The 72,089-nt window shown below is 38.7% G+C and overlaps 3 protein-coding genes, 1 long non-coding RNA gene and 1 pseudogene across 6 annotated transcripts in view; 3 read left to right on the top strand and 2 right to left on the bottom strand.

Annotated features, from left to right (window-relative positions):
* LOC130720843 (uncharacterized) overlaps window positions 1-2,328 on the top strand; it is a 3,742-nt gene extending 1,414 nt beyond the window's left edge. For all 3 annotated transcript variants that reach the window (XM_057571546.1, XM_057571547.1, XM_057571548.1), the window contains exons 3-5: window positions 1-112; window positions 831-1,863; window positions 1,948-2,328. The exon at window positions 1-112 is cut by the window's left edge and continues 439 nt beyond it. In XM_057571546.1, the coding sequence (XP_057427529.1) occupies window positions 840-1,863; window positions 1,948-2,216 (1,293 nt within the window). In that variant the 5' untranslated portion in view covers window positions 1-112; window positions 831-839 and the 3' untranslated portion in view covers window positions 2,217-2,328. The remainder of the gene's footprint in view (window positions 113-830; window positions 1,864-1,947) is intronic.
* Window positions 2,329-2,380: 52 nt separating this feature from the next.
* Window positions 2,381-3,426, bottom strand: LOC130720844 (uncharacterized). Its single transcript, XM_057571549.1, has 3 exons — window positions 3,339-3,426; window positions 2,938-3,248; window positions 2,381-2,855 (listed from the first exon to the last, which is right to left on the bottom strand). Exons 1-3 carry the CDS (start codon window positions 3,365-3,367, stop codon window positions 2,461-2,463), a joined length of 735 nt encoding a protein of 244 aa, XP_057427532.1. The 5' UTR covers window positions 3,368-3,426; the 3' UTR covers window positions 2,381-2,460.
* Window positions 3,427-20,105: 16,679 nt separating this feature from the next.
* On the top strand, window positions 20,106-23,184 carry LOC130719300 (uncharacterized). Its single transcript, XM_057569924.1, has 3 exons — window positions 20,106-20,481; window positions 20,942-22,445; window positions 22,551-23,184. The coding sequence occupies exons 1-3, from the start codon at window positions 20,106-20,108 to the stop codon at window positions 23,182-23,184; spliced, it is 2,514 nt and encodes an 837-aa protein (XP_057425907.1).
* Window positions 23,185-47,825: 24,641 nt separating this feature from the next.
* Window positions 47,826-50,679, top strand: LOC130720134 (uncharacterized). The gene is made up of 3 exons (XR_009012945.1): window positions 47,826-47,973; window positions 48,573-49,170; window positions 49,480-50,679. It is a non-coding gene; the product is annotated as an uncharacterized LOC130720134 (long non-coding RNA).
* Window positions 50,680-52,527: 1,848 nt separating this feature from the next.
* LOC130719299 (protein FAR1-RELATED SEQUENCE 5-like) lies at window positions 52,528-58,172 on the bottom strand (annotated as a pseudogene).
* Between the last annotated feature and the right edge of the window lie 13,917 nt (window positions 58,173-72,089).

Genomic DNA, 72,089 nt, shown 5'->3' with positions numbered 1-72,089 from the left:
ATTATTTCAAAACCCAAATTTCCCTCCCTCAATCGCATCCTCTTCAATCATCTCAAGGTCGGTTCTAATCATCATCAAAGCTCCCACAAAGACCCACAATTACATTCAAAAGGTAAGTTTTGATTTCAATGATTTTCACATTTGAAGTTTGAATTAGGTCAATGGTTGAACACTAGGGTAGTTGATTGATGATTAGAGGTAGGTTTTGTTGTGTTTTGTTGCCTGAAATTCCATGAAACGAGTACGGGCACGAGTGGGGTGCATTTGGGTCTGTTTCTGGGTTTACTGTAATATCGGAAAATCAATTTCCGATATGATAATGGAAAATGATTTTCCGATATGGTAGTGGAAAATGATTTTCCGATATGACAGTATGACAGTGCAGACTTCCAAAATTTATTTCCAATATTTAACCATGGCATGTATTTAGCTTCCAGGATTACTTTGCTGATTTGTTGAGAATTGGAAAAGATCAAGATAGATTTGATGTGTTGTGATTAGGAAAGTTGTTTATTGTTTATTGTTTATTGGAAAAGATTAAGCGCTCAAATCATATGCTTCATGTGTTGTAATTAGGAAAGTTGTTTATTGTTTTTGTTTGCTTGTGATGATGGTTGCTTGACCTTAACACAGCTAGAAATTTAATTTAATCACATTCACATGCAAACTAACAACTAATTCTCTATATTTTCCTTTTCCTATGGTTAGTTGCTAAACGATTGATTGGAAATTTCCTGATTAAGTTAAAAAATGACTCAAATGATATGCTCATATGTGAAAATGCTTTACTTATTATGACAAGTATTGTTAAATTTGTTTGTTTTGCACAGATAGCGAGAATGAAGGGCGGGAGGAAGAGGTCACGACATGCTTCTACTAGTGAGGATCCAGCGGATCGACACGAGCGCTTGCATGCTTCTACCAGGCGCGGCGACCATATTGCAGCCACTCAGGCGGTAGAGGCTTCAGCTCCGTCTCCATCCCCATCTGCTACTCCGGTCGAGGCTCCGTTAGCTACCCCGGCTCCATCTGCTACTCCGGTCGGGGCTCCGTCAGCTACCCCCGCTCCGTCTGCTACTAGGGCTCCGGCTGAGCTGGACCCTGCTCCATTGTCTCCGATGGCTGAGTTACCTCGTCAGGAGACATCTTCTTCTGAGCCTAGTGGCGAGGAGTCTTCTTCTTCTTCTGAGCTTAGTGGTGAGGAGGAGGAGCCTCTTATTCTGCAGGAGGAGATTGATGCTGCTGATGTTATGCCAGATGTGGTGCCAGAGGGCGGTGTAGAGGGCGGTGCGGATGACGACCTCATCCAGAGGGTGGCACCGTTTCCCGGGGGGCCTGAGGATCTGTCGCTTCTTGCGCATTATCCTGACCACAAGGCTCCTTGGACGTGGCAGGCACTTCTTCGCACAGACCCGCGGTACGTGGACCGTCGGACATTGAGGGTGGCCACTGTTGGGGGGAAGGTATGGAACCTCCCCTGTGATGGCGATTCAGAGGCCCACACACATGTGCGACAGCTGCTGCAGCAGACGGGTTTGTATCACCTACCTTGGTGCGGGTTACCGGAGACAGACCCAGCTGTCGTACTGGCCCTTGTTGAGAGATGGCATGAGGAGACGAGTAGCTTCCACATGCCGTTCGGGGAGATGACTATCACCCTGGACGATGTGTCTGCTCTTCTCCATCTTCCCACAGGGTCGAGGTTCTACACTCCGGGCAGAGGGGAGCGAGACGAGGTTGCAGCGCTCTGCGCCCAGCTCCTGGGAGGATCTGTTGCTGCTTATCTGGCTGAGTTTGAGTCGGCGGGTGGCCAGAACATTCGGTTCATTACTCTGAAGACCATGTACACGTCTGCTATGGATGGTATGTCTTAATAATTACTTTACTAAGTTGTATTTATTTTTAGAGTATTATTAATAACTGTTAACTTAATTCATTTCATTGTAGGGGGACGCTATGAGGATGCTGCTAGGATCTGGCTGGTGAACCAGCTTGCTGCCACCCTCGTTGCCAGTTCCTTCGTTGGTACCCAGGGAGTTGCCTTTTCTGCTATTCGAGGAGCCGCAGCTGCGGGAGGCAGAGCTCGTGGAGGCAGACCCCGTGGAGGCGGAGCTCGTGGAGGCAGAGCTCGTGGAGAGGGTGATCCTGGAGAGGGTGTTCGTGGAGGTCGAGCTCGTGTACCCAGAGGTCGCAGGGGGCGGGGTCGGGGAGAGTGATTTTATTACACTTGTTATGTGGGATCCATTATTATGTATATGTTAGGACTTTTTATGTTATGTTATGACTCTTGCCTCGTTTTATTTACATGTGTTATATTTTTAGTCTTAATATTATGACTCTTATAATGAAAAAAACAGAAACAACGACAACATATAAATAATTCAAAGCATGTAGTAATCCATGACAATAAGTTAAACGGTTACACAACCAAATTAAACATAAGCAACACCGAAAACAAAATTAAACATAAGCATGTGAAGACTTCTTTTCCTCTTTAATCTTCTTGTCTGTAAGTTCAAACGCTGAAGGATCACGAGTCAAGGATCCTATTGCTCGACCCTTGGGTTGTTTGCTCTCTTTCAACTTAGGAGTGCGGTTGAACTTTATCCGAAGCTCAGGAGTACATAGTGTACTCCTTTCAGGACAATATATCGCTTGAAGCTTCCTCCTTACCATACTCTGCCCTCCAGTATCCAAAGAATGGAAATAACGTGTCAGTGCCTCAACTTCTGGGTGCATCTCTCCATGGTTTAGTCCGCAAATATCTGAGCTGCCAGTATCTGCAACAGGTACATGCTCCCAACTTAGGCTCTTCCAGAATGGATGAATGGCCTCGTACGGAATCCTCTCATAATCTGCAAGTTCACAGACATGTTACATTGAATCACAAATATAAATAATTGGAAGTAGTTGAGAGGAGAGTGGTTGACCGGTAACCTGCAAGTTGACAACCGCAAGGTAGTCCATGAGTCTCTCTCAATAAGCAATCGCATCTGCCGCCGCAGGCTCGCATTCTTGTCAGTTCAGCATCAATGAGTTTCAGGCATTTGATTGACACAAATCCCCTAATATTTGTGTAGAAAGGGGTCTTGAAAAGGTGATCAATTTTATTCATACTGCGCTCAAACGATGCTACTATCTCAGTGTGGCGATTGGTGGTCAAACTATGCGACGCATTCCATGATGTGGCCAGGTCACCCTTACTGTTCCGCAACATCAACTTCAAGCTGGCATGTGCACCTTCAGCCCTGCAAACCAACAACGCACATGTAAGAATTAATATTGTAATAATCTATGAAATGAAATACATATAACAAGTCATAACATAATTTTTGTACCTGTTACTTGTTGTTGTTCCAAAATGCATCACATGATTTGTCCATGCCTTGGCAAATTTCTGCTTGTGGACCAACTATGTAGTAGAACAATAAGTGGCAAATTTCAACTTGTGTTTATGCTTGCACATGTTAAACAATTCAATCTAATGAGCTTCAAATTCTGGAACTGTTGGAGCATCTACCAATTCAGCCCACTTGTCCATAACCTCTTGAGCAAAATCATCCGTGCCAACATACTCTTTGCACTTTGCCAAAACACACTTGTTGATGTGCCACAAGCATAGTAAATGGGTGGTGGTGGGAAGGCTTTGTGAAGCAGCACTCAATAAAGCAAGATCTCTATCCGTCACAATCACTCTAGGCAACCTGGATTGGTCGGAAATCAGAGACTTCATACACTCCAATGCCCAAATGTAGTCCTCTGTGGTCTCACTGCCAATGTAACAGAATGCTATTGAGTATGTTTTATCCGTGGAGGTCAGGCCAACAATCTCGAGCAAGGGTAGTTTGTATTTGCTGGTCTTGTATGTGCAATCCATGATCACTACATATGAGAATGTGTTGAAAAGTTTGACGGCATTCGGATGAGCCCAAAATATATCTCTAATCACTTCCGATCCGGGTTCATTTCGTTCGAAGTGAACATACTTCTCACCGTCCAACTTCTTCAGCAAGTATTGTATCTCTGTCAGTGACCCACGAACGGATTGTCTGAACCGCTTGCAAACACCATAAATTTGTTGGATGGTAGTCAAGTTTGAAGGATCTTTTTCCTTCAAGGACGCCAACATCTTTCTAGGTGGAACCCAAGTCTTAGCCTGATTTATCACGTCCTCCTTCGCCTCACTATTCAGTCTACCAGCGTAATTGTGGCCAACTAGTGACTCAGCTGCGAGATGGATGTGTCTACCGTCCATCACCTTCAACCACCAACCTTTATCATCTTTCGTACGTCGTCCTTTTAGCCTAAAAGGACAACCTGTCTTTTGTGTTGACGTTCCTTCAACAAGATCCGGTTCTCTGTAGGGAATATACGCACCATGCTTCTCACACCCCAGAATGACATATTCTTTTCTTCCCTTCGCACCACTATCAGACTTTGTTGTCACCAAAACAAAATTATTTGCCATAGAAATGTCACGAACCCATTTCATAAGATCATCTTTCAAAGGGAAACGCTGTTTCAGGATAAACAAGGCATAAGGCATAAAACAAGGCATAAACAAAGCAAACAAAGCATGCAAAAATTTGTGCAATGAGTACCTGATCAGTATAATACAAATGAGAGACATCTATAGATATAATCGGAGGTTCAGCTAGTGATGGTTGCTCCTCTGGATTATCATTTTCCAATCCAGCAGCATGTATCAATTGTGATTCACCAAAGAAAAAGGACTCTGTCATCCCTGGAACAAAAACGGTAAATCAATAACCGACCCTATAACGGTAAATCAAATTCCGGTATAATAACGGTAAATCATAATCCGATACATTAACGGCAATTCATTTACCGATTCGATTCACGATTCAGCAGCCTAAATTACCAACTTAACTAACTAAACTAACTACTTAAACTAACAACTAACTACTTAAACTAACTATAAATAAAGTACCAAAGCTAACACCACTTACCAGAAGTTAAAAGCTTTCCCTTGGTGGTGGTGGTGGTGGTGGTGGAAATGTGGAGATGGTGGTGGTGGTGGGAAGGTGAAATGTGAGGGAGGAGTGGAGTAATGGTAGAATAAGGTAGTTTGGGCGAGTTATGGGGGGCTGGTGGGGGGTTGTTGGAGGGAGGAGTAATGGTGGAGGGGTTGGTGGAGGAGGAGTAATGGTGAAAAGGTGATCAAACTGCCAGATTACCAATCGGTAAATGATATACCGATATCAATATAAGAATCGGTTAATGATTAACCGATATTGTTCTTCGTGTTCTGGGTAATGGGATAAAGGTGTTCATACTGAGGAACAATAACGGTAAATCATTTACCGATTGTTATTTTGACATCGGCAAATCATTTACCGATGGGTAGTTTTGGAATAAAAAAAAATGCTGGGGCGCGTAGCCTAAAGGGTGGGGGTGCCAAACCCAAATCCCTTCTCCCTCGCAGTGTCGCACATCTATTTCTCCATGAATCCTCATCTCCAATCTGAGTGCAATTACCGATTTATATTTGATTGACACAATGTCCTTAAACTAATCAATTCCAATTTTGACTATATAATTCTTGAATTTAATTGTATTCTTCTCTGTGTCAACAAAGGAACAGTGCAAAAAAGGTTGCAGAACTAGATCATGGGTAAGAGGGTGGGAAAAGAAGGTCGGAACAACGGCGGAGAGTCTCTGGCCACTGGAGGGCGTCGAGGTTGCTTTACAAGAAGGTCGGAACTGATTACGGCCGCGGAGGATCTGTGGCAGTGGAAGGCGTGGAGGTTGCTTCTGTTCTTGCTTCCATGAACTGATTCCAGCAACAGAGGCAAGTTGGAAGGGACGAGAGAGCTAAGGCAGGATCTGGATTCAGAAAGCAAACATTTTTTTCCTCTTTTTTCCACCGTTTGATGCATCGGAAGACTATAATTCAATGTTTAATTATTTTTTTATGTGTTTTATTGTTGCTAATTTTCTGAACCATCAGATGCATCTAAGGGTCAGTGTTACTGCTAGAGGGGCTGGACAGAATTATTTGCCGGAGAGGATCCAAATTCGTTTTACTCTAATGATAACACCACCCATCAATTTTTTTTTTCCATTATTATGTGGATCTGTCTTGGTATTTTATTTTATTTTTTTTTTAGCACAAAATGCAAAAGTCAATTGCATTAATTTACATCATGAAACAGACTTTTTGCATCCGAAAGTGTTTCGAAGGGAGTGTTACATGTAAAACTGATCCACATATACATACTGTAAATAAAAAAACTAAGGTATGTATTAACCTTTGAATGATGGGCCACATTCAGGAGAACAATATGGCAGATCTTTCATTGTGAAAATTGGTCCATCATAACTTTTCCAATCACATGGGCAAAATCTGCTGTGTATCAGCCGGCCGGAGCATTTGCAGACTCAGCAAGTTCTTCCAGAAGTTGCTTTTGCTCCGTTGAAACACAAGACTGATTTTCTTTATGTATATCTTTTACCTTTTCTGAATTGTAAATATGTTTATTTTTTGAAAATACTTGAATCTAAATATAGTGTAGGCTGGGTAGCTGTTGAAGAGCGCCATGGATAAATTTCATTTAGGGAGGTTAGGAGAAAAGGGCAGTTTGATCAAGCATATGGAAGAAGCAATCCATGGAGACTTTGGTTCTAGATTACAAGGTTATGTCAGCTTCTGTATTTTAAGTAGACTTTTCACATATTAAAAACAGTATGAAAATAAGATTGCACATTTTTTAGCATCTATATCTGTTTAATTTTGTGGGAGCATTGGATGGTCTGATCTACCTCAAATAGTTGTTGATTCTAATTTTCTAAATTCTGTTTTTCTCATGCATAATACCTCCCTATTTCTTGCCTATTTGCTCATGATGTTAGGTTTTTAACAAAATGGTTTTTTTTTATTGAATTTCATTTTTCTTTATCACATAGGAAGCTATGAGTAGCTATTCTGTGTGAGGCCGATATTTGAGTTATCATTGTCTCTTATTGAACGAAACTGTCTAAAAATCTTGAGTTATGGGTATGTATTGTCGTTGTGCTTTCTGTTTTTGATTATTTTGCATGTCAATGTTAATTGGGCTGTGCAAATTGAGATTATGCCTATATGAAGTTTTACTATATTGCTCTTGATATGTGCTTATACCGGTTGGAGGGTCATCTTCTTTGTATGTTTAGGGAATTAACTCGATGCCATTATAGTGCAAGCAGGCTGATTGTTACTATTGTTTTTTCTTCTTCTCAAAACTAGGGACCTAAGTGTTGTTATTGTCTCATTTTACTCATTTAATAATTAAAATTTGGTTGTTTCTATTTTTTTTTGTTATTATGTTGTTCAAACTTTTAGGGATCATGGTTCATGCTCTCTTTCTCCTGTAATTTTTCATATATGTATGTTTCTAAAATGGGTTCTTCTTAGTTTTTTACATTTTGGAAACTATTCGAAGATACCCTAATCTAAATTCTCCTTCTCTTTGTGGACTTTGTTAAAGAAGAGAGTATCAAGGGAGGTAAATGACTTATTTCATTGTCATATTTTTTTCCATTGGTAATTGTTACAGAATCCTTTCCTCAAAACAAATCCAATGTGCCTTTTCCAAATTGTTTTGAACTCTTGAAGAAGATAAGTGTCATGCTTACTTAACTAAGGATTTCTTCCTACTTGATTTTCAGGGGTTTTAATGTTTGGTTCAAGTATGCTTCAGGCATTGCCTTTTATGTTATTTGTTATTACTGTGAATGTGTTGTGATACCAATGTCCTTTCTTTTCCTTTGTCATGTGAACAGTGGGTTTGGGAGGATTGATGCGAACAGTCTGGAGTTTTCACATTAAGGATTCAAATAAAAAAAGAAGCATTTACTTGAAACCAACTACAACAAACTCCACCAAAGTGTGTTATTTGATGATGCCTAGGCCTATAGGCTGAAATGTAGGTAATGATTAGTGTATTGAATGTAAGCCTTAGCTATTGCTTTTTTTTTTTACGGGCTCTTAGCAATTGTTAATGGTGGGAGAAAATGGAATTCTTGAGACACTGTTCTTCAGGAATTTTCTTTGAGGAAGAATTGATTGGTCACAAATCTATTTCTACCAAAGGTTTGCACGTAGTTTACAACTACTCCCTCCGTTCCCTATTATAAGTCACATTTTTTAAAAAAAATTTGTTACAAAATATAAGTCACTTTCTAATATCTAGGAAGCATTAAATAAATTTTTCCAAGTTCACCCTCATATTTAATATGAAAGAGATGATAAACTTTAGAAGTATTAACTTGGATAGAGAAAATCATAAGAAAGTAAATATGGGTAATCTAGGAAAGTAAATCATTTTTTTTACAAATTTATTACTAGTAACTACTTTTCTTATTCTAAGAGATTTAGTTATTTGTTACTTATATATAGGAACAGAGGGAGTAATACTTATGTAGTTTATCCGTAGAAGGATAACAAGGAAACTTATACCTTTCCTTTTTTATTAATTAGTCTTAAATTTCCAGAGTTTGAGATGTACCTATAGGCCTTATCAATAGGCTTAGAGTGTTTCCTTTATTATTGCGATCGTTGCTTACAGGATATTCCGTTTTTGGGTAGCCTTATCATTCGATGGGTGTTTGATTACTAAGTAGTCCATAACAAAAAAAAAATTATAAGTGAAAAAGCTATAATGGGGAGGACCTACTTGGAAATAATTTCATGTTAACCATAATATAAAAATAATTTTTTAGATAATTTCAGTACTTTTCGTAATTCTTTAATTAAGTTTAGGTGTAAAATATAAATATGAAAATATGAAATGTAATAGTGAAAATTTGACATACAAGGATTTTGTAATCTATATATATATTATAAAAGTTACATTCCAAGAACTCAATTAATGTGTTGTCACGTGATATCTTTTTATTTTTGAAACTTTTATATATGTTAAATTGGTATATGAGGACAAAACACTATAAGTGAGTTTCAGGATTTATGTTTTTAAAATATCTTTATTTTTATTATGATTGTTTTCATTCTTACTATATAAACCTTTTTTTTATGGCACTATATAAACTTTTTTATAATAAATTAATTGATTGATATTTCTAATATCATAACAAAATTTCGCCGTGCAGCGCACGGGTAAAAACACTAGTCAACATTGAAAGAGGTTGTGTAAATGACCCATGATAAAGTTTGAGTTAAATAACTCATCATCCAATCACATTAGAGATAAGTGAGTTGAAATTTCTATATTTTATTTATTAATTTATTTTCCAACTCATTTATCTCCAATGTGATTGGATGATGGGTTATTTAACCAAACTTTATCATGAGTCATTTAGACAACCCCACATTGAATTCCTAAAACGAGCACAATACGCCATCATAGCTAAAGTTTCACTAGTGCTAGGTTTTGCTTTCAATGAAGTTTTATTTGTACAAGTTCTTTTTAGCGCTTGAATAATATTTGCGAGCATACAAGTCCTTTTAAACAAAAATTTTGGGCGAGAGCATACTTGTGAAAGTACAAGGCATAGATGACAACTCATAATTACGAAAACTTAAAGATCGAATTGTCAAAACAAGTAAAATGCAAAGACACAAAAGAAATGGTCAGGTGTTACAAATTCAGTCAGACGAAAAAGAAACAAAGCCACAATCATGTAGTGGCATCTCCATCTTTGGCGGCTTCACTTTCCACAAAGGCGGTGGACACTCCATCTCCGCTGTTGAATCAGCAGTTTGTACCGGGATCTCACCATCTTCATCATTGTCTTCTTTGGGTAAAGACGTGCATCGCCCTCAAGCCTCAGACTCGGTGTCTTGCGGGCATGTGGATTGGTTAAGAGCGCCTCCATATTTGGCGAGTGATCCTCTACCTATGGTCCACGTAGTAGCCTGCTGACGGTGACTTTACAGCTTGACGATGTGTTCCAAATCTGGCGGCTTGAGGTTTATGCTTTTTACGTCTTGTTAGCGAGATGTGTATTTTGTCACATTCGCCATGTTGGCATTTTATGCTTTCAACGACTTGTTGGCGAGATGTGTATTTTGTAGCATTTGCCATGTTGGCGTTTTATGCTTTTTACGCCTTCTTGGTCATACGTGTACATTATAGCATTAGGCGGACTCACAAGGTTCAACATTTCATATAGCATTAGGCGGACTATGCGTTGTTCTTTGAGCTGAAAGTGTGGTAGACCGGCGAGTTTGAGTAAAGACGCACTTCATCCTCATTCTTGAAACTTGGCGTCTTGCAGGCATGTGGTCTGGTTAGGACGTCGCTTCCTAAATCTAGCGTCGAGCCTCTTGCATGGAGGATCTTCAGGTCGTTGGGCGGGTCCTCTAGTTGACTTGCACCTTATTGAAGGTGTCGTGGCACAAGGGGTTTGATGAGTCAAGTCTGAGACGCGCTTCGTCCTCATGCTTTGGACTTGGTGTCTTGCAGGCATGTGGACTGGTCTTGCCCTAAGCTGGGCGGCTCGATCGACATAGGAAGGGACCAACATCCTAGGCGGGTCTACCTCTAACAACTTAGACAAAATACTAGCGAGTTGGGCTAATTTTGACTAAAGACCTATTAAGCTGTTGAAAGGCTCATTTTGTAATAGACTTAGGGTTAGGGTCTTTGTCCCTCTATAAAAGACAAGACCCCATTCATATTTAATCAAGTTCTCTATTCAGCTAAACTGTAACGCCCCAATTTCTCAACTGAGGAGTCACATTAGTTACCTAACAAAATCTAAGGACTATTTCGTAATCCTAAGAAAACACAATATATTTTTTCCCTTTTCGAAACAACTGAACATAATTGAATATATAACATAGACTTTATTCAACAACCCGTTCCCGACATAATAATAATAGTGTCTTACATCATCATGAACAAGTTTCCAAAATAAGTACGCACACTTTAACAGTGGCGAAATAAGGTTTAAACAACAGAGTTTTCATAAGGAAAAAGAAACTCAAACATAGTCCACCAAAAAGGGAGAAGCAACTGCTTCATCCACCTCTACTCGACCGCCCACAGTCACGGTCTCCAACTTGAATAGCTAAGATTCAGCGGAAGGCTCTCCATCGCCTAATAGCGTTAAGCGCCCAAACAACAAGTAGCAAATAGAAAGGGTTAACTCCATACAATTACCATGTATGAAAGAGAAAATCATGTTATTCAAATTTAATTACCTAGCATGGTAAATAACCTAGCAACATAACTCAACTCATATATCAACATCTTAACATATAACATCAATTCAGATATCAATAAACCAATAACTAAAATCCAACAACATAGGGTTAGGTGTTAGTTCCCTATAATGCAACTATATGCTTCTACCAAAATGGATCGATCAGCAACGTCTCTCAAGACGGGACAGACATGTGGAACGACAACCACTGAATGCCACTTAATATCGCCTCACAAGACGGGACAACCATGTGGAACGACAACCACTGGATGCCACTTAATAACGCCTCGAAGGACGGGACAGACATGTGGAACGACAACCACTGAATGCCACTTAATAACGCCACGAAGGACGGGACAACCAGGTGGAACGACAACCACTGAATGCCACTTAATAACGCCACGAAGGACGGGACAACCATGTGGAACGACAACCACTGGATGCCACTTAGTTCAGCCCTATATGCCAAAATCAATCAACAATAATCACGTCTTATCCACTTGAAAGCAGTAATGACGGAAACCAGTAAACGGCCGAAGCCTCTCAGAAAACGGAGACACACGTCTCAATAAGTTCACTCGGCCGAAGCCTTCAGAAAACATTTGGCACAAGCCTCAGAAACAGTCAATATAAGCAAGCATACAACATTGCAAGCATAATAATCATAATCCAATGCCAATCAATATAAACATCTTCATCTCAAACGCAGGCAGTGCGATAAAAGCAGGCAAGACTCAAAGACGCGCTAAAACCGAGTTACCCTTACCTTCGTGAGTAGAAGTTGGGCATGGAAGTTGTGAACCTAGAACAAGGAAACACAATCATCAACACAAGCCCTACTAGAAGTAACACTATCTACTAACGCTAATCGAAACCGGAAAGAAAGCTTTTAAAGCTTCAGAGTTCCTATTTAAGCACAAATTGACAACGGAGACTTCGTTCGCTAAAACGAGCATAACTCGAGCTACAAAACTCGGAATGACACGAAACCGGCGCCAAAATTTCGACAATTGAAAGAGCTACGCAATGGCTCAGGTCATAGAGACCCAAAAATTATTTTTGGACACGGTATCCTAAGCAATAGGTTTCGGCCACTATGTAAAATAGGGTTTCCGAACTTTTTCTTCGATCTAAATCAATTCCTAGGTATTCCTAGGCGATATCTAGGCCAGGGAAACTCTCAGAAAATTCATCGAATCGAAAATTGTCGCAGGGGTATTTTGGTCAATATTTTTAGCTCGGAAACTCAAACTCCGAATTTTGAAAAACAAATTAGATGAGGTCGATACCAACGACGATTATGACAACTAATCCTACTAACGCTAAGCTAAGTCGTGAGTTTTCAGCTTAAAGGTTGTGACTTTGTCCCAAAATGGGTTTTTCCTATAGAAATGAATTCCGGCAGCATTTCGGCGACATTCTGCAAAATGTAATCCGCTAGAAGTACTCTTGGGTACGTAGGGAATATGTTTAGACACTAAAATCAAGCTATTTGGACAGTTTTACAAAAAGCTCAAAACTTGGAGCACAGAAAGACATAACAAAAAGCGACGAAATTTAAGATCAGAAGAAAGAAATAACATCAGTACCTTGAGGCCTACGCGTAGCAACGAACAGAACGACGATCGGTCAAGAACCGGAAAAAATCAAATCTCCTCCTTTTCCTCCAAGAAGCTCACGGCCGTGTGTGTGTGTTGTGTGATTTTTTTTTTATTTTTTTCATTTTTTTGAAGTCCTATTTATAGGAAATTGAAAACGTGAGAAAATGATTATTTCGAGATTCCGATTTTTCCTACTGATTCCAACGTATTTTAGACACGATATTCTTCCCGCTGAATCTTCTAATTCTTCAAAGAAATATCAGTATGATTTTTGGTTTTCGAGGCTTGTTTTTTAATGTTTACCGGCTTAAAATGCACTTTATGCACTTTATGATTTTGACCTCGGATGCAGAAACTTTCTTCTGAAGAAAGATTTGGAACGTCGATTAGAGTGGGCGTATGCGTGTGAAATCTTCGTTTGAAGCTCCGAATAGAAAAAATCTTCATCGTAGGTTAATTTAATAGCTCTAGAAAAACCAGGGATTCAGTTTCGGCAAACCTCCCGGTATCGGAAATGAGTGTTCGTAAATTCCAGGGTTTCGTATCGAAACGCTTGTCATGGAAGGATTTAGAGAAGTTCTAACATTTCTCTGAAGATTTTTGGAATTAGTTTCCATCGTGTCTTTAAGTGCGAATTAGTCGTTTACTAACGTTTTCGTCCTAGGTTTAAGCGAATATTAATCGTGCTATAACTTTTATCGACCTTAATACAATCCTTAGCCTTTTCCCGAACTTTCTTCTTCATAATATAAATCCAAACATTAAACGAAAGTCAGGTTCCCCTCACGCTGACACAAAATCCTATGCGTGAGTTGGAAATTAATTATTTATTTAATTCTAAAATCCAGGATCTTACAATACTACCCCCCAAAAAGAAAGTTTCGTCCTCGAAACTTGGTGTCAGAGGAACTCGGGAGTGTCATTCCCTCGCATAACATTTTCTAAGCTATCCTCTAGGTCTCGTTTGCCCTTAGGTTCTTGGTGACTCTCTCACACTTCTCCTTGCAAAAGATACTACCCTACTCCTGGAACTCATACGACCTCTCATCAGAATCCGTCTCTTAACTTCTATTCCTTCTACTGTTACATCCCGGGATCTCGCAGGTACTGCGGATTAGACCATCGTCCTCCTCAGCTTCAGTTCCACTGATCGAGTAGACTCTTCCACCAGCAGTAGGCCTCCTCGCCCCAGCAACATTCACAGCACCCTCAACTTTAGGAGCCCTACACTCTACAGCAGTGTGACCAGGCTTCTTGCAGTTCCGACAAATCATCTCAGAGCAGTTGTTAGCATAGTGCCCCATTTTGTTGCACTTGAAGCAAGTCACATCCTCCCGATTCGCAGATGGGGTTCTTAGTGCAATTGCATTACCACCTGTAGGGTAAAAGGACCCAGAAGTTGTCCCCTCACCCTGAGGACGAACATACGGCTTCTTCTGGTAATGCCTACCCTTGTCATTCCTTCCTTGATTAGTCCTAGCCGAACCTCCACTTCCTTGGTAAGGCTTGTTCAGACCTTGGAATTTGCCCCTTGCATTATCAATGGCCTCAATCCCCTTGGTCTTCTCCACCAGCACTTGGTAGCGATTCAGTCCTAGCGGTTGCACCGCCCTCTGCAGCTCATAACTCAGCCCATCAATGAAGCGCTCGCACATATAGCCTTCATCTATCTGTCCTCAAAAGTAGCGGAAATGTTTCGCCAACGACTCCAACTTAGAAGCATACTCAGCTACGGTCATGCCTCCTTGACGGAGTCTCAGAAATTGTGCTTCCTTAGCGGCTCTAGCACTATTAGGAAAGTACTTGTCCAGGAAAGCTCCCCGGAAGCACTCCCAAGTGATAGCTTGATGGTCGGCTTCCATCATAGCTCTAGCCCCGCGCCACCAATACTCAGCTTCACCAGTCAGCAGGTAAGTCGCATAATCCACTTTCATCTCTGCAGTGGTACGCAGAAAGGTGAAGATCTTCTCCAACTCCTGGAGCCATAAGTCAGCTTCCTCCGGATCGAAGCCCCCAGAGAACTTCGGCGGATCCTGACGCTTGAAATCGTTCAGACCCCTGGTCTGAGCAGCAGCTTGTTCACGCTCCTCACGCTGAACACGACGAGCATTTTCTTCAGCATGGTTTTGTGCAGCCACCAAAGCAGCAGTAGCAACACGTTGAGCTTCAGCTTCCTCCCTTGCAGCGGAGTTGGTAACTTGTTGTGCCATAAGGGCAGTCAGGTTAGCAATAGCTTGCTCCATCGGATTCATGTTGTCTGAACCTTGAGTCTCGTCCAGTTGTGGAAACCTCCTGTTCCTGTTTTCATGAACAGTCAAAGACCACAACAGATACTCAGGCCAGAACAACATGAGGCTCTATAATAACTAACTATGTATATACTTATATCAAATGTATAATTAACGATAACTAGCATAAGGTTATTCACCTACGAACAACCTTCAAGAATAATTTATATGAACAGTAATCAAGCACACTCTTCCTCCGATTGACACCCCATCAATCGGTCTCAGAGTTCAAATATCTTAAGAAGACACTCTACCCAAAAGCTCTGGTTTTCTCAACCAAAGCTCTGATACCACAATTGTAACGCCCCAATTTCTCAACTGAGGAGTCACATTAGTTACCTAACAAAATCTAAGGACTATTTCGTAATCCTAAGAAAACACAATATATTTTTTCCCTTTTCGAAACAACTGAACATAATTGAATATATAACATAGACTTTATTCAACAACCCGTTCCCGACATAATAATAATAGTGTCTTACATCATCATGAACAAGTTTCCAAAATAAGTACGCACACTTTAACAGTGGCGAAATAAGGTTTAAACAACAGAGTTTTCATAAGGAAAAAGAAACTCAAACATAGTCCACCAAAAAGGGAGAAGCAACTGCTTCATCCACCTCTACTCGACCGCCCACAGTCACGGTCTCCAACTTGAATAGCTAAGATTCAGCGGAAGGCTCTCCATCGCCTAATAGCGTTAAGCGCCCAAACAACAAGTAGCAAATAGAAAGGGTTAACTCCATACAATTACCATGTATGAAAGAGAAAATCATGTTATTCAAATTTAATTACCTAGCATGGTAAATAACCTAGCAACATAACTCAACTCATATATCAACATCTTAACATATAACATCAATTCAGATATCAATAAACCAATAACTAAAATCCAACAACATAGGGTTAGGTGTTAGTTCCCTATAATGCAACTATATGCTTCTACCAAAATGGATCGATCAGCAACGTCTCTCAAGACGGGACAGACATGTGGAACGACAACCACTGAATGCCACTTAATATCGCCTCACAAGACGGGACAACCATGTGGAACGACAACCACTGGATGCCACTTAATAACGCCTCGAAGGACGGGACAGACATGTGGAACGACAACCACTGAATGCCACTTAATAATGCCACGAAGGACGGGACAACCAGGTGGAACGACAACCACTGAATGCCACTTAATAACGCCACGAAGGACGGGACAACCATGTGGAACGACAACCACTGGATGCCACTTAGTTCAGCCCTATATGCCAAAATCAATCAACAATAATCACGTCTTATCCACTTGAAAGCAGTAATGACGGAAACCAGTAAACGGCCGAAGCCTCTCAGAAAACGGAGACACACGTCTCAATAAGTTCACTCGGCCGAAGCCTTCAGAAAACATTTGGCACAAGCCTCAGAAACAGTCAATATAAGCAAGCATACAACATTGCAAGCATAATAATCATAATCCAATGCCAATCAATATAAACATCTTCATCTCAAACGCAGGCAGTGCGATAAAAGCAGGCAAGACTCAAAGACGCGCTAAAACCGAGTTACCCTTACCTTCGTGAGTAGAAGTTGGGCATGGAAGTTGTGAACCTAGAACAAGGAAACACAATCATCAACACAAGCCCTACTAGAAGTAACACTATCTACTAACGCTAATCGAAACCGGAAAGAAAGCTTTTAAAGCTTCAGAGTTCCTATTTAAGCACAAATTGACAACGGAGACTTCGTTCGCTAAAACGAGCATAACTCGAGCTACAAAACTCGGAATGACACGAAACCGGCGCCAAAATTTCGACAATTGAAAGAGCTACGCAATGGCTCAGGTCATAGAGACCCAAAAATTATTTTTGGACACGGTATCCTAAGCAATAGGTTTCGGCCACTATGTAAAATAGGGTTTCCGAACTTTTTCTTCGATCTAAATCAATTCCTAGGTATTCCTAGGCGATATCTAGGCCAGGGAAACTCTCATAAAATTCATCGAATCGAAAATTGTCGCAGGGGTATTTTGGTCAATATTTTTAGCTCGGAAACTCAAACTCCGAATTTTGAAAAACAAATTAGATGAGGTCGATACCAACGACGATTATGACAACTAATCCTACTAACGCTAAGCTAAGTCGTGAGTTTTCAGCTTAAAGGTTGTGACTTTGTCCCAAAATGGGTTTTTCCTATAGAAATGAATTCCGGCAGCATTTCGGCGACATTCTGCAAAATGTAATCCGCTAGAAGTACTCTTGGGTACGTAGGGAATATGTTTAGACACTAAAATCAAGCTATTTGGACAGTTTTACAAAAAGCTCAAAACTTGGAGCACAGAAAGACATAACAAAAAGCGACGAAATTTAAGATCAGAAGAAAGAAATAACATCAGTACCTTGAGGCCTACGCGTAGCAACGAACAGAACGACGATCGGTCAAGAACCGGAAAAAATCAAATCTCCTCCTTTTCCTCCAAGAAGCTCACGGCCGTGTGTGTGTGTTGTGTGATTTTTTTTTTATTTTTTTCATTTTTTTGAAGTCCTATTTATAGGAAATTGAAAACGTGAGAAAATGATTATTTCGAGATTCCGATTTTTCCTACTGATTCCAACGTATTTTAGACACGATATTCTTCCCGCTGAATCTTCTAATTCTTCAAAGAAATATCAGTATGATTTTTGGTTTTCGAGGCTTGTTTTTTAATGTTTACCGGCTTAAAATGCACTTTATGCACTTTATGATTTTGACCTCGGATGCAGAAACTTTCTTCTGAAGAAAGATTTGGAACGTCGATTAGAGTGGGCGTGCGCGTGTGAAATCTTCGTTTGAAGCTCCGAATAGAAAAAATCTTCATCGTAGGTTAATTTAATAGCTCTAGAAAAACCAGGGATTCAGTTTCGGCAAACCTCCCGGTATCGGAAATGAGTGTTCGTAAATTCCAGGGTTTCGTATCGAAACGCTTGTCATGGAAGGATTTAGAGAAGTTCTAACATTTCTCTGAAGATTTTTGGAATTAGTTTCCATCGTGTCTTTAAGTGCGAATTAGTCGTTTACTAACGTTTTCGTCCTAGGTTTAAGCGAATATTAATCGTGCTATAACTTTTATCGACCTTAATACAATCCTTAGCCTTTTCCCGAACTTTCTTCTTCATAATATAAATCCAAACATTAAACGAAAGTCAGGTTCCCCTCACGCTGACACAAAATCCTATGCGTGAGTTGGAAATTAATTATTTATTTAATTCTAAAATCCAGGATCTTACAATACTACCCCCCAAAAAGAAAGTTTCGTCCTCGAAACTTGGTGTCAGAGGAACTCGGGAGTGTCATTCCCTCGCATAACATTTTCTAAGCTATCCTCTAGGTCTCGTTTGCCCTTAGGTTCTTGGTGACTCTCTCACACTTCTCCTTGCAAAAGATACTACCCTACTCCTGGAACTCATACGACCTCTCATCAGAATCCGTCTCTTAACTTCTATTCCTTCTACTGTTACATCCCGGGATCTCGCAGGTACTGCGGATTAGACCATCGTCCTCCTCAGCTTCAGTTCCACTGATCGAGTAGACTCTTCCACCAGCAGTAGGCCTCCTCGCCCCAGCAACATTCACAGCACCCTCAACTTTAGGAGCCCTACACTCTACAGCAGTGTGACCAGGCTTCTTGCAGTTCCGACAAATCATCTCAGAGCAGTTGTTAGCATAGTGCCCCATTTTGTTGCACTTGAAGCAAGTCACATCCTCCCGATTCGCAGATGGGGTTCTTAGTGCAATTGCATTACCACCTGTAGGGTAAAAGGACCCAGAAGTTGTCCCCTCACCCTGAGGACGAACATACGGCTTCTTCTGGTAATGCCTACCCTTGTCATTCCTTCCTTGATTAGTCCTAGCCGAACCTCCACTTCCTTGGTAAGGCTTGTTCAGACCTTGGAATTTGCCCCTTGCATTATCAATGGCCTCAATCCCCTTGGTCTTCTCCACCAGCACTTGGTAGCGATTCAGTCCTAGCGGTTGCACCGCCCTCTGCAGCTCATAACTCAGCCCATCAATGAAGCGCTCGCACATATAGCCTTCATCTATCTGTCCTCAAAAGTAGCGGAAATGTTTCGCCAACGACTCCAACTTAGAAGCATACTCAGCTACGGTCATGCCTCCTTGACGGAGTCTCAGAAATTGTGCTTCCTTAGCGGCTCTAGCACTATTAGGAAAGTACTTGTCCAGGAAAGCTCCCCGGAAGCACTCCCAAGTGATAGCTTGATGGTCGGCTTCCATCATAGCTCTAGCCCCGCGCCACCAATACTCAGCTTCACCAGTCAGCAGGTAAGTCGCATAATCCACTTTCATCTCTGCAGTGGTACGCAGAAAGGTGAAGATCTTCTCCAACTCCTGGAGCCATAAGTCAGCTTCCTCCGGATCGAAGCCCCCAGAGAACTTCGGCGGATCCTGACGCTTGAAATCGTTCAGACCCCTGGTCTGAGCAGCAGCTTGTTCACGCTCCTCACGCTGAACACGACGAGCATTTTCTTCAGCATGGTTTTGTGCAGCCACCAAAGCAGCAGTAGCAACACGTTGAGCTTCAGCTTCCTCCCTTGCAGCGGAGTTGGTAACTTGTTGTGCCATAAGGGCAGTCAGGTTAGCAATAGCTTGCTCCATCGGATTCATGTTGTCTGAACCTTGAGTCTCGTCCAGTTGTGGAAACCTCCTGTTCCTGTTTTCATGAACAGTCAAAGACCACAACAGATACTCAGGCCAGAACAACATGAGGCTCTATAATAACTAACTATGTATATACTTATATCAAATGTATAATTAACGATAACTAGCATAAGGTTATTCACCTACGAACAACCTTCAAGAATAATTTATATGAACAGTAATCAAGCACACTCTTCCTCCGATTGACACCCCATCAATCGGTCTCAGAGTTCAAATATCTTAAGAAGACACTCTACCCAAAAGCTCTGGTTTTCTCAACCAAAGCTCTGATACCACAATTGTAACGCCCCAATTTCTCAACTGAGGAGTCACATTAGTTACCTAACAAAAGGACTTAAATAAATTAATGGTGATTGAGAATGTGTCTATATGCAATGGTCTCCTCTTGAAACTGAAACTGAGGTGGGATGGACCCGCACTAAAGGACTTAAATAAATTAATGGTGATTGAGAATGTGTCGAACGGATTCACTACGTTGGTGGTGTCTATATGCAATGGTCTCCTCTTGAAGCTGAAACTGAGGTGGCATGGAACCCCACCTGGGAAGCACGGATACGGGATGGAGGCCGCGTATCGGCGTGTCGACATGCCCCGGATACGGGAACGCATTCGACACGCCGGGGAAACGCACCGGAAACGCTCCAGGAGCTCCGGATACGCCAAGCGGGCCGTATCGGAAACGGTAACGGGTCGCCGGATACGGGCCTTTTGCGTTTCAGACGGTTTGTTTTCTTTTTTTTTATTTATAAATAAAACGACGTCGTTTTAGTCATTTTTTTTTTAAAAAATAAAACGACGTCGTTTTAGTCGTTTTAGAAATCCAAATAACTTGTAACACAGTAACGTTTCTTCTGCTTCTTCTCAAACACAATACGCACGGTTTCCCTTCTCCTCTGAGTCTCTTCTTCTTCTCTTCGCCATAGTCCTTCGCCGTCGCCTTTCGCCACCGTTCGCTGCCGTCGTCCTCCGCCGCCGTTCGCTCTCAGGTAATACCTATATAACCTTGGTATGTTCTTGTTAGCCATTCTTCTCATTGTTTGAACTTGATAAAACCCTGCTCTGTTTTTTTGCTTCTTATGTTCTTGTTAGCCATTCTTCTCATTGTAATTTATGAACTTACAAAATCTTCCACTTGTTGTTATGTTCTCATTGTAATTATTGTTTGTTTGAACTTTGAACTAGATATGAGTTCTTCTGCTGCTCCTGGAGATGATGATCTCAAACCTTTGTGGAAATTTGTGAAAAAACAAAAACTAGGTACTGGAGGTGGGAATAATATGATCGAATGCAATTTTTGTGGAGAGAGTTTTCAGGGATCCTACACTAGAGTAAGAGCTCACTTGTTGGATGGGGGGTGTGGTGTTAGAGCTTGTTCCAAAGTAACTACTTCAATGAGAGCAGATTTAAGGAAGTTAAACAATGAGGCGCAGCACAAGATTGAGCAGAGAAAAAACAAAAAAACAGTCTGTTTGCCCCCACTTTCCTGTGAGAGTGAGATTTTTGATCTGAAAAAGAGGAAGGTATCATTTATAGAAAAGGGCTTCAATACTCAAGCTAGGGAAACACTTGACAATGAGATAGCTAGAATGTTTTATTCTTCTGGGTTGCCATTTCATCTTGCAAGAAATCCGCATTATAGGAATGCATTTTCTTATGCTTGCAATAATTCTATTAGTGGATATCAACCTCCCGGTTATAACAAGTTGAGAACTACTTTGTTAATGAATGAAAGAAGTCATGTAGAGAGGCTATTGGTGCCAATCAAGAGTAATTGGAGCAAAAAAGGAGTCACAATTGTTAGCGATGGGTGGAGTGATCCTCAAAGGAGACCTCTTATTAATTTCATGGCGGTCACAGAGGATGGACCTATGTTTTTAAAAGCTGTAGATTGTTCCAATGTTACAAAGGACAAGGAATTCATTGCCAAACACTTGAATGATGTTATAATGGAGGCTGTCCCCTCTAATGTGGTGCAAGTGGTGACTGATAATGCACCGGTTTGCAAGGCGGCAGGTTTAATTGTTGAGAATGAATTTCCAACAATTTATTGGACTCCTTGTGTGGTGCATACCCTCAATCTTGCTTTGAAGAATATTTGTGCTGTGAAGAATACTGAGAAGAACTCTGTTGTGTATGATGAATGTTCTTGGATCACAATAATTGCTGAAGATGCTATGTTAATTAAGAACTTCATTGTGTGTCACTCTATGAGGTTATCTATTTTTAACTCTTTCAATTCTTTGAAGATGCTCTCCATTGCTCCTACAAGATTTTCTTCCACTATAGTGATGCTCAAGAGGTTTAAGCAGATAAAGAAAGGGCTTCAAGAGATGGTCATTAGTGAGGAATGGTCTACCTACAAGGATGATGATCTGCTAAAGGCCAAATTTGTGAAGGAAACTTTGTTGGATGATCTTTGGTGGGACAAAGTGGATTACATTCTTTCTTTCACAAGCCCTATCTATGATGTTTTAAGAAGAATGGACACGGATGCTTCAACTCTTCACACAGTATATGAAATGTGGGATTCTATGATTGAAAATGTGAAAAAGCTTATATACAAGTATGAAAGAAAGATGGACTCCGAGCACTCTCCATTTTATGAGGTAGTTCATGGCATATTAGTTGATCGTTGGACAAAGAGTAGCACACCTCTTCATTGTTTAGCTCACTCATTGAACCCAAGGTCATTATTTATATTCTATCCACAATTCTTTTATCTTATTTGAATTTATATATAAGTATTAAGTATATAACCAATTAACCATATTTATATGTATATTATTTGTAGATATTATAGTGCTGAATGGCTTGCTGAAGATTCTAGTAGAGTTCGTCCACATCTAGATCTGGAAATTACCCGTGAAAGGACTAAATGCTTCAAAAGATTTTTTCCGGATCCGGAAGAGAGGAGAAAAGTGAATGTAGAGTTTGCTAACTTTGCGGGTGGAAGAGAACGATTTGCTGACATTGATAGTTTGGGTAATATGGGAAATATTGGTGCTAAGGAGTGGTGGATTATTCATGGTATTAATGCTCCAACACTTCAACCCCTTGCCCTTAAGTTACTTGGGCAACCATGTTCTTCTTCATGTTGTGAGAGAAATTGGAGCACTTACTCTTTCATTCATTCTTTAAAGAGAAACAAGATGACACCACGTAGAGCCGAGGATTTAGTGTTCATTCATAGCAATCTCCGCCTTATTTCAAGAAGATCCGAAGAATATGGAAAAGGGGAAAGCAAGATGTGGGATATAGCGGGAGATGAGTTTGGTCCACTTGATGAGAGTGGGCTCCTTGAAGTTGCCAACTTATCATTGGATGAACCAGAGCTAGAGGCTATGATTTTCAATGATGATGATGTTCAAGAAGGCACTACAAAGAGTAGTTATCTTTTTTATGAGACAAAAAGCTTATTTTGTTAAAGGATGCTTCTTAGTATTTTTTGTGACGCTTGGCTTAGACAAACCTTAATTACAATGTCCTTTTTATTTTATGAATATGTTATATTATATCACATGTTCTTTTTATTTTATGAGTTTTTTTTTTATATATATATATATATGTCGTATCCCCCGTATCCTACTTTTTTAATTTTAGCTGTATCGCCGGATCCGTGTCCGTATCCGTGCCTCATAGAACCGCACTAAAGGACTTAAATAAATTAAAGGGAGCTCAACGACTTTTAGTGAAAGATCAGGGAAAGAGAAGAGAATTATTAAAAGGGTTAAATAAGTTTCTTTGAGCGAGTCTCGATTTTCCGAAATACGCTCACCGGAAAATCTTCCGAAATACGCTCTTAGACTTGGGGAAATAACTGGGATTGGTCTCGTCGGAAAAAATGAACTTCTATATATTACTAATGAACGTAGGAGTTAATGTAACCAATAAACTCTTAGTACCTCTTTGAACCCGATGATATTTAGTGGACAATGGTGGACACTGGACAAAGAGGGACGACAACTCATGGTCCAATGACTATGTAGCAAATAAGGGAGTGTCGTGAGTGATTTTATATCCTCTGAGAGTGTTATTTGTAAGACCTGGATTTTCAGAGCAAGTTAATTTCCGACTCACGCGTAGAATCAGTGTAAGCGTGACAGGAGTTTGATGTTTGAGTAAGATTAATGAAGAAGAAAGTTCAGGAATTTCTTGAGGAATGTTGCGTAGTCACTTTAGGAATTAGTGCGAGTCGTCTGCACACCTGCCTTATGGCGAGCGTGTCCAGAATAGGCTAATTTCGCTTTTAAAGCAACGTATTAAGTGAGATTTCAAATCCTTGAGAAATTTAAAGGTTCTCTTTATTTTTCCTTCGACCAGCGTTTCATTTCGGAACTCTAGACTGTACGCACGATAGTATTCACTTTTCGGAAGTCCGACAACGCTAATTTCTTTGCTCCGAAACCCTAGATTCGAGCAATGGATGAAGACTTTTTCTATTCGGGACTTCTAACGAAGTTTCCGTCCGCGATGCCAGATTTGTTTCGACATTTCCAATCTTTCTTTAGAAGGAAGTTTTGTCGTCTGACCATCACAGCAAAAAGTAGTTTTTCGGGACAGATTAACTTACACCGCTTTTGGGATTTTAGATATCGTTTTTCCCAAATGTCTGAGATTTGTTTTGAGTTCTGGAATTCTGTCGCCAGAATCTCTCTTAGAATTCATCGGTGAACGTGCTGCAAAAATCGGAATCGCGAAATTTTCATTTTCCCGCGATTTCACCTGCCTATAAATAGTCGAAAAAGCAAAAATATCTTCATTTTCTCCACAAAGAGGCCGTGAGTTAGGGAGAGGAGAGGGAGAGGAGATTTTCGCCGAAACTCGACCGATCTTCGCGCAGTTCGTTCCTACTTCAAGGTATCGAGGTAACTAACACGATTCTTACCTCTGATTACTGTTTCTACTGCGTTTCTGTGCTCACAGTTTTGAGCTTTTTGTAAAACTGTCCGTTTTCTCTGATTTCTTGCTTGGGTTATCTTCCCTACGTTCCCAAGAGTCTAAAACCTCTGTCAGTAATCGCCGATTGTGATCGAGCTGTCCAGGATCTGAAAAACTGTTTCAAAACCCTTTTTGCGCACATTTCGAAACTTTATTGTCGAAAAGTCGTAATCTAACTTCGTGCCTTTAGGATTTGTTGTCACGGATGTCGTTAGGATCATTGCTGTCAAATTTGTTTTCCGAACTGATAACTTTGAGGTTTTGAGCTTTTATTTTGGACCAAAACGCCCCTAAACGGCCGTATTTTGATCCGATTGTCCGAAAATTGTTCTGACAGTTTCTTTGCCTTAGTTTTACCCTAAAACTACCTTGTAAACAGATTTGATCGAAGAAAAAGAGCCGAAGCCTTTTTTCTCTTATGGCCGTGAGCTATGTAGTGAGGGGGGGGGGTTTTAGTTTTCGAAAACTTGTCTTTTCGTATCCGATTGTCGTATTCTGAAGCTTTAATGCTTTGTCTATCGTTTATGTATTGTATTGCGATCGAACTAATCGATTTTGTTTGGATTCTGCTTTGTTTTTCTCCGAGGTTCAGTTGAAGGAACTTTGGGTTTTGCAGAGCAATCGTGTGAAGGGAACTTTAACCACGAGGCTGGAGCAGCTTGAGGTTAGGGCAACTTACATATTAGCTATGATTGCATGATAGGCGTCGATAAATTCGACTTATGTTTTATCTAATGTTGATTATGATGATGAGTTGATGTTATGATGCTTTTCCATAACTTGTGATGTTGTGATATTATTGGATTGTGCGTTTTGACGCGATTTCGGAGTGGGGAACCTCTGAACTGGTTAAAGTTGGTGTTTCGGGTTGGATGAACAACCCTAGGCAAGTCCAAATGTGGGGTTTGAGACTTAGCCATATGTTGGAATTCTTAGACTTTCCCCGGGAAATGTATTTTGGGTGGTTGATCTTTGAAAACTTAGAATGATAGAGCTTTGAAAAACTAAAGACTTGGGAAACTTAGACTTTGAGAAATAAACTCATAACCTGACTAATCTGAATTGAAATCATTTTTATTAACGTTTAAGTATAGGAAAACTGAAGGGGAAAATATTTTCGAAAGACGGGGAAAAGTCGATCTTTGTTGTGGGTTTTGGTATTGGGGAAAGCCACTGAGGTGAGCTACGGTGATGATTGAAAGTCACCGAGTACTTTACGTACTCTTGTTGTTGGGGTTGTGTTGTATTGACCAACACTAATCCCTTGGGTTCTCTTGTTGTTGGAGCTGTGTTGTATTGACCGACACTAACTCTTGGGGTTTGTTATTCGAGTTGTGTTGTATTGACCGACACTAACTCTTGGGTTTTGGTTGTTGGAGTTGTGTTGTATTGACCGACAGTAACTCCGAGTCGTGTTGTATTGACCGACACTGACTCTGGCTTTGATTTTGGGTTTTGTTGTGGGAGTTGTGTTGCATTGACCGACACTAACTCCGAGTTGTGTTGTATTGACCGACACTAATTCTTGGGTTTGTTCTGAGTTTGGGTTTGAGCTAAACACTTATGTGGTGAGGACGATTCGATGTTTGGCTAACCATATTGCATCAATCGGGTGAATAACGGGAATGGTTCACCTGTGCATCTCATGGTGAATAACGGGAATGGTTCACCACTGCATTAATGATGAATAACGGGAATGGTTCATCATACGGTGAATAACGGGAATGGTTCACCAAGGATGAATAACGGGAATGGTTCATCCAGGATGAATAACGGGAATGGTTCATCCATAGTGAAGAACGGGAATGCTTCACTTGTGGCGAACGGGAACGCGTCACAATCCGGATCATATTGTGCATTTCACGCATACATTCATTCTGACTGGAATTGTGTACTGTTTGATTTATTGAAGCATTGTTAGAGCCATAACATGCTAGGATTGTTTATATATATATATATATATATATATCAACATACCAAGAGGACAAGATAGGCTCTGATACCAAGAGGGGGTCGGAAGCAGAAGGAGGGGGATGAGGATTAAGAGAAGTAGGACGCCACCACGGAGGGGCTTCTTGTAGAAAATTAAATTGCAGAAATTAAAAACAGGAATTAAAACAGGAGGCTCAACCTTCCATAAACAGAAAAATAAAACTTGAACAAGATAATTAAAACAGGAGGCTCAGCCTTCCATAAACAGAAAAACAAGATATATATTACATAAACATAGATTACAAAACTGAAACTTAAAAACTGAAAAACTGAAACTTAAAAACAGAAAAGATTGAAAGAAAGGAAAACTGAAGGAGAACTTACAGAAGGAATTCTCTCAGTGTTTCTCTCTCTAAACTCTCTATCTAAGCTCTACCAAACTCCTCCTAACAAGGTTCAGAATGAGCCTATTTAAAGAAAAGATTGGACACTGTTTGAATAGTTCCGGTAGACGGTACTATTTGACTGGCACTATTTGCTACAGTAAAAAGTCAATTTTACTGTTGCTACAGTACAAAAATTGAATTATTACAGAATAAAATGATTACAAGACGACAAACTTAGCAGAAGTCATCATCATCTGATTCTGTGGTTTGGACAAAATCTGACGACCCAAGAGAGGATGGCTCGGAGACTTTGTGTTGAGGGGCCTTTGAAGATGAGGCCTGCTCAATTGGTTCCTTCAATAATTGAAGAGCAGATTGAAGATTTCTTAGCAAGTCTTCTTCTGTTGAAGCTCCTGCTAGGGCCGCTGTGATGTGGGCCTTTTGATTTAGCAAGAGGCTGGTTTGCGGACTTGCATGCTTGAGATATTTCTGATTGGTTTTGAACCATTGGCTCACATTTTCTTTGTGGGCTTTTGTCGCATCAAAGATTTTCCACCATTTGATGAGAGCCTGTTTGTAAAGGATTGGTTGGGTTTTGGTCTTAAGACCATAACGCCAAGAGAACACCCAAGAGAGGGAAAAGATTGTAAAAAAGTTTAAACAATCTGGATAATTGTTCAACTCTTTGTTCCAGTGTTTAATGAAGTGATTGTATCCCTCAAGAACTTCAGAGGGGAAAATTTCAGCTGTAGGTCCAAAGAAGCTCCACCATGAATGAAACCAATTTGGAAAAGAATATTTGTTGGTCCATTTAAAATAAATGAGCCAAGAATGTTTGAAACTTTTGTTTTGCAGACCAAGGATTATATTATCCCAAGCCCTGATATAGTCCCAATAATTAAAACCAACTGGGTCGAAATTCTGGGAGAACTTTTTGTAACTGTTTGGATTTGGTCCAAAGTCCTTGGGACGAAGGACACGGAGGATTTGTAGTGTAGAATGGGTAATTAGGGAATTATCATTTTTATCCCTAAAATGTTTGATTTCCACACTGTTTGTGTCAACCAAAATAAACTCATAGAATCTTTGGTTTTTGATTGGGTGAGTGGGATCAAGATGACTTGGGAAGAGCTTGGTACCAATTTTATTGGCCAGGTTAACTCCTCCAGAATTGTCCCACCATTCTGGTTCGATGAAGGTTTGGAATTTCATATCTGCTTTAGCCAAGTAACCTGAATTTGGGCTAGGTCGGGCAACTGGGCTAGGTTGGGCAACAACAACAGGTTTTTTCCCATCATAAGTTGCTAAGCTTCTGGTTCTATCAATAAAAGCTTGGAGGGATTGAATTTCTTGGTCATCATCTTTGTCGGTGATGCTGGCCCAAGATTTATTTGGAAGTTTGGTGAGGCCTTGAGGTATTTCATCTAAGCCTGCTTGTTTGAAGGCAAGGAGTGTTGGGATGGATAAAGCATAATCTGCTTTAGTTTGTTTTGGTTGGGAAGATTGGGTCTGAGCAGTGGGCTCAATTTTTTGGACAGTGGGTTCTGAGCAGTGGGCTCAATTTTTTGGACAGTGGGTCCAGATTGGTGAGCAGTGGGCTCAGATAAGATTAAAGGATCAGAGATTACAATACCTTTATTCCTTTCTCTGCTTTTGCCTCTTCCTCGTGAGGAGGAGGAGGAGGGGCCTCTGGAGGCCATGTTAGGTTCTTCCCTGCAAATATTCACGAGTAAGAAAATCAGGGAGATAATTGTTAGATCCTTTTATATATTCAATATCGAAGTAAAAAACGCTTAAAATAGCTTGCCATCTGGCAAAGATATGTTTTGAAGCTAAGTTTTTGACATCTTTTTGTAAGATTTCTTTCGCAGATTTGCAGTCTACACGGACTAAGAATTTTTGATTAATCAAATCAGATTGAAATTTTGAAATAGATAAAACGATTGCTAAAACTTCTTTTTTGACAGTAGAATAATTCTGTTGAGCAGGATTCCAATGTTTTGAAGTAAAAGCAATAATTTGTTCCTTGTCAAAAACCTTTTGTTTCAAAATACCACCAAAGCCAATATCAGAGGCATCAGTTTCAATAATTTTGAAAGCTTGAGGATTAGGGAGATAAAGACAAGGGAGATTCTTGACACGAAGTTTGATTTGTTTGACCACATTGGTATGAATATCGGACCAAGGTGGAGGATCCTTCTTGAGTCTATCATGAAGGGGTTTGATTATGGTACTGAGTTGAGGACAGAAGTCCGCAACATAATTGAGACAACCCAGGAATCTTTGTAGTTGGGTTTTGTCAATGATTTGATCAGGGAATTTATCCGTGAACTCGATGGCTCTATTGATAGGAATGATGGTTCCTTGGTGGATGTTGTGACCAAGAAATCTGATTTTGGTTTGGAACAAACTGACCTTTGTCTTGGATACAGCCAAGCCATTCCTTTTGATTACAGAGATGAACGTATTGAGATGTTTGAAATGTTGATCTAAAGTTTGGGAAAAGATTAGAACATCGTCAATGTAGACAATAGTGAATTTGGAATAAGGATTGAAGATTTCGTTCATAATCCTTTGGAATTCAGATGGGGCGTTCTTTAGCCCAAAAGGCATAACGTTCCACTCATACTGCCCAAAAGGAACAGTAAAAGCAGTTTTATACCTATCCTTCTCTTGCAATTGGATTTGCCAGAATCCAGATTTCATGTCGAATTTTGAAAAGACCTTAGCATCATGCAGTCTGGCTAAGAGATCTTTCTTGTTGGGGATAGGATATCTAATCCAACAAAGGGCTTGATTGAGAGGTTTGTAGTTAATAACCAGCCTAGGGGTTCCCCGTTCTATCTCAGCTTGTTTGTTGACATAGAAGGCTGCACAGGACCAAGGGCTCTTACTCCTGCGAATAAGTTTCTTTTCAAGGAGATCATTGATTTCCTTTTGGCAGAAATGAAGAAGTTCTTCATTCATTTGAATAGGCCTAGCCTTGGTTGGAATCTGTTTGTCTGAAAAATCTTTTTCATAAGGAAGTTCCACCATATGGCTCCTTCTTTCCCAAAAAGCGTTGGGTAGATCAGAACAGATGCTGGATTGAATATTTTCCAAAATATTCTCAATCCTTGATTTAACAGAAGGTTGTTGCAATTGATCCTCAATGGTCCTGTAAGAGATTTCTTCCCTGAGGAAGTTGATCTGCTTCTCCTTGTAGGATATGACGTTCAAAGTCTTATCTATGGGAGGTTCAGAGAATTTGAACAAGATAGGCTGTCCAAGATGCTGAACAGTGATGCCGTTTTCGTCAGTATTATAGGGGAAGAGCTTCTTAATTAAAGGGGTCCCTATAATGAATTTTTGACTCAAATTTCTGACTAACAGAAATGGAGTTTCGATTTCAAGACTACAATTTTTGATGATAGCTGAGGGGATTTTATACTTGATCTTTAGTCTAGATCCTTCAGCAGCGCTGAGCTTCTCAGTAGTTTTCTCAAAATATCTGGTGGGAATGAGTCCCTCCGAGATACAACTGGAATCTGCTCCTGTGTCAAAGAGGGCAGGGATTTCGAGAATAAAATCTCCTATGTGGATTTTGACATGGATGAAGAATTTCTGAATGGTGACCTGGTTAATATTCTCCAGAAAGTGTTCGCAATTGTTGTTAGGAGCAGGATTGGAATCAGGTACAGAAGAATCATCTTCCTCATAATTTCTAGTCAGTTTTTCTAAGATAAGCTGCTGACTATTTTGGATTTGTTTGAGACTTTTAACCTCAGTCTTGAGGGAATTGACTTCAGATTGAAGGTCTTGAATAGTGACGGGTTTGACCGTAGATTTCTCAAGACGCTTGAAAGTATCTCTAAGATTGAACTTATTGGTGGTTATAGGACTTTTGGGAGGCCTATCTTCAAGAGTAGATCTGAGGCGTTCCAAATAGATTTTCTTTTCCTCAAGATCAGGGATAGAATTAATGGCCCTGAAGAGAAGATCTTGTTCATTGGTCAAAGTGTTGATGGACAAGGTATTGACGGAAGATGATGATTGAGAATCATCATTCTGAATTTGATTTAGGTCTTCAGAGACCTCAGAATTCGAAGGATTAGATTCTTCTTCATCAGAAGTTTGAATGAGGAGATTGTTGATCTTGTCCTCGATCTCAGGTTCAAGATGAAGCTCAGAGATTCTCCTTTTGAGTCTGCAATACCTGCTAATATGGCCCGGCTTGCCGCAGTTGTAGCAGGTAACATCTTTTCCTTGAGAGGGTCTAGTCTCAGGAGGGTTCTTTGGAATTTGCGAAGATTGGGGTTTTGATCTAGGCTTGGGTTTCCTATGATCATTCCTGCTAGATCTCTTTCTCCATTGTTGTTTGGGAGGAGGATCTTGCTTTCTGGGTTTAGGTTTCTTGGGACAACCTTGAATTCCGAATTGTTCGCAGAAAGTACCCAAATCCCTGCGATTCTGAGACTTCTCCTTAGTGAGTTGCTGTTGGATTTTGTCATCCTGACAGATTTTGAGAGCAACTCTTTGAATGATAGCTATGAGCTGTCCATAACTAAGGGTGTGATATGGGATTTCTCCCCCCGGATTTTGGCTTCTAAGTTTCTCACGAACTTTGTCGCCAAAAGATTTAGGAAGACCGGCCAGGAATTTCTCTTTCCAGAAGGCTTGTTGGCTGTCTTCACGGGTGTAAACCCTGGTCAGGAAGGTATCCTTATACCATCTGAAATCACCCAAAGATTTGCACTTCAGATTGGACAAAAGATCACCAGATCTGTCCTTGATGAGGGAAGGATCTCCAACAAAATGTTGGGCTATGGTAAAGATTAAGGAGTTGACAGCATCAGAGATGAATTTGACATCTTCCATGATAGGATTACCTTCTTCATCAGTCTTGACAGCAGTCAAGATCTGATCCTTTTCGTCTTGAGTGAGATAATTATCCCACCAACCTTTGAGCTGGCCACAGAAACCAGCAACCAAAACTTCAACTATAAGAGATTCAGGACAATTGTTGGCGGTAACATAGGCAGTGGCTACCATAGTCATATTTTGGAGGATCTTGGTGATACCATACTCATTTTCACCATCAATGTTCCATTCATAGACATTGTTGGCACTGAAGCTTTTGAAGTTTGAAGATTCTTCTAAAAGAAGATCAGGAGCAGTAGCTCTAGGATAATAGAGCTTGGTTTCTTTTCTGCACTGATTCTTAGAATTGTGAATGACAGTGTTGATAGGAACACTTTTGACAGTTTGATCATCAGATTGAATATCAGAATCAGACTCAACCTTACCATCTTCAATATTGTTTAAAGAAGTAGAGGTATTACGAGTAGAAGTTCGGCGGATTAAAGTCTCTTTAGGAGGAGCAGGAGCCGAAACCTCTGTTCTGTTCTTATATATTGTTTATATATATATATATATATATATATATATATATATATATATCAACATATATCTATACCCCATATCACATGTTGAGTGTATATCTACTTATTTCCGTGAGTTGACCCTAGCGCCTTGGCTTTGGTTGCATGTTTGTGTTTGGGCGGTCGGCCTGCTGCCAGATGTCGACGGTGGATTGGGTTTCGACGGTCTCTCCCTCGGGGGGGGGGGGGATCAGGTTTGAGTTGGTGGATCGACATGCCCCCCACCGCTTGGGTGATCGATGTTGTGGGTCATCGAGCGACGTACTGGGGAAGGGTCATGGAGGACCGGACTGACGAGCGTGCACATCTGACGAAAGGAGTTCTACGACGCATGAAGCTGAGCTTCAACTTGCCAACTTCAGTTCGCTGTGGACTTGGTACTGGGAGGGTAGGTTTAGGCAGGCGTCATGTTTTGTGTAGAGCTCTGATTCGTTTTGCTTTTGGGACAGGGTAGGTTCCCGACGCATGACTTTTTGTGTGGTTCTCTTACTGAGGGATCACAGTGAGTCAGTCGGACCATAGGGGTCTTTGCTTAGGCCATTTTGAGGCCGACTTTCTACTAGTGGATTGTAATTACAACTTTCTCACTCACACTTCTGGTTCTGTATATATTTGCCTACGGGCACACTACTTTGGAGTCACTGCGAGTGCACGTGACGTGGAAGTGCAGCTGAGGCTGTACATGTCTATATTCGATGTACCTTGGTTAGTTTAGTGGTTGAGCTATGTCTTTATTTTCTATTTGCTTGATTTAAAAGGAATCAAACGAAAAAAAAAATTACCTGTTTTCCGCGTAGAGTTATTTTTTTTTTACTAAAGTGGCACCTGGAAATCGGGGTGTTACATTATTGTTGTTGATAGTTGTAATGTAAATTTTTTGTTGGATTAGCTTTTGCAATTTTTTCTTCGTTTCCATTGATTCAAAATAACAATGATCTGCTTACGCGCCGCCATGTTCAAACAAATTAACAAAATAGGAGAAGCATACAACATAATAAGCATGGAATCATTCATATTCATATACCAGGATAACTGGATAACAAATATTGTTGTAAACAAAATTAGAGGAGGGAGAAAGATAATGACTTGGTTAATGTAAAAAAAAATAAGTGTAGGTCCTTACTATGATGTGTGTAGTATGAACTTTCTCTAATCGAACCTGACTTTCCACTATCTACTCTCATCTAGTATTTGGCCCAGCTTATTTCTGACTTAAAAGTCACTTTTAAGGTAAAGTTGGGCCAAACAGATTTTAACATAAGCTCCTTAAAAAATAAGCTCCTTAAATTTTACAAAGAAAATGAAGAAAAGTAACTTATAAGTCAAGGCTATCAATAAGAGCTTTTTTGAAAAGGCTAAATTTTATTTCACGCATCTATTGTGTGGATCGCTAAGTCGCTAATCATCAAACTTCGTTCTTCACCATTACATGCTATCAAAGGGCATCCGCTAACTGATCGAATAGAAAGAAGGATGAAACTTGGAAGTGATGGTTTGAAAAAGAGGATGAAGTCTGTGATGCCACTCACAGGCCAAGACATGGTATTTAAAAAAAAATTGACAGGAACAAGACCCTTTCCTTCTTCACAAATTTTTGTTTCTATTTTGATTTTTACTGATATTGTTGACGAAATCAATTTCAAAGGGTTATGGAAGGGTTAATTTTGGTGTTTTCAACAGGGAAATGACCATGTCTAGAAAGATGGGTTGAGTCACTTGAGTGGTTGAAAACTTTTTTAAATTGCAAAATTGCTTCCTTTAGATGTGCTTTGACCATTGTGTTTGATCTGTATAATACTTGTGGGCAAAAGTGTCGTGAAGGTTTGATCATGTATATAAAAGTGCAAGCAAAGTGTTTGACAAAATGTTTAGATGAGTACGTGTGAATAGCACGTTATTTAAGATGGAAAAATATGAAAATTACCAAACAACTTTAACCTTATATTTAAAGTTCTTATTTTTATCTTTAGCTTTAAAGTAACTTTTATAATTGGTCCCTACTCCCTAGGGTTTCTTGTTACTAATTTGTTAAGATTTAGATTTTATTTTAAATTTTATCATTAAGATTCATAGGATTTTGATTTAGTTTTTAAAATATCCTCGAACGTGATCATCAAACCGGGCCGTATTCATTTTCTAGAGACTAGAATCTTTCAATTATTTCTTAAAATTATCTACTGTTCCAGAACCTTCTAACTTTATTAAATTTTGAATCATATTTTTATTTTTATCATTTTCTAGAATTTTCCAACTTTTTAATTATTTTTTAGAAACTTCCATTAGTTATCAAATGAGTGAAAATAAGGATGATGAAAGAAGACAGGAGAAATGTTTGTGGTGCGAAGAGAGCGGTGATTATGGCTGAAGTTTAAGGAGATTGATTATGTGTGAAGAGAGTGAAGAATAGGGTTTTTTGTGGAAACTGAATGGTGAAAGTGTCAGGAAACAATACGTGTATAGAGCTGAAGTTAGAACTGAAAAAGGCTTGTTATTATTGATGAGAATCAATGGCTATTATATAGCCTTACATCACATACGGGAATTCAAAGGAAAAGATAACTGCCAGTAACAAGAAATCCTCTAAACATGGCATATTAATTTGAAAGTAAAACTGACAGACCATTGAATAGGTTTTATTAACAGCTGAGACAGAGTCGTGGCGTGCATCTCTAATATTCTGTGTCTCCGAGGGCTTATTTTTAACAGTTAACTTATTGGTTTTGGTGGGCTTTTTTACCCTACTAGTATAATTTCTACCAATAATTACCGATATAGTACAACTTTATTTTTATTTACAGGTTTGGTGTATATCGCCAATGTTGCTGGCAGTATCCATGCAACTTTTCAAATGTTTTCAAATGTCGCCACCACAAATAGCGATACATGTGTTTTTTTATTTATTTTTTCTTTCTCCACATATATTGCCACAACCATTGGATATATGCTTTTTTTTTTTGTAAAGATGTTGCCAATCTTGTTGGCGATACATCTTTTTTCTTTTTTTTTTTCAAAGTTGCCAACCATGTTGGCGACACACACCTTTTTTGTTTTTTTGTTTTTAAAACCTAAATCGCCACCCTTAGTGGCTATGCTTTCTTTTATTTATTTTTTTAAAGAGACTATAACAATATTAATGCCACAAACATTCCGATCCATTCACTTGCAAAGTCATACATTAAACATCTTAAGATAATTTAAAAAGTGATACAGTGATAATGAAATTACACATAAAACTAATTAATGTTGGGATGATGTTCCACAATGAGGCCTTCTTCTTTGACGTTGTGGTCGCTCCCTTTGAGGTTGTTCCACCTACTGTGACCAACCCGGTGCAGTTGTAGTGAGGGTCGGGGTTCATCATCATCATCATCATCACTTTCTTCAATTTGAGGTTGAAACCTACGAGGGAAAGACTGTTGTGGTGGATGTGTAGACAATTGATATGGTGGCAAGTATGCAGACGCAAGTGTGGTAAGAGATGTGGCAAACATTGATCTTTGGTCAAACATTAAAGGAACCTGCGAAAACGAGTTTTGAGGAAAAAAACTCTAACTTTCTCCTGCATTAAAATCTCTTTGCACAGGCGAATGATATTGTGTTTGAGAAGTAGGTGCTTGTGAGTGATGTTGTGTTTCTTGATGTGCCACAGCTTCAAAGGCAAAATCTTGAGTTGGTGGAGCTTGTTCATAGTTTGTTGGTGAAGGTGATGGATTGGTCTCCTTTAAAGCACCTGAAAAGGCAATAGCTCTTTCCCTAATGATTTGAATGTTTTGTATGGAATTATTGAAAACAGTGGGTGACTCAGTGTAATCTGTAACCCAACGTGCAAATGAGTGCTGTAAAGTAAACATTATCATGTCACAAATAGGGTAAAATATCATAAGATATAAAAATTTGTAAAATAGCCAAGATCAACTTAATTATCGTAGCAGCAACAATGACCCCCTCACGAGATATATATCGACGAGTACGAGGTATATATCACTCCATATATCTTGAGTTTTCATCAAACGAACCAGTACACGGCTGTCCCCTAATCAGTTGGGCAGGCCAGTTATTCCATAGTGCAATCCAACGTTCATGAAGCTCTGGCCAACTTTTTCCTGATCTACTACGTAGATCAATTTTGTGGAGTTTGTCTAAATTAGCTGGGGGGGGGGGGGGTTTGGAACACATTTTTGGTACCCAAACTGTCGCATCACCCTATCTACATGGTGCCACCCCACAACAACATAACATATAAGGGGAACAACTGCGTATATAACATTCGACACCTCAAAATCACCAATTATCGTCCTTATTTCAGGCTCGTCGTAAGGTGTCCATTTGAACTGTTTAAAACAATTTCAAATTTTATAAGAGACTATTTATAGGCAAATTGTTAAAAAAAAAAGGAAAACACAAACCTCATTTATATACATTCGATCAAACATGGTTCGTATGATAACAACAACATGATTTGGGATGTTAGTTGTGCATAACGGATTACTCCACCTGACACATAAATTGTAAGTAATAAAAATAATGACTTATGTACACAAAAAATATGAGTTCAATAGACTCACTGTATTCCATTTGGAAAGATTCATACTTCCTGATCAAGGACAATGCCTTTGACTCTTTCACCTTCTTGTTTCCTTCATGGGTCATCTTCACGGAATCAAAGATACCCTTAGCATACCCACGATCTGTTATCTTTTGGTATTCTTCATAAGAAATAACACTTAGAAGAATAGTTCTAGCTTTGTGATGTAGTGAGTAAAGCTTCTTCTGCTCAGCAGACATCTCTGATATGGAGATCTTCTTGCCATCAACATCAACTGGACGCTCGTAGCCATCCACTATAATATCCCAGAGATCTGCATCAAAGCCCACAAAAAAGCTTTTTATTCTGTCTTTCCAGTACTCAAATCTTTGACCATCAAACATGGGAGGCTTTGCACTGTAAACACCTTTTTGCGCTTCACTGGTGGTAGCCATCTCAGTTTTTCACACCGGCCCGGATCAATGAACACTGTTATGTGTGGTACCATCAGAACTTGCGCTCTGATACCAATTGAAGGTATGAAAAACGATAGAAAGGGGGGGTTTGAATAGCGTTTTAAAACTAAAACCTGTCCCACTTGAGATTTTAACAAATCTCTTCAAACACAAAGGATAAAAGTGCTAAGATAAGAGTTGAGGAAAGCACACAATGATTTTATCCTAGTTCACTTGATAAATCCCTCAAGCTAATCCAGTCCACCCGTTAAGGTGATTTCTTCCTTCTTAGAATGAAGGCAATCCACTAATCAGAGTTTGTTACAACTGCAAAGTGACTAACAATACACTGACTTAGCTATCACTAAGATTCACTCTCTTAGTCCTCTCAAGGATCTAACCAACCTTGGTCTCCTTAAGGAACAAATAAACAATTGTTTAAGAGTTTGGGTTTACAAAAAAATGCTTCTCAGAAAGCTAAAGTAAACACACTAAAATCAGTTTGAAGAAAGATTGGTAAGAGAATATTTGAATATTGCTTGAGCTTGAACAAGTTTCTTAGGCGGCATCTTTCAATCTTCAGCCTCATTATATACTCCAAGGATTACGGTTTGGACGTTGCATGGAATGCTACCGTTGGAGGGCAGATCTGGGATTTCCAGGTTCTGTTGTGGCTGAACACGTTAGGTAAGGTCGTCTGGATAGTACAATTGCTTTTGTACTTTGGATAATGACATGACCTTTATCCTAGTTGACTTCTGATCAGAGCGACGCTTCATGTTGGAACTTGTGAAGCTTGGTGATCAGAGTCAGAGGGAAGCTTGGATCCTCTGACCTTTGTAACTTCTGATTCTGAACTCAAAGGAGAAGTACTTGGTCTTCAGAGCCAGCTTACTCTTGGACTTCAGATTCTTCACTTCTCAGCTTCTGGACCTTCAGAACTTATGGACCTTCAAAGCTTCTGAGCCTTCAGAGCTTCTGGATCTTCAGAGCATATGGATCTTCAGAACGTCTGGTCTTCAGAACTTCAAGTGATCTGAATCCATATCAGAGCTTAACTATCTTCAGATCTTCTGAAGCTTTTCTACTGTTCGGATTGAACATAGAGAGTGCGAAAGCATTGCGTAGGTTACTCTTAGAGGATAGTGCTTCTGATTTATGTGTAATTAGACCAGAGTAAGAGCCTGTCATTTAAACACTCAGAAAACAACGTTAGAGTACCATAGGTGTTCATACATAACAGTTAACATGTAATCATCAAAACATAGAGTTGTACTACATGATCAAAACTTGATCTTACAATGTGTAATTGTCTAGCTATAAATAGGAGGCGTTTAGTTAAACGACTCCGCTAGATCACTCTGAAAACAAACATATGCAACTAGATATTCAAAATCATGTCATTTACCAACTTGATCAAGGTTGGAATTTTCACTTTATCAATATTAAAAACTGATGACATATTTGGTCATTTAGTTGATGCATCGATAAAATTATGAAATACTTAAATGACACATAAGAAGAGTGAATATGTTGCACATGTATCGCATCAAATATACTCAAGAATAATGAGGAATTCAAATTCATCATTTTACCAAATATTAATTGGTCAGGAGAACAATATATAAGAACTCATTATATTGAAGAATCTTCATGCTCTTGAATAGGTGCTCATATACTTTCGCATCATAAGACTCGAGATAGTCTAACCAGTCATGTCAATCATATTCACTTTGTTCCATATATAGAACTTTCTCATTCAAAATAATACTTCAATATTTCAAGTAAAATTTTTTGGCATTTTAAATCCCTAAAGGATTTTGATACTTTCGACCCATAGTTTATTGTTACATCAATTAAATGTAAATAAAGTCCTTTAAAAACTTTCAAATTAATAAGGAATATGTATACATGAAAGTTGCGTCACAAGGTGAATATTGCATCTCATAGTTTCCTTTAACTGATATCGATGGAAAAACTCAATAGGTTTGACATCTTCACATGTCTAGATTACTACTGATCTAAGCAATATATAACAATAATTTTTTTTTTGATAAGCCAAATATATTAAGGAAGTACTAGGTGTACTTTAAACCAAAATTTACAAGAGATATGAACAAAAGAGAAAAAAAAGGGGGAAATGAGACATCTAAGAGGACAACCAGCAAAAAGAAAAAACAAAGCTAAAGTCCACTATACACAGCATTCCTAGCACACCAATCTACACTTGGCAAGGATCAAAGATCAACAAAAAACTAGGCAGCAGTGGTAGTAAAAACAGGCCTGGAACCACCTTCAAAACCAGAAACGAATGAACCACCAAGATGCTGTAAACAGTCAATAAAACAGTGTCGGTTCAGAGGCTTGAAGACAGTGCAGAACTTCAGAATTTCAGCAGAGACAGAAGATTACATCCTGCAGCAGATCAGAAAAACTCACAAACAACCTAGAGGAAAGACTGTTGAAATTCCCATCCAATTATGGTAGCAATTCCAAATACTTGTACGAGAAAGGGCAATAAAAAAACAGATGATTCGAGGATTCTTCCCCACCTGAGCACAGAGCACACTCGAAGGAGATATTAGACGATAAAATTCCCCGGCGAGACAGGCTCTGTTTTGTCAGATTTCTTTCCCAAAACAGCTTCCAAGTAAAAATAAGGACTTTTGATGGTTCTCGCACTTGCCAAAGTGAAACTTCCTCCACATCCAACCCCTGCAAAATGGTGTAAGCAGATTTAACGGTATACCTTCCTTCGCTTTCCCCCATCACGTCCACCTTTCCTCCCTTCCTTGAATTAGATTAGCTTTGCCTTCTAGAATGAACAGCTCCTTGCTGCGTCGTAACCACTCATCAACCTTCTCCTCAACACATATTTCTTTTAGTTCCCTCTGCTCTTGTCTAAAGCTCTGGCTTCTTCCACTAACACTTGCTTTCTGATCCTTTAAAACAAATAATGAGGCTTAGAATTGAAGGAGCTGTTGTTCCCAGTGCTGTTGGGGTTCACAAAAGAGCCTTTCCCTTACTTTAAGGAGGCTTAGAAGGAGCTGGTTTGAGCGATTGGGAAGAGTTCCAAGACCTTAGCTTGGTGAAAAAGTGGTATCAACGTGCTATACAACTTCTTGATGATGTGGAAGGTTGCGTTACACATGATATCTTTTTCATCCTTCAACCTTTATTAATGGTTTTGCTCTTAATGATTTTATGCCTACAATATATCATTTGTTTGAAATTGCAAGATGCACCTCATTATTGTTGGACAAATTATAGAACCTCATTCTTGTTTATGTACGGAGGTAAATTATGTGTCATGTTTAATTTCAACGATGCATTTTTTTCTCCTTTGGGTAACACAATAGTTCAAGATTGCTTACGTTAAGCACATTTTTGGAACCTCCTCGTCATATTAGTAGCAGATTTGCACTCAATGGTTAAACCTATTTTCGTGACAATTAGCTCAAAATTTTCCCTAGTTAAGAGGTAGGAAAATAAAAAAATGTAATGTTTTGTTACAATTTAGTTGCTAAATACCTAGAAGTAAATTTAAATCATTTCAAATTTTTTTTTAAAATATTCCATTGATTTGCTACCAAATCTTTGCAAAATCAATTGCTATGAATTTGCTAAGAAAATTTTGGTAGCGACTCATTTTAAAACGCTCCCAAAATCGTTTTTAAGGACCTATTGAAGCGTTGAGGCGCTCCTGAAACACTTTAAAATGCACAAAAAAAGCGCTTTAAAATACCTTTTTTGGCGTACTGTCATCACTAACTTTCTAAATTTGTCGCTATATTATGGCTGAAACTGTCGTTAAATCGGTCTCTAATTTCTGTCGCAACTTTCGTCGCTAATTTTCATTGCTAAATCAGTGGTTACAAATCGGTCGCTATATTTAACAACTCATGTTATTTAGCCTATTTAGCGACCGACTTACTACACTGTTTTCTGGTAGTAAGACATGTTTATGAAGAAGCTCTCTTTTTGAGCTATAGCCATAGCTTCCCTCACCCAAGTACATAAATCGCCAACAAGGAATAAGTATACAAGAATCATAAAAAGGGCAGCTAAAATACATAAATCATGTGGGATCACCCTGTATATGGAAGGGATCTCCTGCGGGATAAAGACATCAATTAAGGGCCCGCCAAATGTGAAGTGGGTCACTAGGTAAAGAATAGCTCGCCAAGTAGAGGAGACACTCCTAACCAGCCCAAATATAATAAAATTGAATAATATAGATATAGATATTTGATGATTAAGGGGAGAAGGCCGAGATGATTTAACAAAAGATAAAAGATAAAAATAGAAGAGTTATAAATGATAAATTTTAGAAGGTATATTTATACAAATTGAATATGAAAAACAATTAATCGGGGCATCGAGTTGGTTAGGGTTAAAAAATAATTTTGAGAATCAAATCAATTACAATTGGCTTGGTCCAGGTTTAGGTTAAAGTGAACTAACTAGACTAATAAAACCGAACTGCTCATATTAATTTAATGGCAAATTTTTTGGTGCCTCCCTATTTTTAAGGGTGTGGTGCCTCCAAGCCTTATAGCGAATAGAAAGCTGCCATGTGTATTAGTTTTTTCAAATTTTCGCAATTCCTTCATATATCAAATGTTTTTTCGAGAATCAAAAATTATTTTCATTTTAATTTGAGAGGGGTCTTTTAGCAATTGTTTGAAAGTTACTTCTTATCTTTAACCTTTTTTTTTGAAATCATCTTTAACCTTAAGTGAGAATTTTTACCTACCAAGTGCTTATTCATATTCAGATTTCATCTTCATCTTCATTCTTGAACCCACCTTCATCCTTGAACCCTAATTAGAGCTTTGTCACCTTCTACACTCCAAATTCGATTCTTCATCTGTTATGATTCCATATCACTGATTGTCGTTTACCAGTCACTAATTGGAGCTTCGCCACCTTCGTGTTCTCATTGTTCGTATTTCAATTCGCAAAGTATGGACCATTGTCGAAGAAAAAATCAGATCTGGGCGAAGGGAGAAGAACGAAGCGACGACGGCACCGAAATCAGAGAGGGTGAGTGACGAAGCCGCTGGAACAGGGAAAGGGAAGTGATGGCGGCGCTGCAAGCAAGAAGTGGTGGCAGCCGCGTTTTAGAGAGAACGAATGTGACAGTGGCACGGTTCAGGGAAAGAGAAGGTCGCTGTGGCTGTTTAAAATTGGGAAAAAGGAGGTAGCAGCGACGACGGTGCGCATTTGGGGGCTCAGATCTGTAGTGAAACCAACTTCTTCTTTAACCCTAGATTTGCCATGAAATTCACTTCTTCTGCAACTATCTTTGATATTTTCCTCCACAATTAAGGAAATGGAGGTGATTTTGATTTAATCTGTGATATCTAATTTTGATGATTAAGGAAATAGTGGGAGTAGGGAAACAAAATTAAAGATTAGATCTGCTGAGATTGTTGAGAGAAGAGGTGTTTGAAGACTAAGGGTCATTTTCAATGAATATATTAATTGAGGACTACTTTACTGTGGTAATTGATTAAATGAGGGACCTGACAACAAATTAATAAACATTTTATTTTTATAAAACCATATTTTTCTGAAAATAATTTCCTATTATTTTAAATCATTTCAGAATAATTGAAAAGTCAACCTTATTTAATACCTCTACTTTCTGAATGAGGCTTGAGTATTTTATGTTCTTGACAATCCATAGTCCATACTCTATAGTACTATGTTCTTTCAACACTTAGACCATCCACAATGGATGGTTGAATTGATTGTTTGATGTTGTTGAATTTTGTTGAAGGGGTTTAGTGGTTGTTGAAGTTGGTTGAAAGGGAAGAGAGAGAAGAAAATTGTTGAAGATTTTCAACAAAATTAAAGAGCTTGCGGTGTGCCACGTGGCACGAGGCTAGTGGCCACCGCAGGCGCGTGTGGAACACGCGCAGACAAGGCGCGTCTGCAGGAAAGAGAAATTGTTTTTTTTTTCTCCTGCCACGTGGCTTCCTCTGATTGGTTGCTCCAGATTTAGTTTTTCCTTATCTTTTGAACTCAATTATTTCATCAAAAAAAAATTTTCTGAAAAAAAAAATTTGTAAGACCAAAGTTTTTAAGCTTGTGCTAAGTGAATAAACTTCTTATTCACGAATAGGGTTGATGTGTCGTGAAGGGAAACCTGAACAAGAGTTTAGTAAATGAAATAAATGTATGAAGGAGAAAGTTCAGGAAAAGTCTGAGGTTCGTATTGAAGTCGATAAGAGTTATAGCACGATCGTTATACACCTAAACCTAGGTCAGAAACCCTAGTATATAGCTAGTTTTCACTTATAGGCACGATGGAAGTTAATTCCAAAAATCTTCAGAGAAATGTTAGAACTTCTCTTTTTCCATATCTCACAATCGTTTCGAGGCGAAACTCTAGGATCTACGAACGTCCGATTCCAATCATCGGAAGTTTGCCGAAACCGAAACCCTGGTATTTCAAAACCCTAGAATTTCTCGACAATGAAGACTTTTTCTATTCAGAGCTTCAAATGAATATTCCACACGCGTACACCCATTTCTCTTGATGATTTCAATCTTTCTTCAGAAGGAAGTTTTCTATTCCGACATCCGATGCAAAAAGCAACTTATCGGGTAAAATAGTTTTATACCGATTATGCATTAGTTGCCAAAAATACAAGGAGACCTTATTTTAGTTTTGGAATTCTTTCGCCAAAACATATCTTAGAATTCACGGAGGATGACGCCGGAAAAATCAGATTCGCGAAACTTTCATTTTACCGCGTTTTGCCAACCTCTATATATAGCCAAGAAATGAGAAAAAAACAAATATCTTACCCATTTTCACCAAGGAGGCCGCGAGTTTGAGAGGAGAGGAGGAAGAAGAGTTTTTGTTCAATTCTTGCTTGATCGTCGATCAATCAGTTGCTACTTCAAGGCTTCGAGGTATAGTCGCTAATCCTTACCTCTGATCGCTTTTTCCATAGCTTTTCTGTAGACTTTTCTGAGCTGATAGTTTTGAGGTTTTTGCAAAACTATCCTAAATATTTCATTTCTGATTCTAAACCTCTTCCTTATGTGCCCAAGATCACTTCTGCCGGATTAGATTTTCCGTTATGCCGCCGGATTTCCGCCGGAATCAATTTTAGTCTTAAATACCCATTTTTGGAGTTTTTGGAGTAAAGCTTCAACCTTTAGGCTGAAAACTATCGCCTTAGCTTAGTGCTAGTAGGATTAGTTGTTATAAACGTCGTTGGTGATGTCCCTGTCAAATTTGGTTTTTGGGATTTCAGTTTTGAAAATTCTAAGTTAAAAATCATGACCAAAATACCCCTGCGACAGTTTTTGATCCGATAATTTTTCCGAGTTCAGAATACCCTTAGTTACGGCTAATGATAGCATAGGAACCAAGTTTGATCGAAGAAAAATCGAGTTCCCTAATTACCTAAAGTGGCCGAACCTATTAAGGGGGAGGAGGAAAATTTCCTTTTCTGAAAACTTGTCCTTTCGCGCTAGATTATCGTACCTCGGAGTATGTACTACTCCGTGTAACCTTAGTGATGTATTGATAGCTTAGTTCCGATAGATTCTGATAGTATTTCTGTGGTTTTGCTCTAAAGGTGATTTTGAGGAATTTCCAGCTGAGCAAGGCTTTGATTGTGAAGGAGCTTTAGGAGATAACCCTGGAGAATCTGCAGGTGAGGGCTTCTCACTGAATCTCTAGTTAATGCTTAGGGTCGATGCTTTCGACATTGTTTACTGTTTATGCACTGGAGTGTGTGTGATTGGAAAATGTTTTCTGAGGCTTCGGCTGACAATGTAGATGATTCATCTACTGAATGCTTTTGAGATTGACTTACATGCTATGTGCTATGTGGGTAATCTAGGATGTGTGGTGCATGCTTTATATGCTAAGTGCTATGTGTTTATTCTGAGATGTATTGATATATGACATGTTGTTGATTGTGATGATTTAAATATGCTTTGCATTGGAAACTGAGATTCTGAATGGTGAGGATAGCGGGCAGGTCATGCCGATTTTTATTTGAGAGTTTTGAGAAAGTTTGATAGGACGAATGAGATTCGGACCTTGTTATGGTGTTGTATGGATCGAGACATTCTCTGGTGTCATTTGGGGATTAGGAGATCCCGAGAACTTATAAGATTTTGCGATAAGACTAAAAAGATATTATTTTGAAAAGAAAACTCATAAGACATTAAACAACCTCTAAATCTTCAATTAATGATAATAAACTCGAAAGGAAGTTGAGGACGCAAATCTTAGTTTTGGAAAACGAGAAGTGTCGCCGGATCCAAGTGTCGGGTATGTCGATGTTCTTGTGCTGTTGGAGCAGCTGTGTTGAGTATGTTGATGCTCTTGTGCTGTTGGAGCAGCGGTGTGTTGGACTATCCTGGGGATAAGTCCGGGGAATTGATAGTTCCCGAGTATGTTGATACTCTTGCTCGTTGAGCAGTTTCGACCATCGGAATGAGATGAGTCGGATGATTTGGAGATCATCATGAGTTATGCGTTGTTGGGAAGATGTGTCTTTTGGTCGCAGAATCGACCGTTACCTTAGGGTAAGCTTTTAGAGACTTAAATTTACCTAGAACACGTGGCGACGTGTCGAGTGAGATTCGGAGACGTTGTTTGACTAATCATCCTGCATACATGCAAAATTAATGAGGTATTAACACAGGACGTACTCTGGACCTCGTCGGTTTCCAAAATGGTCATAAGACCCGGAATGCCGTGAAAGAGCGTTTGTAGACGTCTCTTGTAGCAGACCGAAATGGCAGACCTACGGGTTTACTGCTGATCTGACTACCGCTGTCGTTGGAGTAAGAGGCACGCGGGCCGAAATGGTCCCACCGTGGCTGGTGTTAGGGCTGATCCGTTTGATGTCCATCCCTTTCCGGAATGCATGTGGTTAACTGGGTTAACCGTCATTTGCATATCATGCAACATGCATACTAATTTAGTTGTCGAATGTGATTGTTATTTGTTAATCCTATTTGGAACATGTTAAGTGTTATCATTGTTGTTTATGCTATTGTGGAATATGCAACCCTAGGATGTTATCCCTAGTTATAAGCCTAAGTGGCTATTCTATTATCTGTATCTATCGATGCTATTATTTACATAATTCTTTGGAGTTGACCCTCGCGTCTTCTGTGTGTGCTTTGGCGGACAAACGCCCTTTGTCTGATGTCTTTGGCGGGCTGGTTCACGACGGTTCACCCTTCGGGGGGGACTAGGGTTGAAATGCTGGAACAAGAGCGCATCGCGGTCGCGAGAGGAGGACGGATGGTGTACAACGACTTGGTCGCCCTGGATTCAGATCCGGACGACGATCACGCTAGCATATAGTTTTGAGCGCTGGTGTGAGCTCCTCGAGATGGGATCAGTGTAGGAGTAGAGTCTTAGCTCTAAACATCATTTGTTTTTCTTTGGGAACAGGGTAGTTCCGCCTATAGCTTTTTGTGTGGTTTCCTTACGGGAATCACAGAGAGTTGGTTGGACTTAGGAGGTCTTATTTTCAGACCATTGGGTCAACTTATTCTCAGTTTTGAGGGATGGTGTTGCGGACACTTACCTTTTCATTTGGTTTGTACATATTGCCTACGGGCGCTACTCTTCTATTACCCGTCACTGGAGGTTCACTCGTGACGAGGTTGCTACTTACAGCGGGGGGGGACTGTTTACATATATTGTATATTAGTTCTGATCATTGTTATCGTTGGGTTTTATTTATTTCAGTCTTGTCTTAGTTATTATCAAAAAAAATATTCACGTTTTTCCGCATTAAGTTTATTTTGGTTACTAAAGTGACGCCACCGAAATCGGGGTGTTACAAAATTATACCAAAATTCATGATTTTTTTTTCTCTATAAATAGAGACTTGGTTCGTTTGATTTGGACACAGAAAAAAAAAACCAAGTTTTTTCACTCTCTTATTATCTCTCTCACCATCTTATTTTTCTATCTATTAGCATTTGTATTGAAATGGATCCCAACAATCACCATTTCAACACCCAGAATTCTTCAAACAACCCAAAAAAATAAATTGTTAAGTGTTTATTGTTTTAATTTAATTTAAATCGATAGTTGTAATTTTATGTAATTATAAAAACAAAAATATAAAATTAAATAAAAATGTGAAATAAAAAAGTGGTGGGGTAGGGTGAGTGGTGAGTGGTGGGGTAGGGTGTTGAGAGTTAAGTAAAACCATTGGAGTGGGTAATTGTTGAGAGTTTGTTGAATTGGAGAGAGAAAATGATGTGGAGCGTTGGGAAGAGAAAAAGTGGGATAAAAAAGGGTTAAACAAAAACATTGTATATTGTCTTAGTACTGCTCTCCGTCCAAGAAACTATTACGAAACCGTTCTTATTCATTTTCACCGTTCGTATTAAAGCCGTTTTCTAAAATCCCTACGGTAAACCGTTTCTGAATACAATTCATTAAAGAGGACGTGAGGAACGAATGAAGAACAAGATTGTGAACGAAGAAGAGAATTTGGGGTCGAAAGCATGGTTTGTTGCCACATGTGTTAACCTGATCTATACTTCAACTCAGGTACCTGTTCTTTTGGTTTCCTTTTCAGGCTGTTTGAATTGTTCACTAGTTTTGATATTCTATATCCAATTTGAATTTGAATTTTCAACAAGTTAATTTGCTCTTCGCGCGAACCCCACCAATACACTGCCAAATGTTTTACTTTTCATGTAATAATACATAGATTTGTATCGTTATATTATATATGCATATGAGAAACAGAAAGTTACCCCTGCTTTCGGCTGGAAATTGTTGGCTGTTATTATATTGATTGATTCATGGTTGAAGAGAAACTAGTGTTAGTGTAAGTTCGGAAAGGATAGTTACTTCAAAATTGTTGGTTGCTTACAAATTGAGACATTTCTACCAAGTCGTCTGCATCTGCTGTATATAAATGTTTGAAGCCACCACCAAATTGTAACTAGTTGTTTTCTTTCGTTCAGGTTATAATGTCAACATCTTGGGTTGTTAGTTCTTGTCCCTTATTATCTTTAATATATTCATATCTGTTTTCTTTCTTCTATTTATATCTCTAGATTTTTGGTTTTGATAATCAATCACCTTTATCTAACTCAGGAAGTGTCTTAATCTATCTTGTTCTAATAAATTTGTTTTCTAAGGTTACAAGAAGTGTCTACTCAGTCCTTAGAAGGTGAAGACAAGCAAACCAATCGTTGATGCAATGTAATATCTTCATATTAGTTTCTCATCCTTTCCAGGAAAATTTGACAGACAATATTGAAGTAAATCCCCAACTCATCCCCTAAGTTTATGAGGGTCCTTAATCTATTTTCGCAGGTCATATTTGTCTCCTTAATCTTGAAGGTGAGAGCATGCAAGCTCAGAACAGAGTAACAAACTTGCTTTCCTTACAAGGATTTCAGTTATAGTGGTCATTTTTGTTATGACAGTGTTTTAACTTTTAATGTTTATCATATAGATCATACATGCATTGTCGTGCTTCAAATAAACTTCAACTTTTATCCCCAATATTAATCACTTTGTCAACTTTTGGTTCCCTTAATACTATCAAAGGAGATGCCAAAGGAAGGTACCCTTTTTGCCCTTTGTCTTCACTTCCTTAGTACTTTTCTGATGGATCTTTGTTAGTTTTGCTTGTTTCCACAGCAAAGGGAATATCCATTCCTCTAGGGTTAAGTACATAGTGAAAAGGGAATAGCCATATTTTTGGGTGCCAGAAATGATTTGCATAATGTGGTATGTTACTCTCTTCTTTAGTATTTGTTTTTTTTCCCTTTTACAATGTGAATATCAGATGACTAAGGAGAAGTCTTACTTTAGTCGTAGAATTTAGGGAAAGTTCAAAGTTTGGTAATGCTTCATTTTCTCTTTCGTTAATTGTTCTTAAGGATAACTTGTTGCTTTGTTGTGATTTGTGATTATCCTGTCTTCCTATGCCTGTTAATTCAATTAGTGTTGTTTTGTCAAAAGTTCATCTAATCAGTTGGACCTATATATCAAGCTCATCATATTATTGAACTTACTTATATATCCTTTTTCATTCAGATTTCTAATCATCAAGAAGTTCAATTAACTTCAAACAAAAGGTGTTGTGTTGTGATGTGTCGTCCCTTCTTCATATTGGTAAGACAGAGGCTTTCTGCTCCTTCATCTTTATGTCTGGTCACAGCATAAAAGAAGTCCCCTTTTATGGATTACTTTCAAGGTTATTGTTCTCTAAAATTATCACTAGCAATCTTTTTCTATATGTTTCAAAACATTTTCAATGCTTTTTTTAAGCAAATTATGCCAGGAGTGTTGATTGGAAACATCAGGATATATATGGGAGAACTTTCATTCAAGAAGTGATTGAGGCTATGTCCTCCATTAATGAGGTAATTTTTCTTCTACTCATCAATTTTCTTTGCAATTTGGAAACATATTATTCTTGCGCTTTCTAACCGGACATCACAGTTCAGAGAAATTCTTGGGTGGACACACCCCCAACACATCACTCTTAAGCACAACCACTAATAAATTTACACCTCATTTTAATTAGAATTTATGAAATCAGTTTTTAAATTTAATTTCCAAGTCAGATCCACGTTTCTCTCCCTTCTCTCTCTTCTGTTTCCCGTTTCATCTTCACCTTTCTTCTCTTTCACAATATCATCTTCATCTGGGCAGCACTTTCAGATCTCCGTCCTCTCCACAGTCTATCTGTCGTGCATTTTAAGATCTAATTGCCCCACCATCTCTTCCATCTCCGACGTTGCATCGCACGCCCGTCGCATCTCCGTTCGCAGCATGCCACTCGTAACCCACTGTAGAATAGATGTGTTAGGATTTGTGGGAGTAAAAAATGAATGGTTGCATCTCGATGACAAAGTTGTTCTCACTCTCACTCTTCGCCTCCCTCTCTTCTCTTGCTGCAAATCTGTTTTGGATAGAACAGTCAGTGCTACTTTGTTTTTGTGTGTGTTCAAGACTGGTGCCTTCTAAGTGTTTGATTTTTTTCCCAAACGAGATTCTATTATGCCAATGTGCTGTTTTTCTACCATGAAACATTTTTTCGTCATAGGATTTTTGTGTGCATACAAGTCTTGGCATCCAAAAACTAAACTTGTGGAAAATGATGACAACATGCCATAGTTTTTTAGGCTCTATTATGTCATAGGAGGCTTCGGTTTCCGTATGATAAATTGTAACAAGCTAGTAGTGGCAACATGACTTGTGTTTCAATAAACTACCTCCATAATTTTTGTTTATCACTATGTTTATTACTTTTCAGCACATATTTGTTGGGCTTAATACATCAGAAGGCCCCTGGAATTGTACAGGGAATCAGTTCCAGGACCTGTAAAATTTTTGCATCAAATTGGGTCCCTAAGAAATTTTTTTTAATTCAATTAAGGCCAAAGTGTGTGAGCCGCTGATGTGTCTTAAATTTTTTTTTCCACATGGCTTTTATAATTTTTTTTAAATACCAATTAATATTTTCATTTTATTTTATTTCCAAATGCTGAAGTGGCTAAATTTTAACGGACATGACATTTCCACGTGGCTTTTATATTTATCTTCTAAAACCTAATAATTCCAACACATTAAAAAAAAAAACTTAATCTTAATTTAAAAAAAAAAACTAATCTAATGGGTATCATCTTTCTCATAGATCTACCACCACACGACGTGCTTGGTGGGAAGTGAAGCTTTTTTTCAGATCTGAGTTTCCAGTTGAAGAAGTGGGATGCGAGGGGAAGAAGGTTAAGGAAAGCTACAAGAGTAACGTGTTCTGCCACGATGCACTCTTTCCTCCACCGCGCCACCGCGTCAAAATAGAGCAATACCTCTTCGTCGCCGTTCAGACCCTGTCTCGTGTCTCTCCCCTCCGCTGCGTTTTCTTCTAACGCCGCTCCCGAACGGTGCTCATCGATCCCCCCTCTCTCTCCCCCCTTGTTTTGCTTTTCTTCTTTTCCCAAAACCCAGAAATTCATTCCTCATCAGTGACTCCCCTTTGTACTTGATTCCTCATCTGGAACGATTACGAGATTAATAGGTTAGTTACTAATTCTGCATTCTGATCTTGCAGTTTGGGTAAATGGGTATTCGTTGATTATAAAAAAGCTAGCTTCTTTTGGGAATCCCTTCTTTTGCTTCATTTCACTTTCAGATCTTCAAATTTCATTACTTGTTCATCCCATCATAATTCTGTGTAATTAAAGAATAAAAATTGGAACTTTGAAGCTTTTACTGCTGTTTTAGTCCATTTCCGTTTATTGGGTATCTTCAGTCCATCATTATCTTTGGTTTTTTATGTTCATGTCAATGAGAATGTTGGGCCGGTCTGAATTTTCCAGAGCTGGAAGCTTTTCTGTGTTTGTTGTTGGGGTTTTGGTTTTTTTTTTTTAATTCAGATTAAGTTTATTTTTAACGTGTTGGAATTATTAGGTTTTAAAAAAGAAATATAAAAGCCACGTGGAAATGCCATGTCTGTTAAAATTTAGCCACTTCAGCATCAGACACACTTTGTCCTTAATTGAATTAAAAAAAATTTATTAGGGACCAAATTTGATGCGAAAATTTTACAAGGACTGGGATTGATTCCCTTTACAATTTCAGGGGTCTTCTGATGTATTAAGCCTATTTGTTATTATATTCATATGGAATTGTGGGTGAATTGGCTGTGGGGGAAGCTAACAAAACAGGGGATTTTAAAAGAAAATGGTAATGAAAAAACAAGAAATCACTGTTAAAACCAAGTGAGAATGAATGTTATATCAAGCTAACGAAACAAAGTGAAATTACACAGGAACAAAAACATCTCTATCAAAAACAAGTTTTGTGTATCGGAATAACTGCATCAAAATTGACACTACATCAAAAGTAATTGCACCAACATTCTTCTCCAACTGCACCAAAATTCTTCTACAGGCTGACAAAGGATTTCTACCAAAATTTAACACTGCACCAAAACTAACAGCACCAAAATATCAACAGGTTGACAAAGGATTTCCACCAAAATTGACTTTCCTCCAAAACTAACTGCACCAAAATATCAACAAGCTGACAAAGGATTCCAACTGCATAAAAATTCTTCTCCAACTGCATTATCACTTATGGGGGCCTTCTAAGTGCTTTGCAAACCTGCATAAGCCAATATAAGTGCATCAAAATCAATACTTGTCCAGTCACATATTCAACACTTGGAAAATAGGAAAAATAGCTAAAAATAAAAACAAGCCATAACCATAGAATACTTACAACTATTCCTTAATTTTTTCTGGTTTCTTCTCTATGTTGGCAAGTAAAATTTGGGGGGGAACCAATCCTGACTTAAATAATCAGTAGTGCACGCTCCTTGTAACATGCTAGTGAATGAAATTGGGGCATTATTTGAAACCGAAGTTGAGGGATGATATTCCTATTATAGGGTATATAAAAAGAAATTTGTTATCATGTGTTGTAAGTAATATAAAACAAATAAGAAAGTCAAAATATATAAACCTGTATAGGTGCATCTGGAGAAGTACAAGGAACATTGTGAGGTCCATTCATGGAAGAACTAATTGCACCAAAATTGTCTTGTTTTCGTTGCTCTGTAACAAGTAAAAATTAGCAAAGTTGTACAGGTGATATATAGAATAAAATTGATAAAAAAACCAATGAAAACATCACCTTTATTTTGCTTTGCTTTTGTCGTTGATCGTTTCTTTTTTTTCAAAAAACCCTCTCTTCCGAGCACTAGATGATCCCTTAGTTTTGGCAGAAAGAGGGTTGGAAATTGCAACATGCTCAGCATCCTCATTCTGAGGACTCGTGTTCTCATTGACTATTACATTTGAATTCAAATTCAGCTTACTAAGACATTCATGCACACGCTCAACTCCCACATCAAGCAAATTCCACATTATCTGTTGCGCTTCTTTGTGTTCTTGACTTTCCAAGACTAAATTATAGAATGACTTCATAATGGCATTGCGATAAAGAACAATGGCATCATCGCCATTCTTCTTTGAATCAATCCAGCTAGCGCTAGAACCTTCTTTTAAGCACGCTTGCATGTGCTCATAAATTACAGACCTTGCATTTTTAGTCCATCTTTTCAAGAAGTATATGTCAGGTATTCTTAAAATACCTTTTATGTTGTAGATCCTCAAACCATGACTGCAAAGAATGCCCATAGAATTGAACTTTTGGCAACTACAATTGATCATTGAAGTGGAGGAGTCGAATTCTACGGCATACTTCTTATTAGGCATATGATTCAAAGTTACTTCATGATATGAAACATTACCACATCGATTAATCTCAATGGAAGTGCTCCCACCTGTTCCAGCAAGGTATTCATTTAGAAAAAGTTTAAAAATCTTGTGAGTATATATCTTAGATGCATGTCGCAAAGTCTCACTGATATTTATCATCAAAGGTGGCCTACTCTGACTATTTTTGAATTCCTTCTCAGCTTCTAACTGCCGCCAATTTTTTACCATCTTTTCAAATGCCAATAGGAATTGAGTGAGACCGGTTGTTTTACCTGCGATCTCGCCCAATACACTATTTGTACTCTCACTCCTTTGAGACGACTTAATATCAGCAGAGAATACACCCTTGCTATAAGCAGTGCTCCATTTGTGACGAATTTTGTGCAAATTGCTCAACCACTGATGATCATGAAGCTTATACTCATTTATCATCTCATCCCAAGTGCTATCAAATTCTTCTTTAGAATCACAACCCATCATGCATTTTTTGGACAAACTTAGAAACTTATGGTCCGAATTTAGAGCACCTAAATGAGAAGGAGCATTTTTAGTTATATGCCACAAACATAAACGCTGAGTTGTATTTGGCATTACCTCTCCAATCGCCTTAGCCATGGCTGCATCTTGATCAGTGAAGATTATTTTTGGTTGTTTGTTTCCCATACTCTCCAGAAAAACTTTGAACAACCAAGCAAAAGAAAGTGAAGTTTCATCAGATAATAAAGCACAACCAAACATGACATTTTGCCAATGATGATAAACACCAACAAAGGGAGCACAAATCAAATTATACTTATTAGTACGAAAAGTGGTATAAAAAACCACAACATCTCCAAAGCAATCATAATCAACTTTAGATTTACCATCTCTCCAAAAGACATTGGTCAAACGTGATTCTTGATCTAACTGCACACTATAGTAGAACATGGAATCTTGTGCTTGCCTATTTTGCAACTCATTCACTAAAGATTGGGCATCTCCAGCTTCAATTGATTTCATCTTTACAGTATAGACATAATTATGCATATCTTTCATTGTTATGCCTACCTTATCATACCCACCAACCTCTTCCCCTAAGTAACTCGAAATATTTTTAACTTTTATACCAGCACTCACCATCGACTTTATGATACCTCCTTTAGCTTCTGTCACTTTTCTCATAGAGCGTAACAAATGTCTTTGCTCAGGTGGCACAAAGTCATGGTTGTGATCCACTACCAACTTTGTAATTTTCCATTCTCCATCCTTACTCACATTAAATCGCACCATGGCTTTGCAATCTGTTCTTGAATCTGCTCTTTCATAAGCTACTTCACCACTAGGTTCGTTGTTCTTAAACCCTTGTTTAGAACAATAGAAATCTTTCAAACGTATATTCTTTTTCTCATTGTCATGATACAACGTCCTCCCTTTTCTTACACTAAAACCCAATTTGAAAGCATGTTCTTGGTATAAATTATATGCTTCTTCTTGGCTATACACAACTTGACCAACAAAAATTTCTTTTCACTCATCTATTTCAAGTGGTTGACCTCCATTATCCTCCATATTTTTCCTAGAGACAAAATCATAACAACTATTAACTTTATAGAACCTAAACATTATTCAAAAGTGAAAATGTAGGGAATGCTTACTTGGTTAGGTTAGTCACAAAATTGCATACAAGAACTTGTATCTTTGAATCCTGGGTGGGTTACCAAAGGAGCAAGGCAATCTAATGAGATAAAAAAAAGATTAAGAAGAAGTATTAAGAAGAAAGTCAGAATGAATTGTGAAATAACAAATCTGTTATTGGAAGACTGCTGGTAAGAGACGACCTCCGTCGATGGAAATGAGAAGACACAAAAGCAGTTGTTGTCGTTAGTAAAGAGGAAGAACATGAGAAGTCAGGTCGAATGAGGAGAAACAGGGGCATGGAGGCAGAAACCGCAAATGAGAAGTTAAAGAGGAAGAACATGAGAAGTGAGGTCGTATGAGGAGAAACAGGGGCATGGAGCCAGAAACCGCAAATGAGAAGTTAGAGGCGAAAGTTAGAGGCGCGCCTTTTCTTTTTCATATTTTACAGGATGGCATTATTATTAGTTTTGTTCTTATTTTGATTAGGTGTAAATTTATTAGTGGTTGTGCTTAAGAGTGATGTGTTGGGTGTGTGTCCACCCAAGAATTTCTGACCAAAAACATCACAATATGGAATTTAAATTTTGTATTTATTTCCCTATAACAATATCCACTTTATTACATATTAATTTTAGAGATAAAACATTTCAAAAAATTTCCAAGGAAAAATGTGACAAAATTAAGTCAACTTTATAATACCATTGATATGAAATTTAAATTCTAAATTTATCACAATATTAAAATTATGTCTTTATTATAAGTTAATTTTAGTAATCAACCATTAAAAAATTTCACATGGCAAAATTGTGATGCAATTATCTTGCCTACTAGTTTCGGTGTTTCATTTCTAATACTATTATGGTGATTTTAAAGGAAGTATTAAACATTAAATGCTCAACATGAAACTAATTTATTGATTTATTTTTGGAAAATTATATTGCTAGCATAACAAATTAATTTTTTTTAAAAACTTTTATGACACTATATTACTATCCAATTTATCACACATGAATTTTAGTAATAAATTTAACTATAATTACTTGACCATGAATGTGATAATATTCCCATGCCTAATTTTTATTTGTGTATCATTCCTAATACAAAAATAATAATTTTATCAAATGTTATTATTGATGATTGATCAACATGAAACAAATTTAGAATTTTAGCGCTGACAATTTATGTCGGTAGTAAAACATATTAATAGTTTGAAATTATCATCGTCCTATAATAATATTCACTTTATTACACGTTAAATATAGTAATAAAATTATTAAACTCACATGATGACAAAATGTAATAAAATGCTCTTACCTACCTCTAGTGGAAGATCTTTCAAAAATATTTACATTTTGATTTTAGATGATCTGTTACATACAAATTAGTCAATTTGGAAAGAATGCATAATTTTGGCTTTAACGATTTATAACAAATCAAGAATTGGAAAAATATAGCATCCTATAATAATGTCTCATTTATTAAACGTTAACTTTAATAAAATATCAATAGATAAATTAGATGAAGACAAAATGTGATAAAATTGTTTTCCCTTGTTTTTATTGGAAGATATTTCCTAATATCTAGATGACAATTTTTGAAAACAAATTTTAAACGTGAAAAGAGTTTATATTAGTTTTTCCAAATTATATATGTACTATGTAGTATAACAAATAATTAGTTTGGATATTATATTTGCTTATGTTGACAATCTATAAATGCAAGTAATATTAATGAAGATTAAAGGCTAGAAATTAAAATTAGAATTAAAACATATAATAAAAAAACGAAACATGAACCGAGACTGAAAGCCTATCTAATGTAGTTAAATAATGTGAAGACTCATGTGTTACACGGTATTCTAGTTCATTTTTTAGTCAAATTACTTACTAAACTATTTCTAGTAAAAATATTCATATGATAGACACTTTGTAACAATATTCACTATATGTATAAATCTAGTAAATATTAGTATCGTATGTAGGACTAGGATAAATAAAGATATAAATCATACGAACTTCAACAATACACGATAGCACATTACGTTATGTTTAGTTCAATATCTTGGTGGTTGAGAATAAAATTGATCACAAAAATCATAAACCAATTCAAACAAATTAATGAAATTATATAACTAATGAACATTGAATAAATGATAAAATAATTTTAACTCATGGTCCCATCTACAATGTTCACACAAGCCCAAGTCATCGTCGTCATCATCATCTAGTAATACTAATCTACCTGTCTTCACTCTCCATCCTTTGCATTTGCTCTTGAATTTGCATAGTGGACTCAGATTGTTGTTTAGCATTCCAGGCTTTTTCCACAAAGAGACCAATAATTGTTTAACTTTTTTTCTGCAACGTACGGCACACTTGGACTTCCTCAGAAAACGCATTTATTCAAGTCCTTGTTTTCTCAACTCATCATCTCTAGAGCATAATGAAATCATACCACACACATATTTGCTTCATTGTGACCCTTTTGAGCAGCTTTATTCATGATGCAAAGGCCATCTATCTTTCCTTTTGCATTACCAAAATATTTCCTCAGCCCTTCTCGGTACAAACTTTCAACGTTTTCATTTTCCCTGCAGTGATTTAAGAAAAATGATGCTTTGTTATTCGGAAGCCACTGGATTCACGTTAATGTGTCCAAAGAAACTCTTTGCAAGACGTATCTATCTTCAGTGGCATCTAGAAACTCTTTGCAGCACTGTTTGATGGCGTGAAGGTCGGTGAAGGAGTGTGAGGCCACAGTTGCAACCACCTCTACTAACAAGTCTTTTGGAAGAGATTTTAGGGAAGCGGTAGAGTTGGGACCTTTACGAGTGCTTCTTCTCTTGGTCCTTGTCCATTTCACTAATCTTGAATAAGTCATTGATGACCAAGATCTTAGTTTTGAAATTCTCTTAGAACAATCATGTTTGTCTCTATTATATATATGTAAAATCAAGGGTTTTCAACTTTGGTCAATGCCATGTCACATATGGAATCATTAGAAATCCCGCCAAAAAGTTTAAACCTCCTATTCTAAATTTTTTAACGAATTTCAATGAAAAAATAATTCAAAAATAATCAAAAAACATCACAATATGGAATTTAAATTATGTATTTACTTCCCTATAACAATATCCACTTTATTACATATTAATTTTAGAGATAAAACATTTCAAAATTTTACCAAGGAAAAATGTGAGAAAATTAAGTCAACTCTATAATACCATTGATATGAAATTTAAATTCTAAATTTATCACAATATTAAAATTTTGTCTTTATTATAAGTTAATTTTAGTAATCAACCATTAAAAAAATTCGCATGGAAAAATTATGATGCAATTATCTTGCTTACTAGTTTCGGTGTTTCATTTCTAATACTATTATGGTGATTTTAAAGGAAGTATTAAACATTAAATGCTCAACATGAATCTAATTTATTGATTTATTTTTGGCAAATTATATTGTTAGCATAACAAATTAATTTTTTTAAAAAACTTTTATGACACTATATTACTATCCAATTTATCACACAAGAATTTTAGTAATAAAATTTAACTATAATTACTTGACCATGAATGTGATAATATTCCCATGCCTAATTTTTATTTGTGTATCATTCCTAATACAAAAATAATGATTTTATCAAATGTTATTATTGATGATTGATCAACATGAAACAAATTTAGAATTTTAGCGCTGACAATTTATATCGGTAGTAAAACATATTAATAGTTTGAAATTATCATCGTCCTATAAAAATATTCACTTTATTACACGTTAAAAATAGTAATAAAATTATTAAACTCACATGATGACAAAATGTAATAAAATGCCCATACCTACCTCTAGTGGTAGATCTTTCTAAAATATTTACATTTTGATTTTAGAGGATCTGTTACATACAAATTAGTCAATTTGGAAAGAATGTATAATTTTCGCTTTAACGATTTATAACAAATCAATAGTTGGAAAAATATAGCATCCTATAATAATGTCTCATTTATTAAACGTTAACTTTAATAAAATATCAATAGATAAATTAGATGAAGACAAAATGTGATAAAATTGTTTTCCCTTGTTTTTATTGGAAGATATTTCCTAATATCTAGATGACGATTTTTGAAAACACATTACATAGTTATTTTAAACATGGAAAGAGTTTATATTAGTTTTGACCAATTATATATGTACTACGTAGTATAACAAATAATTAGTTTGGATATTATATTTGCTTATGTTGACAATCTATAAATGCAAGTAATATTAATGAAGATTAAAGGCTAGAAATAAAAAATTAGAATTAAAACATATAATAAAAAAATGAAACATGAACCCAGGTAGAAAGCCTATCTAATGTAGTTAAATAGTGTGAAGACTCATGTGTTACACGGTATTCTAGTTCATTTTTTAGTCAAATTACTTAGTAAACTATTTCTAGTAAAAATATTCATATGTTAGAAACTTTGTAACAATATTCACTATATGTATAAATCTAGTGAATATTAGTATCGTATGTAGGACTAGGATAAATAAAGATATAAATCATACGAACTTCAACAATACACGATAGCACATTATGTTATGTTTAGTTCAATATCTTGGTGGTTGAGAATAAAATTGATCACAAAAATCATAAACCAATTCAAACAAATTAATGAAATTATATAACTAATGAACATTGAATAAATGATAAAATAATTTCAACTCATGGTTGTAAGATCAAGTTTTGATCTAGTAGTACAACTCTATGTTTTGATGATTACAAGTTAACCTTTTGATATGAACAATTGTGGTACTCTAACGTGTTTTTCTGAGTGTGCTATTTACAGGCTCTGACCTCAACTCAATCTCACACAAATCAGAAGCACTGTGTATAAAGAGCAACCCAAGCAACGCTTTCGCATTCACCATGTTCAGTATGAACAGTGGAAAAGCTTCAGAAGTTCTGAAGTTATACAAACTCTGATGTGGACTCAGTCACGAGAAGCTCTGAAGATCCAGAAAGTCTGATAACCAAGAAACACTGAAGGCTCAGATGTTCTGATGGTGTAGAAGACTCTGAAGATCCAGAAGCTGATTAGTGAAGTTCTGATGTCCAGAAGCAAGATACTCTGAAGACCATGTTCTTCCCTCTGAGTTCAGAATCAGAAGAAACAATGGTCAGAGGATCTGGGCTTTCCCTCTGACTCTGATCAACCGGCTTCACAAGTTCCAATATGAAGCATTCCCCTGATCAGAAGTCTCCTAGGTTTAAAGGTCGCGTCGCTATCCAAGTACAAAAGCAACTGTACCTTCCTGACGACCTACCTAACAGTCTCAGACACAGCAGAAGCTGAATTTTCCAGAACTGCCCTCCAACGGTAGCATTTCCCATGCAACGCTCAACCCTAATCCTTGGAGTATATAAAGAGGCTGAAGACTGAAAGAAACGGCTAGAAGCATTCACATACGCGCAAGACAATCTTAAATTCTTCTAAGTTTTCTTTCATCTGAAATTCATTGAGTTTACTATTAGCTTTTTAGAAGCAAATCTCTTGTAAACAATTCTTTGATAAACAGTTTGTTTAGTTCCTTTAGGAGATCAAGGCTGATCGGATCCTAGAGAAGACTAAGAGAGTGAATCTTAGTGTGAGCTAAGTCAGTGTAATTGTTAGTCACTTGTAGGTTTCAAGTGCAGTTGTAACTCTTACCTGATTAGTGGATTGCCTTCATTCTAAGAAGGAAGAAATCACCTTAACGGGTGGACTGGAGTAGCTTGAGTGATTTATCAAGTGAACCAGGATAAAATCCTTGTGTGCTTTTCTATCTCTTATCTTTAGCACTTAAGTTCTCGAAAGATTTGTCAAAATCTTTAAGGTGGAAGTTTCATACTGAAAACGTTATTCAAACCCCCCCTTTCTACCGTTTTTCATACCTTCAATTGGTATCAGAGCGCAAGTTCTAATTACCACACCTAACAGTGTTCAGTGATCCGGGCCGGTGTGAAAAAACAATGGCTGCCACCACCAGTGAAACTCAAAGAGATGGTTACAATGCAAAGCCTCCTATGTTCGACGGTCAAAGGTTCGAATATTGGAAAGATAGACTGGAAAGTTTCTTTCTGGGTTTCGATGCAGATCTCTGGGATATTATTGTGGATGGCTACGAGCGTCCAGTTGATGCAGATGGCAAGAAGATCCCAAGGTCAGAGATGACTGCAGATCAAAAGAAGCTGTACTCACAACATCACAAAGCAAGAGCAATTCTTCTAAGTGCTATTTCCTATGAAGAGTACCAGAAGATTACAGATCGTGAGTTTGCGAAAGGCATTTTCGAATCTCTGAAGATGTCTCATGAAGGAAACAAGAAAGTCAAAGAATCAAAGGCATTGTCTTTGATCCAAAAATATGAATCCTTCATCATGGAGCCAAATGAGTCCATTGAAGAAATGTTCTCCAGATTTCAGCTGCTTGTAGCTGGCATACGACCTCTCAACAAGAGCTACACAACAAAAGATCATGTCATAAGGGTCATCAGGTGTCTTCCTGAAAGTTGGATGCCTTTAGTGACTTCAATAGAGCTCACGAGAGACGTTGAGAATATGAGTTTAGAAGAACTCATCAGCATTTTGAAATGCCATGAGCTGAAGCGCTCAGAGATGCAAGATCTGAGGAAAAAGTCCATAGCCTTGAAATCTAAATCTGAAAAGGCTAAGGTTGAGAAGTCAAAAGCTCTTCAAGCTGAAAAAGAGGAATCTGAAGAAGCATCAGAAGATTCTGATGAAGATGAGCTGACTCTGATCTCCAAGAGACTCAACCGCATCTGGAAGCACAGGCAGAGCAAGTACAAAGGCTCTGGAAAGGCAAAAGGAAAGTATGAGTCCTCAGGCCAGAAGAAGTCTTCAATCAAGGAAGTCACATGTTTTGAGTGCAAAGAATCAGGGCACTACAAAAGTGATTGTCCAAAGTTGAAGAAGGACAAGAAGCCAAAGAAGCACTTCAAGACAAAGAAGAGTCTGATGGTAACCTTTGATGAATCAGAGTCAGAGGATGTTGACTCTGATGGTGAAGTCCAAGGACTTATGGCTATTGTCAAAGACAAAGAAGCAGAGTCAAAGGAAGCTGTTGACTCTGACTCAGAATCAGAAGGAGATCCTAACTCAGACGATGAAAATGAGATATCCTTGATAGCTCCACTGAAACACCAATCATGGTATCTGGACAGTGGATGCTCGCGTCACATGACGGGAGAAAGGCGTATGTTCCGAGAGCTGAAACTTAAGCCTGGAGGCGAAGTTGGCTTTGGAGGAAATGAAAAGGGTAAAATTGTTGGTACTGGTACTATTTGTGTAGATAGTAGTCCATGCATTGATAATGTGTTATTGGTAGACGGCTTAACACATAACTTATTGTCTATAAGTCAATTAGCTGACAAGGGTTATGATGTTATATTCAATCAAAAGTCTTGCCGGGCTGTAAGTCAAATCGATGGCTCTGTTCTGTTTAACAGCAAGAGGAAGAACAACATTTATAAGATCAGATTATCTGAGTTGGAGGCTCAGAATGTGAAGTGCCTTCTGTCTGTTAATGAAGAGCAGTGGGTATGGCATAGACGGTTAGGGCATGCCAGTATGAGAAAGATTTCTCAGCTGAGCAAGCTAAACCTTGTCAGGGGCTTACCAAATCTGAAGTTCGCTTCAGACGCTCTTTGTGAAGCATGTCAGAAAGGCAAATTCACAAAAGTCCCTTTCAAGGCAAAGAATGTTGTCTCAACCTCAAGGCCGTTAGAACTTCTGCATATCGACCTTTTTGGACCAGTGAAAACTGAGTCTATAGGTGGCAAGAGATATGGGATGGTTATCGTTGATGACTATAGCCGCTGGACATGGGTAAAGTTTCTAACCCGCAAGGATGAGTCTCATGCTGTGTTCTCTACCTTCATTGCTCAAGTGCAAAACGAGAAGGCTTGTAGGATTGTGCGTGTCAGAAGTGACCATGGTGGAGAGTTTGAGAATGACAAGTTTGAGAGTCTGTTTGATTCCTATGGAATTGCACATGATTTCTCTTGTCCCAGAACTCCTCAACAGAACGGTGTTGTTGAGAGGAAGAACAGAACTCTTCAGGAGATGGCTAGAACCATGCTCCAAGAAACTGGCATGGCTAAGCACTTTTGGGCAGAGGCAGTAAATACAGTATGTTACATTCAGAACAGAATCTCTGTGAGACCAATTCTGAATAAGACTCCTTATGAATTGTGGAAGAACATAAAACCCAACATTTCTTATTTTCATCCTTTTGGATGTGTTTGTTATGTTCTCAATACTAAGGATAGATTGCATAAATTTGATGCTAAGTCTTCTAAGTATCTATTACTCGGTTATTCTGAGAGATCTAAAGGTTTTAGATTTTATAATACTGATGCTAAGATTATTGAAGAATCTATTCATGTTAGATTTGACGATAAGCTTGACTCTAACCAGTCAAAGCTAGTTGAAAAGTTTGCAGATTTAAGCATTAATGTTTCTGACAAAGGCAAAGCTCCAGAGGAAGCTGAGCCAGAGGAAGATGAACCAGAGGAAGAAGCTGGTCCCTCTAACTCACAAACTCTGAAGAAGAGCAGAATCACTGCAGCTCACCCTAAGGAATTGATTTTGGGCAACAAAGACGAACCAGTCAGAACCAGATCTGCCTTCAGACCCTCTGAAGAGACCTTGCTCAGTCTGAAAGGATTGGTGTCCTTAATTGAACCCAAGTCCATAGATGAAGCTCTTCACGACAAGGATTGGATTCTGGCCATGGAAGAAGAATTGAATCAATTCTCCAAGAACGATGTTTGGAGCTTAGTGAAGAAGCCTGAGAGTGTCCATGTTATTGGAACGAAATGGGTATTCAGAAACAAGCTGAATGAGAAAGGAGATGTAGTCAGAAACAAGGCAAGGCTAGTTGCTCAAGGCTACAGCCAGCAGGAAGGAATAGACTACACTGAAACATTTGCTCCAGTAGCAAGACTGGAGGCAATCAGACTGTTGATCTCTTTCTCAGTAAATCACAACATAGTTCTACATCAGATGGACGTAAAGAGTGCCTTCCTAAATGGTTATATCTCGGAGGAAGTCTATGTTCATCAACCCCCAGGTTTTGAAGATGAGAAGAAACCAGACCATGTGTTCAAATTGAAGAAATCACTCTACGGTCTGAAGCAAGCTCCCAGAGCATGGTATGAGAGACTTAGCTCATTCCTTCTGGAGAATGAGTTTGTAAGGGGTAAAGTAGATACAACTCTTTTTTGCAAGACTTATAAAGATGATATCTTAATTGTGCAAATTTATGTTGATGATATTATATTTGTTTCTGCTAATCAATCTCTATGCAAAGAATTTTCTGAGATGATGCAGGCTGAATTTGAGATGAGTATGATGGGAGAATTAAAGTACTTTCTGGGAATACAAGTTGATCAAACACCAGAAGGAACATATATCCATCAGAGCAAGTACACTAAAGAACTTCTGAAGAAGTTCAATATGCTGGAATCTACAGTGGCCAAGACTCCAATGCATCCTACATGCATTCTGGAGAAAGAAGATAAAAGTGGTAAAGTATGTCAGAAGCTCTATCGTGGCATGATAGGTTCACTTCTTAACTTAACTGCATCTAGGCCAGACATTCTATTTAGTGTTCATTTATGTGCTCGTTTCCAATCAGATCCAAGGGAAACCCACTTAACTGCTGTTAAGAGGATCCTAAGGTATCTGAAAGGCACCACTAACCTTGGCTTGATGTATAAGAAAACATCAGAGTATAAGCTTTCAGGTTACTGTGATGCTGATTATGCTGGAGATAGAACAGAGAGAAAAAGTACTTCCGGAAATTGTCAATTTCTGGGAAGCAATCTAGTCTCATGGGCAAGCAAGAGGCAATCAACCATTGCACTATCAACTGCAGAGGCAGAATATATCTCAGCAGCAATATGCAGCACTCAGATGCTCTGGATGAAACATCAGCTGGAGGATTATCAGATCCTTGAGAGCAATATCCCAATCTATTGTGATAACACTGCTGCAATCTCATTGAGTAAGAATCCTATCCTGCATTCAAGGGCAAAGCACATTGAGGTAAAGTATCACTTTATTAGAGATTATGTACAGAAGGGCGTACTTCTTCTGAAGTTTGTTGATACTGACCATCAATGGGCAGATATCTTTACAAAGCCCTTAGCAGAGGATAGATTTAATTTTATTCTGAAAAATCTAAACATGGACTTTTGTCCAGAGTGAAGATGGATCAGAACCTCTGACTATGATACTTCTTGATCAGAAGATGTCTAGTCCAGAAGGTAACTCAATCAGAGTGTGTGTACCCACTAGTACTGACTCTGAAGCTGAGACAGCAACACGTGTGTCAGTATTTCTGATGCATAGTTCCTTGTGCCCGTGTGACAGTCTGTTATGATTGCGTGTAGATGTGCTTCTCTCCTGTGTGTGATTTGTGTATTTACTGTTACTATCTATCTTTAATTTTCAACCGTTGATCTTAAATTACTTTTTGAATCAACAACGGTTATTTGTCAAAACCCACTATACACACACGATCTCTGTCACTTCCGGTTTTTACTCTCGCTCTCTCTGCTTTTCAAAAACCGCTTATCCTCGATTTCTCTCTCGATTTCTCTTCATCTTTCAACCTTCATCTTCTACCTCAAACCTTCAACCGCTTCAAAAATGGTGAGTCAAACCAGAAGATCTACTGCAGATGCACCCCAGTTCCCTCACATGGTAGTTGGTCTAGCAACGGGTCAAAGGGGCCCTGAGAATCCGACACAAGATCAAGGTCAAGCTCAAGAGCAGATTGTTCCAATTGCAGAACGGGGCTGTGCCGTTCACTGCGTATTTGCTCCTGAGGAACTTCAAGTCCTGGCAGAATGGAGATTCGACCTCGACAACCTGGCTACAAATGGGTATGATCTTCGTCCTGAAGTCCAAGTTCAAGGTTGGGGAAATTACTTCAACAGACTTCGAGGACCGGTGTATGATAGACTGGTCAAGGAATTCTGGAAGCACGCCGACTGCGATGATACTCAGGTGGTATCTCACGTTCTTGGAAGAAAGATCATCATCACGGAGAAGTCTTTCGTGAATTTGCTGGGTGCAGACACTGCTTTTAGGTATCGTTTCCAACTCACGGAATCGAAGCTGAAACCCAGCACCAAGGATACAATCAACCAGGCACTGTACACCAATTACAAACCGGGCAAGACGACTTACAAGGTGATGGACCTTCATCCCAAGCTCAGGATCTGGCACAAAATTTTGCTCCACTGCATAAACCAGAGACCAAAGGGCAGTTCTCTAGACTACATCAACTTCAACCAGAAAGTGATGTTGTTCTTCATCCAAGACCAGAAGAAGATCTGCTTTCCCTACTTCCTGTTCTCCTACTTGAAGGAATGTATCCGGAAGTCTCGCACCACTGCCTCCATCAAGTCAGCAATCAAGTATATCCCCTTTGGGAGACTGCTCTCAGACTTTTTCATTGAAAGCAACCTGGTGCAAGATCTGGTCAATGCTGGATGTGTAGAGGATCTGACCACCATTGTCAGTGATGTCTTCACTGCAAATTCTCTGAAGAAGATGGGTTTGGTCCAGAAGAAAATCGCCCCTGCTCGTGAAGACACATCTTCTGAAATCAGAAGTAGAAGGATGCCTCTGAATGACTACCCTCTGTGGACTCAGGCAGACAATCCTGACGCCATTAGGTGCTATGTTGAAGACCTAAGGGCTCAAGGATTCGAAATTGATCTCGATGATTTCTTCAGCAGACTGCCGCCAGCTCCAGAGTTTCCTTCTCCTCCCAAGAAGAAAGCTCAGAGGAAGATGATCCTAGAAGAATCTTCTGAGGAATCAGATGTTCCTCTGGTCAAAAAGAAGAAGAGAAAGCCTGATGATGGTGATGATAGTGATAATGAGGATGGTCCTCCTAAGAAGAAGAAGAAGCAAGTCAGAATCGTGGTGAAGCCTACTCGGTTGGAACCCGCTGCTGAAGTGGTCAGAAGAACTGAACCTCCTGCCAGAGTGACAAGATCATCAGCACATTCAAGTAAGTCTGCACTTACTTCTGATGATGATTTGAATTTATTTGATGCACTCCCTATATCTGCCATGCTCAAACACTCCTCAAATCCCCTCACTCCTATTCCTGAATCCCAACCAGCTGCACAAACCACCTCTCCACCACATTCCCCAAGATCTTCATTCTTTCAACCTTCCCCTACTGAAGCACCTCTCTGGAATTTGCTTCAGAACCAACCCTCTAGGTCAGAAGAACCTACCTCTCCCATTACCATTCAGTACAACCCATTATCTTCTGAACCCATCATTCATGCCCAACCAAAGCCTACCCACACAGAACCTGAGCCTAGAACCTCTGATCACTCTGTCCCAAGAGCATCAGAACGTCTGGCTCTCAAACCCACGGATACAGACTCTTCCACAGCCTTTACACCTGTATCCTTCCCAACCAATGTTGCTGATTCTTCTCCCTCCAATAACTCTGAATCCATTAGAAAATTCATGGAGGTCAGAAAAGAAAAGGTGTCTACCTTAGAAGAGTATTACCTCACTTGTCCAAGCCCTAGGAGATATCCTGGCCCTAGACCTGAACGTCTAGTTGACCCAGATGAACCTATCTTGGCCAATCCTTTACAAGAGGCAGACCCATTGGCTCAACAAGCTCACCCTGCCCCAGACCAACAAGAGCCTATTCAACCAGAACCTGAACCCGAACAATCAGTGTCTAACCAATCCTCGGTTAGATCACCCCATCCTCTGGTTGAAACTTCAGAACCTCACCTTGGAACCTCTGAACCCAATGCTCAAACGTTTAACATTGGCTCTCCACAAGGTGCCTCTGAAGCTCACAGCAGCAATCACCCATCCTCTCCTGAACCCAACCTCTCCATAATTCCTTACACTCACCTCCGACCCACATCTCTCTCTGAGTGCATCAATACTTTCTATCATGAAGCTTCTTTGATGCTCCGCAATGTGCACGGTCAGACTGACCTCAGTGAGAATGCTGAACGTGTGGCTGATGAGTGGAACAATCTGGGCACTTGGCTAGTGGCTCAAGTTCCAATTATGATGCAGCTCCTGCATGCAGAGGGAAGTCAGAGCATTGAGGCTGCAAAGCAAAGGTTTGCTCGAAGGGTGGCTCTTCATGAACAAGAACAGAGACATAAGCTTCTTGAAGCTATTGAAGAAGCCAAGAGAAAGAAAGCTCAAGCAGAAGAAGCTGCACGTCAAGCAGCAGCTCAAGCTGAACAAGCCCGATTAGAGGCAGAACGACTTGAGGCTGAGGCTGAGGCTCTTAGATGCCAAGCACTTGCACCAGTAGTGTTTACTCCTGCTGCTTCTGCTTCCATTCCAGATTCTCAAGCTGCTCAGAATGTTCCTTCCGGTTCTGCTCAGTCAAGCTCATCCAGACTCGACATCATGGAACAACGTCTTGACATTCATGAATCCATGCTGATTGAAATGAAGCACATGATGATGGAACTTCTGCGACGACCTGATAAACCTTAGTTTTAGGATCTCTTCGTTTTTCTTTTTCTTTAACGTTGTTTTATTTTTGTTAAACTCTGTTTCTTTTTATTTACTTATTCTACTTTGTTCGTTTGTGATTATCTATGCATATCTATATATATATTTGTGTCACATACGTTTGCAAAACTCTTTTTATTCATAATATCTTTATGTTTACATCATACATTCTTTATGTTTACATCATCCATTCTTTCCCTAAGTCTAGAATGGAGGATCCCTCCTCATTCTTCTGCACTCCTGGCGCTGCTCTGACCTATCCTTCTCCAGACGCTCCAGTGCATGCTGGATGTTGTTGAGCCTGTCCTTTAGCTCATCCCTCTCCAGAATCTCTTATGCGGTCTTGAGCTTCTCTTCCAAACTCTCTTTTTCTTCCAGCAGCTTGAGTTCAAGCCGGCTGAGTTCTTGCACCTCCTCCACGAAGGCAAGAAATTCCCTCAGGTCTCTCTTCACCTCTGGACGCAGGTCCTCTTCCAGCAGTGTCCGTGTTAGCTCCGCGATGGTCGTTGTACCCTCTGGATGCCTGATGTTCAGGAACAAGTCCTCCTCGAAGGCCTTCTTCCTCAGCTCTTCTAGTGCTACGATGTATGATGCCATTTTCTTTACTGAAAATTGTTCGAAGTGTGAAGCTTACCTTTCTCTCCAACACTTTATATAGGCTTCACTTTCTCTCTGAAAGTTAATGCTCCTACGGTTTCTCGAGGTTAAGTTCTTGGTAACTGACCCTTCTCTTTACTCACTTGACCGGTGGTAAACGTTCTTCTCTTGCATTAACTCTTCTATTTATTTCGCCTAACTCTGATTCTTGCATCGTTTTCATTTCCTTTAAACTTAGACCTTCTCTAAGGGGGAGTACCTTGTACTTCAAGCTAAGTTTTTCACACCCCAAGCTTTTTGCTTATGACAAAAAGGGGGAGTAAACCCAGTTTTTGATGTGTAAGATGTGTTAGTGTGATTTATTTTTTCTTTTGGAGAATTTAAGAGTTCCACCTTCATGACCATAGATGTGTCACTGGGCAAATACAAGGAATACATTTCACTTCTTCTGAAGTGATTCTAAGTTGACTCTGATACCCAAGACTCTGATACCTTGTCCGTGACTCTGATTACTTATGCGCTCTGATTACTCGATTTTCATCTATGTCATAAGTTTTTCACTCTGAACTCTTATATCATTTAGCTCAGAATCTAGACTTTACTAACGTTTTCATCAAGTATTAGATTCAGGGGGAGCTAAGCTCAGAATCAAGCAGTGACTTGAATTCAGAATGAGCAAGATAAACTATTCACATCAGGATAAGTATTATTCTATATCTCTAAACTCTGAGTGAATTCAGTTTAATGTTTAAGAATTGTTCATAAAAAATCTTAGTTTTGTCATCATCAAAAAGGGGGAGATTGTAAGATCAAGTTTTGATCTAGTAGTACAACTCTATGTTTTGATGATTACAAGTTAACCTTTTGATATGAACAATTGTGGTACTCTAACGTGTTTTTCTGAGTGTGCTATTTACAGGCTCTGACCTCAACTCAATCTCACACAAATCAGAAGCACTGTGTATAAAGAGAAACCCAAGCAACGCTTTCGCATTCACCATGTTCAGTATGAACAGTGGAAAAGCTTCAGAAGTTCTGAAGTTATACAAACTCTGATGTGGACTCAGTCACGAGAAGCTCTGAAGATCCAGAAAGTCTGATAACCAAGAAACACTGAAGGCTCAGATGTTCTGATGGTGTAGAAGACTCTGAAGATCCAGAAGCTGATTAGTGAAGTTCTGATGTCCAGAAGCAAAATACTCTGAAGACCATGTTCTTCCCTCTGAGTTCAGAATCAGAAGAAACAATGGTCAGAGGATCTGGGCTTTCCCTCTGACTCTGATCAACCGGCTTCACAAGTTCCAATATGAAGCATTCCCCTGATCAGAAGTCTCCTAGGTTTAAAGGTCGCGTCGCTATCCAAGTACAAAAGCAACTGTACCTTCCTGACGACCTACCTAACAGTCTCAGACACAGCAGAAGCTGGATTTTCCAGAACTGCCCTCCAACGGTAGCATTTCCCATGCAACGCTCAACCCTAATCCTTGAAGTATATAAAGAGGCTGAAGACTGAAAGAAATGGCTAGAAGCATTCACATACGCGCAAGACAATCTTAAATTCTTCTAAGTTTTCTTTCATCTGAAATTCATTGAGTTTACTATTAGCTTTTTAGAAGCAAATCTCTTGTAAACAATTCTTTGATAAACAGTTTGTTTAGTTCCTTTAGGAGATCAAGGCTGATCGGATCCTAGAGAAGACTAAGAGAGTGAATCTTAGTGTGAGCTAAGTCAGTGTAATTGTTAGTCACTTGTAGGTTTCAAGTGCAGTTGTAACTCTTACCTGATTAGTGGATTGCCTTCATTCTAAGAAGGAAGAAATCACCTTAACGGGTGGACTGGAGTATCTTGAGTGCTTTATCAAGTGAACCAGGATAAAATCCTTGTGTGCTTTTCTATCTCTTATCTTTAGCACTTAAGTTCTCGAAAGATTTATCAAAATCTTTAAGGTGGAAGTTTCATACTGAAAACGTTATTCAAACCCCCCCTTTCTACCGTTTTTCATACCTTCAATGGTCCCATCTACAATGTTCACACAAGCCCAAGTCATCGTCGTCATCATCATCTAGTAATACCCATCTACCTGTCTTCACTCTCCATCCTTTGCATGTGCTCATGAATTTTCAGAGTGGACTCCGATTGCGGTTTAGCATTCCAGGCTTTTTCCACAAAGAGACCAATAATTGTTTAACTTTTTTTCAGCAACGTACGACACACTTGGACTTCCTCAGAAAACGCATTTATTCAAGTCCTTGTTTTCTCAACTCATCATCTCCAGAGCATAATGAAATCATACCACACACATATTTTGCTTCATTTTGACCCTTTTGAACAGCTTTATTCATGATGCAAAGGCCATCTATCTTTCCATTTGCATTACCAAAATATTTCCTCAGCCCTTCTCGGTACAAACTTTCAACGTTTTCATTTTCCCTACAGCGATTTAAGAAAAATGATGCTTTGTTATTCGGAAGCCACTGGATTCACGTTAATGTGTCCAAAGAAACTCTTTGCAAGACGTATCTATCTTCAGTGGCATCTAGAAACTCTTTGCAGCACTGTTTGATGGCGTGAAGGTCGGTGAAGGAGTGTGAGGCCACAGTTGCAACCACCTCTACTAACAAGTCTTT

This window comes from Lotus japonicus, chromosome 5 (genome assembly GCF_012489685.1).
Source record: "Lotus japonicus ecotype B-129 chromosome 5, LjGifu_v1.2".
Classification (NCBI taxonomy): domain Eukaryota; kingdom Viridiplantae; phylum Streptophyta; class Magnoliopsida; order Fabales; family Fabaceae; genus Lotus; species Lotus japonicus.
Note: the sequence above shows the minus strand (reverse complement) of the source record. Positions and strands in the feature narration are given on the sequence as shown.

What these genes read in the sequence shown, in the direction of transcription:
- LOC130720844 (XM_057571549.1), bottom strand. Translation starts at nt 3,367, where the DNA reads ATGCATTTTGGAACAACAACAAGTAACAG. An exon ending in GGAACAACAACAAGTAACAG is followed by an intron (nt 3,249 to 3,338) that starts GTACAAAAATTA and finishes GTTGGTTTGCAG; the next exon opens with GGCTGAAGGTGCACATGCCA. An exon ending in TTGCGGTTGTCAACTTGCAG is followed by an intron (nt 2,856 to 2,937) that starts GTTACCGGTCAA and finishes GTGAACTTGCAG; the next exon opens with ATTATGAGAGGATTCCGTAC.
- LOC130719300 (XM_057569924.1), top strand. Translation starts at nt 20,106, where the DNA reads ATGGTGATTGAGAATGTGTCTATATGCAATGGTCTCCTCTTGAAACTG. An exon ending in GGCCTTTTGCGTTTCAGACG is followed by an intron (nt 20,482 to 20,941) that starts GTTTGTTTTCTT and finishes ACTTTGAACTAG; the next exon opens with ATATGAGTTCTTCTGCTGCT. An exon ending in GCTCACTCATTGAACCCAAG is followed by an intron (nt 22,446 to 22,550) that starts GTCATTATTTAT and finishes TATTATTTGTAG; the next exon opens with ATATTATAGTGCTGAATGGC.